The 71,921-nt window shown below is 47.8% G+C and overlaps 1 protein-coding gene across 2 annotated transcripts; it reads left to right on the top strand.

The window, feature by feature from the left end:
- The first annotated feature begins 22,495 nt into the window (after nucleotides 1-22,495).
- On the top strand, nucleotides 22,496-50,695 carry LOC147117232 (biotinidase-like). Of its 2 annotated transcripts, XM_085988037.1 has the most exons (3): nucleotides 22,499-22,802; nucleotides 34,624-34,773; nucleotides 49,183-50,695. In XM_085988037.1, exons 1-3 carry the CDS (start codon nucleotides 22,590-22,592, stop codon nucleotides 50,317-50,319), a joined length of 1,500 nt encoding a protein of 499 aa, XP_085844163.1. In that variant the 5' UTR covers nucleotides 22,499-22,589; the 3' UTR covers nucleotides 50,320-50,695. The 2 variants fall into 2 exon arrangements, with proteins under 2 accessions (XP_085844164.1, XP_085844163.1); XM_085988038.1 differs by lacking the exon at nucleotides 34,624-34,773 and having other exon boundaries at nucleotides 22,496-22,802.
- The last annotated feature ends 21,226 nt before the right edge of the window (nucleotides 50,696-71,921 follow it).

Below are 71,921 nucleotides of genomic sequence, written 5' to 3'. Positions count from 1 at the left end.
AAATTTGGCTAGGACAAATAAAATTAGAGAGTTAAATGCGTGGCTCAAAGACTGGTGTGGGAGAAATGGGTTTTGCTTCCTGGGACACTGGCACCAGTACTGGGGTGGGAGGGAGCTGTTTCTTTGGGACGGGCTTCACTTGGCCAGTACTGGGACTAGAGTCCTGGCGGATCATATAACTAGGGCTGTAGAGAGGGCTTTAAACTAACTAGTGGGGGGGAGGTTCCTAGAGAGCAAATAATAAAAATAACAACAGAGAAGGTCATAGACTTAGGTAGCAGTGGGGAAATTAAAAACCAGAGTGTGTCAGGAAGGGGCAGAAGGTATGGAGTAAAAGGTAAAGTAATAAAAAGGGCAAAAGCAGGAACTAAGTGTCACAAAACATCTTTGAAAGTTCTCTATCTGAATGCACGTAGCATTCGTAACAAAATAGACGAGTTAATGGCACAAATAACTACATATGGGTATGATCTTGTGGCCATTACAGAAACATGGCTGCAAGGTGACAATGCCTGGGAATTAAACATACCAGGTTATTTAACGATCAGGAAGGACAGGCAGTCAGGAAGGGGAGGTGGGGTGGCTATGTTAATAAAGGAAGGAATCACTGTAATACAGAGAAATGATATTGGGTCAAAAGATCAGGATAATGAAACAGTTTGGGTGGAGATAAGGAATAATAAGGGGAAAACAACACTAGTGGGCGTAGTCTATAGGCCTCCGAACAGTTGCAACTCGGTTGGACGGAGTATCAATCAGGAAATAGTTGAGGCTTGTAATAAGGGAACATCTATAATTATGGGGGATTTTAACTATCATATTAATTGGACAAATCAAACTGGGCAGGGCTGCCTTGAGGATGAGTTCATTGAGTGTATTAGGGATGGGTTTCTTGAGCAGTATGTAACTGAACCGACCAGGGGACAAGCAACCTTAGATCTGGTCCTGTGTAACGAGACAGGATTAATTAAAAATGTCCTAGTAAAGGATCCCCTTGGAATGAGTAACCATAACATGATTGAATTCCATATTCAATTAGAGGATCTCAAACAAGCGTGCTAAGCTTGAATAAAGGAGACTATGAAGGTATGAGAGCGGAATTGAGTAGAGTGGATTGGGAAAATAGATTAAAGGGTAAGATGATACATGATCAGTGGTGTACATTTAAGGAGTTATCTTACAACTTCCAGAAAAAATATATTCCACTGAAAAGAAAAGGGTGTAAAAGAAAAGACAGCCATCCGTGGCTAAGTAAAGAAATAAATGGTAAAAGGGTGAGGAACAAAAAACAAAGGGCCAAACTAATTCATAAAAAATGTGAGCATAAAAAAAGCCTGAGGGTTTTATACCTTAATGCGAGAAGCATCAGGAACAAGGTAGATGAATTAGCTGTGGAAATAGAGGTTAATAATTATGATCTAATTGGGATTACGGAAACATGGTTGCAGGGTGAGCAGGGCTGGGAGCTTAACATACAGGGGTATTCAGTATTTAGGAAGGATCGACAAAAAAGAAAGGGAGGAGGGGTAGCATTGCTAGTAAAAGAGGGGATAAATGCAATTGAAAGGAAGGATATTAACTCAGTTAATACAGAATCTATATGGGTGGAGCTAAGAAATAGCGAGGGGCGAAAAACATTAATAGGAGTGGTATATAGGCCTCCAAATAGTAAAATAGAGGTTAGGGAGGGCATCACGAGGGAAATTAGAGAAGCGTGCAATAAGAGCACAGCTGTCATCATAGGTGACTTTAACTTACATATAGATTGGACTAGCCTAATCAGTAAAAATAATGAGGAGGAGGAATTCCTTGAGTGTTTAAGGGATGGTTATCTGGATCAATATGTCGAGGAACCAACTCGGGAACAGGCTATATTGGACTGGGTACTGTGCAATGAGAAGGGACTAATCAGTAATCTTGTTGTACGGGGACCCTTGGGTCAGAGCGATCATAACATGATCGATTTCTCACTCGAAATGGAGAGCGAAGAAATTGACTCAGAGACTAAGGTCCTGAATTTAAACAAGGGGAATTATGATGCCATGAGACGGGAACTGAGTAGGTCTGATTGGACAACGTTCCTGAGAGGACTGGAGGTAGATAAACAATGGCAAACATTTAAAGATAGAATGACAAAATTGCAAAAATTGTTTATACCAATCTGGCATAAAAGGAAATCTAAAAAGGTGACTCAACCGTGGATAACAGGGGAAATTAGAGACAGCATAAAATCCAAAGATAGGGCGTATAAAATAGCCAAAAAAAGCGCCAGAGCGGAAGATTGGGAACAGTTTAAGATAGAGCAAAGGAGGGCAAAGGGCATGATCAAGAGGGGCAAAATAGCTTACGAAAACAAGCTGGCGGAAAATATAAAAACTAACTCCAAAAGCTTTTATAAATATATCAAAAGGAAAAGACTGGTGAAAACCAAAGTTGGTCCATTGCAGTCAGATACGGGGGAATATATAATGGGAAATAAGGAAATGGCAGATCAACTAAATGCATACTTTGGGTCAGTCTTTACGAAGGAAGACACAAAAAACCTCCCTGGGATATCGGGAAAAATAGGGACATTGGCAAAGGAGGAACTGACGCAAATCAATATCTCTAAGGATATGGTGTTAAGGAAGCTAAAGGGATTGAAGGTGGACAAATCCCCAGGGCCTGATAACATGCATCCTAGGGTACTGAAGGAGGTGGCCCTAGAGATAGCGGATGCACTAAGGATGATTTTTCAGAATTCATTAGACTCGGGAACAGTGCCGATGGATTGGAGGGTAGCTAACGTTACCCCACTATTCAAAAAGGGGGGTAGGGAAAAAGCAGGTAATTACAGACCTGTAAGCCTTACATCAGTTGTGGGCAAAATGCTGGAGTCCATCATTAAGGATGAAATAGCGGAGCACTTAGCAAATGGGGACAGGATAGGACAGAGTCAACATGGATTTACAAAGGGTAAATCGTGCTTGACTAATCTATTGGAATTTTTTGAGGGAGTAACTGGTAGAATAGATGGGGGAGAGCCAGTAGATGTGGTGTACCTGGACTTCCAAAAGGCCTTCGATAAGGTCCCACATAAAAGATTAGCATGGAAAATTGAGGCTCATGGGATAAAGGGGAAAGTTTTGGCGTGGATAGGGAACTGGCTGTCAGATAGAAAACAGAGAGTTGGAATAAACGGCTCATTTTCTGAATGGCAGGCAGTAACAAGTGGGGTACCACAGGGATCTGTCCTGGGCCCCCAGCTGTTCACAATTTACATTAATGACCTGGATCAGGGAGTCGGATGCAGCATTTCCAAATTTGCAGACGACACTAAACTAGGAGGTGGGGTGGGCTCAGAGGAAGAGACCAGGAAGCTCCAGAGCGATTTGGACAGACTGGGCGATTGGGCGGATAAATGGCAGATGCACTATAATGTGGACAAGTGCGAAGTTATCCACCTTGGGTGCAGGAACGGGAGGGCAAATTATTATTTAAATGGCAATAGATTGGGAGAGGGGGAAGTACAGAGAGACCTGGGTGTTCTTGTACACCAGTCACTGAAGGCGAGCATGCAGGTGCAACAGGCGGTCAAGAAGGCAAACGGTATGCTGGCCTTCATAGCAAAAGGGTTAGAATACAGGAACAGGGATACCTTGCTGCAGCTGTACAGGGCACTGGTGAGACCACACCTCGAGTACTGTGTACAGTTTTGGTCGCCTCATCTGAGGAAGGATGTTCTTGCCATGGAGGGGGTGCAGCGGAGATTCACCAGGCTGATACCAGGAATGGCGGGAATGACCTATGAGGAGAGACTATGTAGTTTAGGGATGTACACACTGGAGTTTAGAAGATTGAGAGGGGACCTCATAGAAGTGTATAAAATTCTGACAGGTCTAGACAGACTGGATGCAGAAGGAATGTTTCCCTTGGCGGGTGAGAACAGAACTAGAGGACATAATTTAAGGATAAGGGCTAAACCATTTAGGACAGAGATGAGGGGGAATTTCTTCACTCAGAGAGTGGTGAACCTGTGGAACTCATTGCCACAGAGGGCAGTGTACGCCAGCTCATTAAATATATTTAAGAGGGAATTAGATATATTTCTACGGGCAAAAGGGGTTAAGGGTTACGGAGAGAAGGCGGGGACGGGATACTGAATTAAAGGATCAGCCATGATCTCATTAAATGGCGGAGCAGGCACGAAGGGCCGAATGGCCTACTCCTGCTCCTATCTTCTATGTATCTATGTATCTATGTATTCGACTAAAAACAAGGGCATATAAGGTAGCCAAATCTAGTGGGAGGATAGAGGATTGGGAAAACTTTAAAAGACAGCAAAAAATAACAAAAAGATTGATTAAGAAAGGGAAGATAGATTATGAAAGTAAATTAGCAAAAAATATAAAAACAGATAGTAAGAGTTTTTATAGTTATATAAAAAGAAAAAGGGTGGCTAAAGTAAATGTTGGTCCCTTAGAGGATGAGACCGGGAAATTAATGGTGGGAAATATGGAGATGGCAAAAACACTGAATGAGTATTTTGTATCAGTCTTTACAGTAGAGGACACTAAGAATATCCCAACACTGGACAAACAGGGGGCTATAGGGGGGGAGGAGTTAAACACGATCAAAATCACTAAGGAAGTGGTACTCGGTAAAATAATGGGACTCAAGGTGGATAGATCACCTGGACCTGATGGCTTACATCCAAGGGTCTTGAGGGAAGTAGTGGTAGGGATTGTGGATGCATTGGTAATAATTTTCCAAAACTCCCTGGACTCAGCAAAGGTCCCGGCAGACTGGAAAACTGCTAATGTAACACCCTTATTTAAAAAGGGCAGTAGACAGAAGGCTGGAAACTATAGACTGGTTAGCCTAACATCTGTGGTAGGTAAAATGTTGGAGTCCATTATTAAGGAGACAGTAACAGGACATTTGGATAATCATAATTTAATAGGACAAAGTCAGCATGGTTTTATGAAGGGGAAGTCATGTTTGACAAATTTGCTGGAGTTCTTTGAGGAAGTAACATATAGGGTGGATAAAGGGGAACCAATGGACGTAGTGTATTTCGACTTCCAAAAGGCATTTGACAAGGTGCCACACAAAAGATTATTACCTAAGATAAAAAATCACGGGATTGGGGGTAATATTCTGGCATGGATCGAGGATTGGCTATCTAACAGAAGGCAGAGAGTTTGGATAAATGGTTCATTCTCAGACTGGCAATCAGTAACTAGTGGTGTTCCGCAGGGGTCAGTGCTGGGTCCCCAACTCTTTACAATCTATATTAACGATTTGGAGGAGGGGACCGAGTGTAACATATCAAAGTTTGCAGATGATACTAAGATGGGAGGGAAAGTAGTGAGTGAGGAGGACATAAAAAACCTGCAAGGGGACATAGACAGGCTAAGTAAATGGGCAGAGATTTGGCAGATGGAATACAATACTGGAAAGTGTGCGGTTATGCACTTTGGCAGGAAAAATCGTAGAGCAAATTATTATCTTAATGGCAAGAAACTGGAAAGTACTGAAGTACAAAGGGATCTGGGAGTCCTGGTGCACGAAACTCAAAAGGTTAGTATGCAGGTACATAGATACATAGAAGATAGGAGCAGGAGTAGGCCATTCGGCCCTTCGAGCCTGCTCCGCCATTCAATGAGATCATGGCTGATCATCCAAATTCAGTACCCGGTCCCTGCCTTCTCCCCATATCCCTTGATCTCTTTAGCCTTCAGAAATATATCCAACTCTTTCTTGAATATACTTAATTAACTGGCCTCCACCACTCTCTGTGGCAGAGAATTCCACAGGTTCACCACTCTCTGGGTGCAGCAAGTGATTAAGAAGGCCAATGGAATGTTGGCTTTCATTGCTAGGGGGATAGAATATAAAAATAGGGAGGTATTGCTTCAGTTGTACAAGGTATTGGTGAGACCGCACCTGGAATAGTGTGTACAGTTTTGGTGTCCATACTTAAGAAAGGACATACTTGCTCTCGAGTCAGTACAAAGAAGGTTCACTCGGTTAATCCCGGGGATGAGGGGATGGACATATGAGGAGAGGTTGAGTAGATTGGGACTCTACTCATTGGAGTTCAGAAGAATGAGAGGCGATCTTATTGAAACATATAAGATTGTGAAGGGGTTGGATCGGGTGGATGCGGGGAGGATGTTCCCGATGATGGGTGAAACTAGAACTAGGGGGCATAGTCTTAGAATAAGGGGCTGCTCTTTCAAAACTGAGATGAGGAGGAACTACTTCACTCAGAGGGTGGTAGGTCCATGGAATATGCTGCCCCAAAAAGCTGTAGAAGCTACATCATTACATAAATTTAAAACAGAAATAGACAGTTTCCTAGAAGTAAAGGGAATTAAGGGTTACGGGGAGCAGGCAGGAATTTGGACATGAGTCTCGGTTCGGATCGGTCATGGCCCTGTGGGTAGCGGAGCGGGCCCAGGGGCCGTGTAGCCTGATCCTGCTCCTATTTCATGTGTCTAATTCTGTTAGATTCAGGAGATAGTTCTGTGATAGTAGGTTGGCGGTTAGGATCAGGTCAGCCATGATCTTATTGAATGGCGGAGCAGGCTCGAAGGGCCGATTGGCCTACTCCTGCTCCTATTTCTTATGTTGTTATGTTCTTATGCTCTCTCCAACATCCACTGTGTACATTAGTGGTCCCTGCTGTGTGCATATCATTCCTGGCTGCCATTTTTCTGTTCGGTAGTCGCGGGCCAAGACTGGTTATCCTATCTTGAAGCTCCTGGTTGGCTTCTTGTTGATGTGCTGGAATTGCTTATCCTCAACATCTCGTCTTATGTTTGGTTTGAGCAAATCCAGGCGACATCTTAGCCTTCGGTTGAAGAACATTATGTCTGGAGCTTGGTTGGTGACTGCATGTGTCGCATTCCGGTAAGCAAACAAGAAATTATCTACCTTGTGTTGTAGTGGTATGTCGTCATTATACATCGCCTTTATTGCCTTTTTAAAGGTCTGAACAAACCTCTCAGCCAATCCATTTGTGGCTGGATGATATGGGGCATATGTGTAATGTTTCACCCCATTATTCCTCAGAAACCTCCGGAAATCCTCGGACACAAACTGTGGCCCATTGTCGGAGCAAATCTGTTCTGGCAAGCCATTCCTAGCAAAGATGGTCCGTAGGACTGCAATAGTTTTCTCCGTGGTGGTGGAGGACATTTTGATGACCTCTGGCCATTTCGAATGGGCGTCCACGGCGATTAGAAACATTGAGTCCATAAATGGACCAGCAAAATCAATCTGTACCCGTTGCCATGGAGATGAGGGCCACTCCCATGGGTGTAGAGGGGCCTGTGGTGGTGCATTTTGGACTTTCTGGCATCCTGAGCAGCTCTTGGTCAGGTCCTCGATTTGTTTATCGACTCCCGGCCACCACACATAAGCCCTGGCTAGGCTTTTCATTTTTACCCCTCCCAGATGACCTTCATGAAGCTCATTGAGCACTCTGTCTCTCAACTTGGGTGGAATTACCACTCGGGATCCACACATCAAGGTCCCCCGGCATACTGACAGCTGTTCTCTCCTTGGCGAGAATGCTGGCAATAGTGAGTCGCCATGTGCTGGCCATCCCTTCACCATCAAATCATAGACCCGAGAGAGTGTCGGGTCATTTCGGGTTTCCTTCTCTATACTTGAGTTTGTAACAGGCAGACATTCGACTATGGTCGCATGGAATATCTCAACAGGGTCCACTGCAGGTGCTTCCTCTACCGTAGGCAACGGTAGGCGCAACAGCCCATCAGCGTTTCCATGCTGCTTCGTACCCTTGTATTCTATGTCGTACTGATGTGCCCCTAGAAAAAGTGACCATCTTTGCAGCCGTTGCGCCGGCATCACCGAAACGCCCTTCTTTGGGTTAAAAATGGAGACCAGGGGCTGATGATCAGTCAGTAGGGTGAATTTCTGCCCGTGCAGATCGTGATTGAACTTCTTCACCCCCCACACCAGGCTCAGGGCCTCCCTGTCAATCTGGGCGTAATTACGCTCGGCTGAGGTTAACGAGCGCGACGCAAAGGCTATTGGCCTCTCTGAACCGTCAAGGAATTTGTGTGACAGCACCGCTCCAATGCCGTAGGGAGACGCATCACATGCAAACCGAATCGTTAGTGTTGGGTTGTAGTGGGCCAATACTTCTTTTGACGTGATTAGGCATTTACATTTCTGAAAGGCACGCTTACACACATCACTCCATTTCCATGTTACTCCAGTTTGCAGCAGGGCGTTCAGTGGGTGCAGAATTGTAGATAAATTCGGCAAGAACTTATGATAGTAGTTCACCAGCCCGAGAAACGACATCAGTTGCGACACATTTTCCGGTGCTGGAGCCTTGACTACAGCCTCAATCTTGTCTGGTGACTTATGCAACCCTTCCTCATCAATCATGTGGCCACAATACGAGATTTGTCTCCTGAAGAACTCGCATTTGGGGCGGTTGGCTCGTAGCCCATATTCCTGCAATCTAGTGAGCACCTGCTCCAGGTTGGCAAGGTGTTCACTGTCATTTTCGCCCGTCACCAGGATGTCATCCAAATAACACTGGGTCCCTGGGATCCCTTGCAGGACTTGTTCCATTGCCCTCTGCCAAATAGCCGGGGCTGATGCTACCCCGAATACCAGTCGATTGTACTGGTAAAGGCCTTTGTGCGTGTTTATCGTGAGGTATTTTCTAGATGCTTCTTCCACCTCCATTTGTAGATACGCTTGGGCCAGATCAATCTTCGTTAAGCGTTTCCCTCCAGATAGTGAGGCGAAAATATCTTCTATCCGTGGAAGTGGAAATTGTACTGTGTGCAGGACTGGGTTCACAGTTACCTTGAAGTCCCCACAGATGCGCACCTTCTTCGGCTCCCCAGGCGTGCTGCTCAATGATTTCTTCATTACAGGAATGATGGGTGTGGCCGACTCGCTCCAATCCACCTTGGACAGCACACCCGAACGCTCCAGACTCTCCAGTTCTGCTTCGACGGCTGGGCGGATCGCGTACGGCACCGGTCTGGCCTTAAAAAATTTTGCGTTACCTTCAATTTTTATCGTTGCCTTTACTCCTTTTAGAGTCCCAACTCCTTGTTAGAACACCTCTTTCGCGTCAGTTAGAATTTGTGACAGTCGTCCAGGTGCGACGCCATCATCCTTTTTGTCAGTCACAGTTAGCGCCTGAATGGAATGCCAATCCAATTGTATTTTTCGGATCCATTCACGTCCCAATAATGGTGGTCCTCCATCTGGTAGTATATATAGATGCAGTTTCTGTGTTTCCTTGCCGTTATATTTAACTGGCACCCTTATTTTTCCTCTGGGGTAGACTTTAGCCCCGTGTATGTCTTCAATACAATGGACGTGTCCTTTAATGGTATGTGTGAGAATAGCCGCTCATAGTCTCGTCGATTCATGACAGTTAGGGCTGATCCTGTATCCAATTCCATCTTTACTTGGGACCCTGCTATCATGAGGGTGACCCAAATGGTTCGGTGATCCTCCTTTGCGATCACGTTGTGTAACTTTAGACAACTTAGTCTCCTGCTCCTGGAGTCGTTATCACTCTCCTGATCTTCCGAACTACTGTCTGTCATTTTTTTTACTTTCTTGTACTTTTCCTTAGTAGTTCTTGTAGTGTTGGTTTTCTTTCCCGACCTGCAGACTCTTGCTATATGTCCCATTTTCCCGCATTGCCTGCATACTTTGTCCTTAAACCAGCAGTCCTTCTGATCATGGGTTGTTCTGCCGCAGCGATAGCACTTTTCTGCTCCATACACCATTTCGTTAGCGCTGTATTCTTTTGGTTTCTGTTGTATTTCCGCAGCTCCCCGTGGTGCTGCTTCGTAGGATACTGCCACGCTGAAAGCCTGTTCTAGCGTCAGGTCCTTTTCTGAAAGTAGTCGTTTCTGGGTTCCTTCACTCTGGTATCCACAGACAAACTTATCCCGTAAGGTGTCTGCCAGTCCTGCTCCGAACTGGCAGTGCTTCGATAACTTGCATAGTTCCGTAAGATAGTCAGCATTGTTCTCATCTTTGTGCTGGTTTCTTTTATGCAACTTGAATCTTTCTGCTATCAGCAGCGGTGTAGGGTTTAGGTGTTCCTGTGAGATATTAACAATCTCTTTAAAACTTTTCTCCATTGGTTTAGCTGGGGTAATTAAATTCCGCAATAGGCCGTACGTTCTCGCGCCCGTTAAATTTAATAATACCGACGCCTTCTTTTCATTGGCCACCTCATTGGCATTGCAGTATACTTCAATTCTTTCCACATACGTGGTCCAGTCTTCTACCTCGTTGTCAAAAGCAGTGATACTGCCACTCTTCGGCATCTTGGATGATTTAAAATGGCGCCTCCCGCGCTTTTTCTTCTTCCCCAATGGAATAAAATGGCGCCTCCCGCGCTTTTCCTTCTTCCCCAATGGAATAAAATGGCGCCTCCCACACTTTTCCTTCTTCCCCTTGCTGTCACGCTGCTCCTAGCATTCTACAGGGTAATGGCGGCGACCCATGGCTTCGGCGCGTCTCACTTTTCCTTCCCCTCATTTATTTTCTCTCTGCTGCCTGGTTCTTATGCACCGACCGCGCCCTGTGCGCACCACCCTCTCGCTCTCTCTTTCCTCCCGGCGACGCTGCGCGGCCCCTTTTGCAGAGCCGCTCGATCGAGCTCGAGCCCGCCGGAGTCCGGAAGGGTCAGCGCACTACCTGCTACCAGCACGATTTGCTGGAACACCTTGACTGGGGAGCCAAGCCCAGCTCTCCACAGCCTCTCCCGCAATTCTCCGAACACCGATGGATCCTTGGGCGGTTGCCCGCGGTCGACACCCGTTGCTCTGACTTCGACCTCCAAGAAACTTCTTCTCAGGGAAAGGTCCCCGTGAGGTGAAGCAACACTGCAGGTGAGTTTGAACTTGTTCGTCGCCACTGTAAAGTCCGCGCCTCAATAATACACGGACTTCGGGAGAACAATTAAACAGGTATTTTACTGAACAGAGGGTAATGTCAGACTGAAGTACAGAAGCCTGCTAGGGCCTTTTATACAGGGGTGGTCAATGCCGGTACTGCAGTATAAAATCAGTTCTTCTCTTAAAGGTACATACACAACACTTGCGGTCTCCGTTGTATCTCTGCAGCGCCCCTTGCGGCTGCTTTGTGTGATACTGCCATACTGAAAGCCTTGTCCAGCGTAAGATCCTTTTCTGATAGAAGCCGTTTCTGGGTTCCTTCACTTTGCAGCCCACACACAAACTTGTCCCTTAACGTATCTGCTAGTCCCGCTCCAAACTGGCAGTGTTTCGATAGCTTGCGCAGTTCCGTTAGGTACTCAGCGTTGCTTTCGTCTTTGTGTTGGTTCCTTTTATGGAACTTAAATCGTTCTGCTATCAGCAGCGGTGTGGGGTTTAAGTGCTCCTGTAGGATTTCTACTATGCTTTCGAAATTCTTGTTCACAGGCTTCTCTGGGGTTATTAGGTTTCGCAGTAACCCATAAGTTTTTGCACCCATGGAATTTAACAAAACCAGTGCTTTCCTAGCATCTGGCACTTCATTCGCCCTGCAGTACACATCAATACATTCCACATATGTCTCCCAATCTTCGACTTCATTGTCAAACGTAGAGATGCTGCCACTCTTCGGCATCCCTGGGTGTGATTTAACTGTCAAAAATGGCATCTCCCGCGCTTCCCCTTCTTCTCCGCTGGCACAAAATGGCGTCTCCCGCGCTTTCCTTCCTTCCCGCGCTCTCCCTTCTTCTCCGCTGCGGCTTCTAAAAATGGCATCTCCCGCGCTCTTCCTTCTTCTCCGCGGCTCAATGGCGTCTCCCGCGCTCTCCCTTCTTCTCCCCGCGGACACTGTTCAGCCCTTGAGCCCTGGCTGTGCTCTGCGCATTCTTTTTTTTTGTGCGCCTTTCCCGTTTCCGCCTCTCGGTCCTGAACCCGGCTGTTGCTTTACCCTCTCCCTCTCCATTTTGTCTTTCCTCGATGCCGCTCGGTTTTCAACCCCCGGCTGCCGCTGTGCGCTTCACCCTCTGTCTTACCCCGTTGACGCTGCTCGGCTTTCTCTCCGCCGTCGGTCGGCTCCAGCCGCCGCTGTCCGGGAAGGGTCTGCGCTGTACCTGTCGTCAGTCTATTGCTGATCGTCGTGGCTGGGGAACCAAGCCGGCTCTCCACAGCCTCCCCTGCGATGTTCACTCTCTGCCGGACGACTGGGCGGTTGCTCGTGGTCGACGCCCGTGCTTCTGGCCTCGACTTTCTTCCACCGCCCTCCCGGAGCGAATCCTCGAAGGGAAATGCAGAGTTGCAGGTAGATTCGAATCGACACTCGTCGCCACTGTTAGATCCGTGATTCTGAGAGTATGATGTTTTTCAATAACCACACGGATGCTGTAACTGAACAATCAACAGGTATTTACTGGAGTAGGGTAATCTCAAGACTGGGGTACAGAGGCATGCTCAAGGCTTATATACAGGTGTGGTCACTGCCGGTACTACAGTATACAGGAGCTGTAAAAGTAGTTCCCTCTTAAAGGTACATACACAACAGATTAGAGGGCTCATTGGCCAGCCACTGATATTAACGTCTTAGTTGAAGGTACTGAAATGCCTTTGGTTGGTGCAGACCAAACTTTTTGTTATTGATCAAAGGATCCCAAACTGGCTCTGATAAATATGCTTGATAAGAATGATTTTCAAAGTGTGCTAGTTAATTGAATTGAAGAAAGTTTCCACAATCTAAAGCCTGATTTGTATCATATAGGTTGTGAAAAGTGATATCAAATAAATGTGATCTCTTTATACTTTGAAAGTCATAAACATGTTTATTTTAATTTTTAGTTTGTAGTAGATGGCCTTTCTCATTTTCTCACTGATAGGAAGCCAGCCCCTCTTTATGAAGGAAGAACTAAAAAAGCTCTTTTTTCAGGTGTCAGGAAGTTCAGCTATAATGACAGAAGACAAGATCCTTCCTAGGTTCTTAAGTTTATGATGTTTTCTGTGAAGGTTTACACTATCGAATTAAATTGCGACTAAATTCAATTTGGCATATTACTTTACATAGTTACCAATCGTCCAGTTTCATGTAGACAGTCAGCTATCCTGGGGCCTGTTTGTGCTGTTTTGTAGGGGGCCCGGAAAAATAGCTAATTTCAAGGCTGCCTGAAGCCACCCCATATCACGGTATGGCCATTACAGATTATGGGGTGACTCCAACCAGCCCCATAAACAATATAAAAGCAAAATACGATGAATGCTGGAAATCTGAAATAAAAACAGAAAATCCTGGAAATACTCAGCAGGTCAGGCAGCATCTTTGGAGAGAGAAACAGAGTTAATGTTTCAGGTTGATGACCTTTCGTCAGAACTGAAAAATGTTAGAGATCTAACAGGTTTTAAGCAAGTACAGGTGCAGGGAAAGGGGGGGAGGGGAGGAAAGAACAAAAGGGAAGGTCTGTGATAGGATGGAAGGCAGGAGAGATTAAAGGACAAAAGGCAAAAGGAGATGGTAATGGGACAAGTGAAGAAGCAATAGATTGATCTAGAGGAGGTGTAAATGGGAATAGCAGAATCATCAACAGCTGCTGAACAAAAAAATGGGGACAGAGGTTATGATCTGAAATTGTTGAACTCAATGTTGCGTCCAGAAGACTGTAAACTTCTTAATCAAAAGATGAGGTGCTGTTCCTTGAGCTTATATTGAGTTTCATTGGAACAGTACAGGAGGCCGAAGTCAGAGTGGGGGAGCGGAGAATTAAAGTAACAGGCGACCAGAAGCTCGGGTTCACACTTGCGGACTGAATGGAAATGTTCGGCAAAGCGGTCATCCAATCTGCATTTGGTCTCCCCAATGTAGAGGAGGCTGCATTGTGAGCGGTGAATACAGTATACTAAATTGCAAGAAGTACAAGTAAATTGCTGTTTCACCTGGAAGGTGTGTTTGGGGCCCTGGACGGTGGGAAGGGAGGAAGTAAAAGGGCAGGTGTTACATCTCCTGCGGTTGCACAGGAAGGTGCCGTGGGTAGGGGTGGAGGTGTTGGGGGTGATTGAAGAATGGACCAGGGTGCCACGAAGGGAACGGTTCCTTCGGAATGCTGAAAGAGGAGTGGCGGGTAAGATGTGTTTGGTGGTGGGATCACGCTGGAGGTGGCGAAAATGGAGGAGAATGATCCGTTGAATGTGAAGGCTAATGGGGTGGAAGGTGAGGACAAGGGGAACCCTATCGTGGTTCTGGGAGGGAGGGGAAGGGTTGAGCGCAGAAGTGCAGGAAATGGAACAGACAAGGTCGAGGGCCATGTGAACCATGGGTCGAGGGGAATCCTCGGTTGAGGAAATAGGAAGACATATCACAAGCACTGGCATGGAAGGTGGCATTGTCAGGACAGATGCGACGGAGAAAGAGAAACTGGGAGAATGGAATAAAGTCCTTACTGGAGGTGAGGTGGGAGGAAGTGCAGTCAAGGTAGCTGTGGGAGTCAGTGGGTTTATAGTGGATATTGGTCGATAGCCTATCACCGGAAGTGGAGACAGAGATGTCGAGGAAGGGAAGTGAAGAGCCCCATGAACAGTTGTTTTCCCAGTCCTTGTATTGATAGTGTGAATGGGGGCTGGAAAAGCTAACGTTTATACAAAAACTGGATGATTGGCAACTATGGTTATAGCTCAGCTTGAGTTATAACAAATTCATGCCCATTGTAATTATTTATTTTCATGTCATTTTTGAGGCCATTGGGTTTCAGTTTCCAATGGAAAATAAAACAAATTGTGGAATGTAATCTCAAAACACTTCTAAAAATCCTGAAATTGAATGGAATAAATTTAATTAGGGGAGAAACTGTGGTTGGAAGGGAAAGAAAAAGGCCCAAAGATTTGGGCCGGAACCCCAGGAGGTTTGGAAAAGAAAACACGGTGGTGGTTCAGTGCGAGGATAAGGAGATATAAGCTTGGGATATTATCCAAGTGGTACATGAGGACTGTGGCGAGGGAAGCTGCTTTGCCTGCCGACCAAAGCCGAATGTTGGGTTCGAGGTGACGGTCAGTGGCCGAGAGGGGGTGGAAAGACTTTTACTCAGTTTGAAAGTTGGCGATAAGTTCTTGGAGGTATCTCTGCTATATTCCGAAGAAGTGGTGGTCTCATTCTTAAACTTGCCAGTTTATATTGAGACGATGTGCTAATCAAAAAGTTGGAGTCATGGGACATTAAAATTTGCTCAGCAATAGAGGAGGTACTATCCAGGAACACGGGTAGCAGATGGAACCCGTTACGTAAAGGTGCAGTTCCCAGAGGGGGTGAAGTAATTACCGTACAGCATGAAATTCGAGACAATGGAAGGAGTGCAGTACTTCCGAGTACTGCATGATAACCAAGTGAAGGTTTGTTACTGCTGCTCACGATGCGGTCTCCTCTACATTGGGGAGACCAAACACAGATTGGGTGACCGCTTTGCGGAACACCTCCGTTCAGTCCGTAAGGGTGACCCCGAGCTTCCGGTCGCCTGTCATTTTAATTCACCGCTCCATTCCCACTCGGACCTCACCGTCCTTGGCCTCTTGTATTGTTCCATGGAAGCTCAACGTAAACTCGAGGAACAGCACCTCATTTTCCGATTAGGCACTCTGCAGCCTTCCGGACTCAATATCGAGTTCAACAATTTCAGATCATAAGCTCGGCCCCTATTTCATTTTTTCTTGTAATTTTTCCACTCCTTTCTCCCCCCCCCTTTCCTTTTGTTTCTCTCTCACACCTGGCAGCTATCTCTTGCCCTGCCAGCACACTTTACACCTAATCTCAGCCTATTACCATCTCGTCTAGCTTCTAATCTCTTTTACTTCTTTTGTTTCTTTTATTCTTTTGTCCGATCGCAGCCCTGCCTTCGATCTAGTTTCTTTTCTTTCCAGTTTTGAAGAAGGGTTCGACCCGAAACGTCAACTCAAATTTCTCTCCATGGATGTTGCCTGACCTGCTGAGTTTTTCCAGCATTTTCTGTTGTTATTTCGGATTTCCAACATCTGCAGTATTTTGCTATCGTACTAAGGTTTGTTATTATTGTCTTGGACACGACCATCTTGTAAGAAACTGTCCAGACTTGTACTGTTATAATTGCGGCGAGTCTGGACACATCGCTTGGCGCTGCAAGGCGGAGAGCTGTGGGGTGTGTCACAAAGGCCCCAACCGCTGTGAGTGTGAGGCAGAAGGAAGCTCTGTGAGTGACGAGGAGATGGGAGAAGGAGCAGGAGGTGTGAGTGGAACGGCCGGAAGAGCGGAGCAGTCGGAGGACACAGCTGGTAAACTGAAGGAGAAAAGAGCACAGGAAGAGGCAGAAAATTACGGAGCAGAGAACAGGATGGAGATGGTGGAAAACACACCAAGTACAGTGGAAAAGAACAAAGACAGCAGAGGGCAGCAAGGGTCGAGTGCAGACTCAAGCCTTAATATGGTTTAGCTCTCCCTAAAGAATCTGGTGTCCATGGGGGGAGAGGAGGCGGGAGCGGGGTGCGTCGTAAATGTAAGTACTCCAAAGAAAGGCTGGGATTCGGACATCTCGGTGAGCAGGAGGGGGCAAGACAAGGAGAGGGTGCAAGAGGCAGGAGCCTTAAAGGGGCAGCAGGACAGGAGTGGCGAGACAAAGATGCCAGAAGGGAGCAATATAGGTGCGCCATTGTCCCAGAGAGAGAAGGATCAGGGAGCAAGGGTCAGAGGTGGAGATGAGGTCAAAGGGAGCGGCACTGTTGGAGAAATCGCAATAGCAGGAAGACTCTCCATGGGAGATGATGTATCTGACGGGGAGCAAGATTATGTATCTGACGGGGAGCAGGCACAGAGGGTTACATAAGAGCTTTAGAGTGAGGAATTAAAGGGGAACAGAGACATGGAAGTGGGGGGTTGGGTGGCATCATGTGGAAAGGGAAAGGTTAGTGAGGGGCAGAAGGAGGGAGAAAGGGCAGTTCCTTGGCCCAAACTTAATGCAAGGAAGAGGCTGAAACAGCAGGGAAAGTTCAAACAGGAGGTGAAAAAGAGTCGGAGGCTGCAGGAAAAAACAACAGCTGGCTGAAAAGTTGGGAAGGAGCATGAGAGGAGGGAAGGGCCAGAGATTAAATGATGGGGAGATTATCAGGCATACTTCCCTTCTTCGGAGCCATGATTACATTGATCTCAATTAATGTGAACGGACTGATGGGTGAGAAGGAATTGCAGCAGTTGTTGCAGGGTTTTAAAGGCACGGACTTGTTGGGCTGGATTTTCATTCAAGAATCGGGTAGGAGTTGGGACTACAACTTTTGGGGTTGTAGCCCCGCCTCCATCGAGATGTGGCCAATCCACGCGATTTCAACTTGATTGTCCTTGTTGAGCCCGCTGGGCGGGCTCAGCAGGCCAATTAAGGGCCACCTGGCAGCAGGTGACGTCACAGACTGAAATTTCATCTGTCAAGAGATTTTGACAGATGAAATATCAGTGTTTGAAAGTGCTTTGAAGCTGTCAAACACTGACAGTCTTACTTCTAACATGAGTCCTTCTCCACAGACTCAGTTAGAAATCTCTCCTGCACAGAAAGCTGAAGGCTGTCACTTTTGACAGTTCGTAGCCATTCTGCTTTCTGTGTCGGTGAGATGAGGGACTCCCAAGACCTAAAGGAAGGATGAAAAGGTAATTTACATGTAATTAAAACTTCTTTAAACATTTTACACACACCAAACACACTTACCTTTGCACTCCTGCACACATCACTCACCTGAGCACCGACATCTCGACCCCTCCAATTCCTTCAACCCAACGGCCCGCCTCGCAAACTTGGCGTGGTTTGGAGCCATCGGGAATCCCACACTTCAGCATTAAAAATAGGGATTAGGCTAAAAACTGCCTATTAACTACCTGTTAACAGAGTTCATTGGCACTAATCCCTTCCCGCCTCGGGTAGGCGGGTCCCAGTGCGGGGCGGGTACCCGCCTCCTTTGAAACTGGCATGGAAGCGGGTTGGGTGCGGGGTGGTGTCAGGACCCCCGAATTTGGGATTTTAAACCCATGCACGCCTCCAATCCCGCCTCCACGGCCCAATGAAAATCCTGCCCGTTGTGTCTGCAAGAAACCTTTTGGGATGAGGATATCCTAGAAAGAGTTCAGAAGGTTTGGAAGGGGGAGGTGTTTGCAAGTTGTGCAAACAATAACCGTAGAGGGGTGGCTGTTTTGGTGAGTCCGTCCATAAAAGAGAACGTTGCCTTGGTGGACAAGGACACTGAGGGGAGATTTTTATGGCTAAGGGTAAAAATGGAGGAATTTAATTGCGATCTCTTTAATATCTATGCACCGAACGACCATTGCAAGCGTCGCGAGTTTTTTCGGGGGTTATTCACTGAAGTGGCAGAGGTGGAAAATCCTTGTTTAGTGGGGGATTTTAATGTATTTTTATCTCGGATGGACATTTCAGCCCAGATGACCTTTAAGGATGATAACTCCAGAGGGATGATTGTAAAAATGATGGCAAATTTAAATTTGAGAGACTTATGGAGGGACCGGAACCCCATAAAAAGGGAGTTCTCCAGAACAGGTTGGGTGAGTGATGTTTTAAAACAGAGCTGAATAGATTTTGTGTTAATGCGGGAAGGGTTAAGTTCTGAGGTGATGGAGATTTAATATTAAAAAGTATTTTTTAGTGACCACTTGGCTTTGATTCCTGGAATTAGGAACAGCAGAGTTAAGATCGGTTCAGGGGTGTGGATTTTAAACAATCAATACCTGAAAGAAATTGCTTATAAAGAAGGGATTTTAAATATAATAAAGAATGCTTGGAAGGAACTTCTGTTCTTGAAAGAAAGAAGAGTTTGGTGGGACAATTTCAAATCTGAGGTAAAAGTTTTTTTGGTACGTTATGGGAAAAGAGAGCGGCAGCTAACCGGCGTCGAGAAGAGAATATAAACAAAAGGTTTATGGATGTCTGTAAAGCAGTTGACGGAGGAGATAAGGGAGCTGAGATTAAGTTCCAGGTGCTAAAGGAAGAGTGGGAATTATTGCAAGCTGAAAAATGCTTGAGATTTCTATGAGGTATATAGAGAATGGAGATTCAAGATACCTGCTGGTCAGGAGTTTTGGCAGAGTTATATGCCCACAGCTGGACTTCAACAGGATTTGGAAGGGAGTGTGGGCGAATTTTAAATGTCCAGAGTGGATTGAACTGGATTTCAAATTGGCTCATAACTGGATTTGTACCATGTCGGTCTTGTGCAAGATTGGACGAGTGGAGAGGGCAACTTGCCCAGTGTGTGGGATACAGGATGAGACTCTGTCCCATTTACTGGTGTTATGTCCACAGTTAAATGATTTTAAGTACTATGTTCAACAGTTGTATGAAGTTTTTTTGCTGGGTGGGGACCGAAGAGCGAGAATGGGAATCCCGTGGGACTCAATTCTGAGATGGGGATTGCAGGAAAGTCTGCCCGAGTCTAGCGGAGCGGCAATTAATTTAATGTTCAGTTTGGCTGGATTCGTGATTGTGCAAAGAAGGAATGCTCTGTTTTTTAAGGGGAGGAGAATCAATCTAAAAGAGTATTTTAAATATAAGCTAAAAGATCATTATAAGGCTCTGTGGATGTTTTATTCAAAAAGAAATTTAAAGATAGTGGGCCAGAAATTCCAGGCCAGAAGCATGAGTACGGTCGGGTTACTCACGCATCTGGCCGTTGGAAATGCCAGCGTTCAGCAGGAACAGCGCATGCGGGGAACGCCGGCATTTCCAGACCCGAGGTCTATTCACAGCGCGTGCGACTGCACAGGCAGCGCTTGCGCAGTGAACTTTGTAGATTTCACTGATGGATTGAGTGAGGGTAAGTCCCTAGAACTTGCACTTGAAAAAAGCAAGTGTAAAGTTGTTCATTGGCTGGGGAAGGAGATATATTTTATGGAGGAGCTTATGAAATGCAATATTTAGGTTTGGGAAAGGGAGGGAAGTTATTTTAAGAAATTTTAACTAAGTTTTAAACTTTAATTTTTTTTTTTTAAACGGGTTTTCAGAACGGTAGGTAGAAGGAGCAATTGTGGCTGTGTGAATGGAATGTGAGAATGAGTTATGTATGTATGTCCACATATATTCCTTTACGTATATGTATGTATGTTTTATATTCCTTTACTAATGTGTATGAATGTATATTTTTAATTATGATTTTCCAATAAGTTACTTTCTCTGAAAGTCATAATTAAATAATACATTCATACACATAAGTAAAGGAATATATACATAACACGCAAAGGAATATATACAGACATACATACTTTCAGAAGCTCCACGATAAGAAATATCTTCCTCCGCAGCCTCTGGAGCAACTGTACCCATGCTTTTTTCATGTGTAAGTTGTAATGACTGGACCTCACTGAAAGCATTAATGAAAGCGGCGAATTATACTGCGCACGCGCTGCCTGTGCAGTCGCACGCGTTCTGCCTCTGAACCCCTTCGGTCAGAGGACAGGAAATGCCCGTTTTCCCCAAAAGCACTGTGCATGCTGAAAACCGACATTTCATCCGGCCAGATGCGTAAGTACCCCGACCGTACTAGCGCATTTGGAAGGGAATTACTGGGCCAACATTTTACATGTCAATAAAATAAAAAATTTAACAATTGCACAACTTGCCCCCTCGCATCTGCGACTGAGGGTCCAAGGAGGTGCATTGCGCAAGAGGTCATCATCGTACGTATCCTCACACTGTTCCCTTTGGGGAACTGTATGAAGTGGTGGAAGGATTTATGGCCGTGATTAACGCTCATTCCGTGACCGTAACCATCTTTGAACCAGCCATTAGGGTGGTTAGTCCTATGGCGGGCGGGTTTTACGGGCTCCCACAACCCATCTGAGGGGGGAGGGCCAGCAACACCCACGGACGCAAGCATCCCGCTGGATGTCCACCCAGAATTTAAAGTTGGAGCTCCGACTCCACTTGCCGGGACTGTCTGGAGTGGGGTTCAAAACCCTACTCCTTCTGGCCCAGCGGCGGGGATGCTTACTGCTACGCAAAAGGCCCACTCCGCACAAAAGGTGACACCCATACGTTTCCTGCGCCTTTTCCCTCCCCGTGACTGGAGCCCTATGCTGCCATTTCACGTTGCTAATTGGATTGGGCCTTTGTCATAGCGTTAGGATCCCCGCCGCTGGGCCAGATCAGGGTAGGGTTTCGAACCCCGCTCCAGACAGTCCCGGCAAGTGGAGTCGGAGCTCCGGCTCTAAATTCTGGGTTGACATCCAGTGGGATATTTGCGTCCGTGGGTGTGGGTGGCCCCCCCTCCTTGTATAGCTTGTGGGAGCCCGTAAAACCCTCCCGCCATAGGACTAACCGCCCTAATGGCTGGTTCAAAGATGGTTACGGTCACGGAATGAGCGTTAATCATGGCCATAAATCCTTCCACCACTTCATACAGTTCCCCAAAGGGAACAGTGTGAAGACACGTATGACGACGACATTGCTAAATAAATAAATGGAATTAAAAAAATTCTTTTAGGGCTTTTAAAAGTCTTTAAATTGCTTTAATTCTCTTTAAAACTACTTCAGATTACTCAAAATAATGTAAACATTTAAAAAAGTTTATAAAAGTTACCAAAATCTTCAAAAAACTTCCAAAAACCTATTTAAACTGCTGCTTTGCATGTAAAAATCCTTAGCAGCTTGACAGAAACATTGGGGGCGTGTCCAGTGAAACTGAAACCTCAAGGGGCGTGTCTCACTTACACTGCACGCTCCTGGCTTCGCGCTGGCTGCACTCCTGGGCGGCGTGACGTCATACGCTGCCCGGGAATGTGCTTTCTATTTCTGCAAGTTCAGGCGTCCCAGAAGCTGATCGGCACGAGCGCGGGGTAAGTGTAAATACGGGGCTTGCACACGCTGCAAGCCCCGTTCTGGAATTTCTGGCCCAGTATTTTACAATCAATTTTTAAAGTACAATCGATTAATATATGTTACAGGAAACAAATTAAACTTCAGGTTTTGATGTTAAAATGTGGTGGAATGGTTGTGCAGAGCAGTGGAATTCATTTGTATGATACAATGAAATGAACATGATGTTGTAAATGTTCTTAATGTTCAATAAAGTATATTAAAAAAAAGTGGGTAGCATTCTCACCTCGTGGATCAGAAGGTTGTGAGTTCAAATCCCACTCAAGGGACATACCTGTATTCTAAATGTTTTATTCATTTGGCTGATAAACAGAATGAAAAAAACTTACTGCAACTGGTGCAAACAGCAGTGAAAATAGATACAACTGTTTTCAGTAGAGAGGCTTGCACACTTTGAACTTCACAGTGACTTGAAACGCTGCAGAGGCAAGAATAAGCAAGTTATTAAAATGGTGCAGTAAAGTCCATCGAACGTTAGTGTACAAGTCAAGGTCAACAATCGATTCACATGGTGTCCAGATAGTCCAGGTGATATACTGTTGACAAGACCAGAATCCAATGCTACACAGTTCATAAGGGGGATGATGTGGGGGCAGGCAGAACACTTCCAGCCCCACCCCTCCTGCACCATAAGCGTTTGACGTTAACTGTTGATCAACATTTCAAGTACAAGTAGCTGTACTAATCTCGGGAGTCCAGTGTTGCACCGAAACATCTAGCTTCAGTTATGGAGACATTTTGCTTGAAGTGGCTGTTGTTGATGTGGCAATGCTCTGTAATTCCGGTGTGCGGGCTGGATGTTTACACTGCGGCGGTCTATGAACACAACACGGCGGAGAATCCAACGGCGATGATCCCTTCCACACGTCAGGTGGCACTGAGGCACATGGGGGGAAACCTGGACATCTACCGAGAGCAAGTCCTTGCAGCGTGTGAGCTGGTAAAGCAACTTCAGTGCTTCCTGAAACTTGATCTGCCTGTTCAGCACACGCATTTATTTACCCTTTGGGGTAAAGTGCGGCTGAATTAGAACCTTATAACTTCAGGGGCTAGGAAAATAAACTCGGTTTGTAGCAAAATGTTCACAAAGGAATAATAATCATTTATTTTAGGGCGAGATGTCTTGTTTGTAAAGTATTTCATATAGGCCCGGAATTTGCAGTTGTAATGACAAAACTGTTAGCGTTTGCCGTCATTACTCTAAAACTGACAGCAACTTCTAGCGTCCGCACATGCGCAGTTTAACGCGGAAATCTGGACGTTGCTGTCAGTGAAACCCTGCTCCTCCACAGGGTGCGCTGTTGCAGTCTTCGCAGATGCAATCAACACAAAATCAGTGAATTGACGTGAACTTCAACTGCTTACGCACTATTCGCGGCATAAAAACCATTGTAAAAGTTAAGTCTTGTTGAATAAGGTGCAACTGAGTTTTTAATGATGTACTAAGTCATAACTACTGCTGAACAATCTCTCTGACTCTGAAAAATGAATTTTATAAGTGTGGAGTGTCATTTCATCCATTCCATGATAATAGATTTTTAAAATTACAAAACTTAGTTTTCTTTTATTTTTTTAAAGATTGTTTATGATATTTCAGATTCTACCTTAATTCCATGTGTATGTCCCAATCTTTATTTCGTTCTCTGTAAAATAATTAAAAAGTAAATGATAATCAGTGCTTTTTACTTCCTGGTTTGCTGTATGTGAGAATTCTTCAATCTGATTGGCTGCTCAGCGGGCTTGATGACTTCATTGTTCCCAGATGCCAGAGATCCCCTATAAATGGTGCCAGAATTAAATTGGCGTAGTAATAGGGGAAATCGATGCCACAGAGCCCGCTAAACCTTTGTGGGTAGCTTTCTTCGGGGTCAGCAGTGAGCGCCGTCCCTTTGTCGCTGACCGCAAAATCCGGGCCACAAACTTTCATTTTGCTGCACAATGGGACAGTGGAAATCCCAATAGAGCCAAGGTGAACATGTATCTGTTCTGCACTACAAGTGAGAAAGCTCCCGTGAAACTTCAGTCTGCTGCTAAATGCAATATTGTGGCTTATGAACCTCTTGTTGGTTGAGGGATATATTGATCAGGACACCAGGAGATCTCCCCTAGTCTTCTTTGAATAGTGACATGGGATCTTTTACATGCACCTGAGAGAGCAGATGGGGCCTCGGGTTAGTGTCTCACTCTAACACTACAACCCTTCTTCAGTACTGCACTGAAGTTACTACCTTGATTATCATAGAATGTTCCAGCACAGAAGGAGGCCATTCGGTCCATCATGCCTATGCCAGTTCTTTGAATGAGATAGTCCCACTACCTTGTTCTTTCCCCATAGTTCTGAACATTTTTCCTTCAATTATTTATCTAATTGCCTTTTGAAAGTTATTATTGAATCTGTTTCCACCACCCTTTCAAGCAGCACATTCCAGATCATCATAACTCGCTGTTTAATTTTTTTTCCCCTCGTGTCGCCTCTGGCTCTTTTGCCAATTACCTTAAACCTGTGTCAGCTGGTTTCTCCTTGTTTACTCTATCAAAACCCTTAATGATTTTAAACACCTTTATCAAATCTCCCCTTAAACTGAAGTCTCGTATTCCTAGTAGCATTCTAGTAAATCTCCCCGTACCCTCTCGAAGGACTTGTCATCCTTCCTAAAGTGTGGTGTCAAAAATTGGTCACAATACTCCAGCTGGTATCTAGCCAGTGTTTTATAGATGTTTAGTATAACTTCCTTGTTTTTGTACTCTATGCCTCTATTTCTAAAGCCAAAGATCCCATATGCCTTTTTAACAGCCTTCGCAACCTGTCCTGCCACCTTCAAAGACTTGTGTACGTACACCCCCAGGTCTCCCTGTTCCTGCATCCCCTTTAAAATTGTACCATTTAGTTTATATTGCCTATCCTCATTTGTCCTAGCAAAATTAATCACTTCACACTTCTCTGCAATAAATTTAATCTGCCATGTCTCTGCCCATACTCTCCTCCTCACTGTTTACTACATTTCCGAGATTTGTGTAATCTACAGGCTTTGAAATTATGCCCTGTATATCCAAGTCCAGGTCATTAATATATATCAAAAAGAACAGTGGTCCCAATGCCTACTCCTGGGGAACACCACTGCACACTTTCCTCCAGTCTAAAAAAAACTGTTCTCCACTATTCTCTGCTTTCTGTCCCTTAGCCAATTTCATAACCATGCAACCACTGGCCCTTTAATCCCATGGGCTTCAATTTTGCTAACAAGTCCATTATGTGGTACTTTATCAAACACCTTTTGAAAGTCCATATACACATCAACTGCACTACCCTCATCAAACCTCTCCATTACTTCATCAAAGAACTCAATCAAGTTAGTCAAAACATGATGGGGGAGAAATTCGGTATCGCCCCGTTTGGGGCGTAAGTATCGGCCGGGCGCGAAATTTTGCGCCCGGCGCAAATTATCGCCACCTACTGCTAAATTGGCCTCCTTCGCCCAGGAGGTGATTGGAGCACTAAAACAGGTGCTGCACGACTGTCTTAAGGCGCTAAGCCAGAGGAGCGAGGCGCTACCTCCGAGGGCGGGCGCAGCGCAGGTGCTGTCAGTTAGCGATTGCACACAGACACGCTGGCGCCGGTCAGCTCTTAAAGGGGAGGGTCGATCTTGAATTGCAGCCACACCCTGCGCACCGGAGCCCTGAATCTCGGCCTGGACAGAACTGTTGCCACATACTTAAGTCAAAGACCATGGAGAGGGCCAGGGAGCGAGCGCAGCGGTTCAGCGAGGGGGCCTTGGAGGCTCTGGTTGGCGCGGTGGAGCACAGGCGATCTCTCCTGTACCCGGACAATGGCAGGAGGCCGCTGCCCAGCGACTGTCGAAAAGCTTGGAGGGAGGTGGCTCACAGAGTGACCTCCAGCAGCATGGTGCCTAGGACCCCTGTGCAATGCAGGAAGAAGTTCAACGACCTCACTCGGGTCATCAGGGTGAGTGCCCTTTTCAGAATCCTCTTCATCCCTGCATCTCGACCTCACTTTATGGCCAAAGGGTCCTGCAAGCCCCAGTGCCCAGCATTCATCCAACACCTATGGCCCTTTCAGGAAACTCACACGCACATTCAGCATTTTGCGCACTGTAAGGGCTATTCGACCATGGGAGACATTGCAGCCAAGATCAGGGCTGCACACTGTAAGGGCTATTCGACCATGGGATGCATTGCAGCCAAGATCAGGGCTGCACACTAAGGGCTATTCGACCATGGGAGGCATTGCAGCCAAGATCAGGGCTGCACACTGTACTCAGACCCCATCCTTTCTCTTGCAGGGCAAGCTGGCGCATAATAGGAGGCAGCAGCAATGGACCGGGGGAGGCCGGCCTCACCTTCAAGCCCTGACCGATCTGGAGCAGCGTGTCCAACGGATTATGGCAGGCCAGGTGTTTGGCCCCGTCGCCACTGGAGATACCAACCCCGTTCTGGCCAGCAATGGTAAGGTCATCACCTTTTTGACCTCTTTCCTTCCACTTGTTCCTCACACCAGCATCCTTTGCCACTTTCGAGCCAAATCAGTACATCGCAGCACTCATGCCTCCCTTGCTGCCACCCTGTCCTCACGCTAAAGCCACTCTTGTACCTCCCTGCTTTCAGATGCTGATTCACCAGGTGAGGAGGCGGGCCCTCAAGCTGCCACTGTGCGTGATTCTGAAGGCAACGACGAGGAGGAAGCTGGACCATCAGTGCCACCCTCAGCCGAGGCAGCCCATGGCCATAATGGGGACACGCCTTCCCTGAAGGGGAGCAGGGGGGAATGGTCTGAGGAGGGTGAAGCTCCGGGGCCCAGCGGGCTGCAGCAACGCGAGGGGGGTAGGGAAGCTCGGAGGCCGTCTCCCCAAAGGGAGAGTCTGGCCTCGAGTCCTGCTGCACTGAGCGCGGACGAGGTGCGGGTCCTCGCTGAAATGAGCGCCCAGGCTGCAGTGGCAAGGATGCCAGATTCCATTGAGTCACTGGCAAGGAGTGTCCAGGACTTCGGCGCAGCACAGGCAAGGATTGTCCAGGACTTCGGCGCAGTACAGGCAAGGATTGTCCAGGACTTCGGCGCAGTACAGGCAGCTGCCACGCAATTGCTAAGTGCTGCAATGCAGTCAGTGGCTGGTCTCATGCAGACGCAGATTGATGCCACACGAGCACTGACTGCTGCCACCCTCACTGGATCGGGCAGGATTCCCAGGGGCCCTCACCGCGCCGCAGCAGGCCAGCAATCTGTGCTCCAGCAGATTGCTCCGCATGCTGCAGTGCTGCCCCGTGGGAGTGCCAGTGTGTCGGCCGAACAGGGAGTTGCTGTCCTCTCTCAGGATGACAGCATTCCTGCTGCCAGCACTGTCACTTCTCCACTGCAGCTGCCACCACCTCTGGGACAGACTGCTGCCGCCCATGCAGAGTTGGAGCAGTCAGCAGCCGGGCCCTCCAGGCCCAGAGCTGGTCCAGGCCGTCCCTCAAGGGCATCTGCAGTCTCAGTTTCTGACACTCAGCAGCCTTCCCCCAGCCTTGCTGCAGCCACTGGGGTCCCATTACGGAGGAGCTGCAGGGTGGGAAGGGGCCAATCTCGAAAGCGAAGCAGATCACCCTCAAAGGGCAAAAAGTAGGAGGTGTGGCAAAATGTTGTTAATTGTTTTATTGAAGGCCGAGGATCGTGTTCATATTTTTGTTACTGTTTTGGTCATTGTCTCCAGGTTGTGAGAGCCAGTTATGTGACTGACTTTTTTTGAGGGTTTCTTTCTATTACTTTGTCATGCGGGAAGGGTACACAGTTTGTTAAATAAAGAAGTGTCTTTATTCAGAATGTGCATGTTTGCTCTTTGAACTAATTGTTGCCTTGACCGGCTTAGGGGTTGCGGCATGGTTCCATTCAGGTTCTTTGAATGGCAGAAGCCATTCCCTCAGAGGGGGCCTAGAAGCGACTTGCTATAAGCCGCTGACAGACGGCCCTTGCACTTTGTGCCTCCCTCCCGTCTTGGTGCTGCTCCTCCTCCTGCTCCTCCTCCTCTGCTGGTGCTCCAATGTCTGGTGGCAGTGGCTGAGTCCTGAGGATTGCAAGGTTATGCAGCATGCAGCACACAACAACGAAGTGGGAGACTCGCTCAGGTGAGTGCTGAAGGGCTCCTCCGGAATGGTCCAGACAGCGGAACCGTTGCTTGAGCACGCTGATTGTGTGCTCAACGATGTTCCTGGTAGCTTGATGGCTCTCATTGTATCATTCTTCAGCAGGGGTGCTGGGCGAACAGAGTGGGGTCATCAGCCAGGTGCACAGAGGATAGCCCTTGTCCCCGAGAAGCCAGCCTCCTGGGTGAGCCAGGGCCTCGAAAAGGTCTGCCACAGAAGTCTGGCACAGGATGAACGCGTCGTGGCTGCTGCCTGGAAAGTGGGTATTGACAGCAAGTATCAGCTGTCTGTGGTCACAGACCAATTGGACGTTCAACGAATGGAACCCCTTTCAGTTGCGGAAATCCTCGGCATTCTCTTGCGGCGCCCGCAAAGCCACATGCATGCAGTCAATGGCACCCTGCACCATGGGGAAGCCCACTATTCTTGCAAAGCCCATTGCGCGTTCTTGCTGCTTGTCCGGGGTCATGGGGAAGGAGATGTACTGTCGTCTCCTTTTAAAGAGGGCATTCGTGACTTGACGGATGTAGCAATGCACCGTGAACTGGGAGATATTGGCAATGTCCCCAGTAGCGGATTGAAAGGAGCCAGTGGCATAGAAGTTGAGAGCCACTGTTACCTTCACTGCCACCGACAGAGACGTCCTGCTCCTCAGTTGAGGCTGCAGATCTGACTGAAGCAGGTGGCAGAGCTCAGTGACCACCTCCTTGCTGAATCGCAGCCTCCGAAAACACTGCTCCTCAGACATGTTGAGGTATGAGAACTGTTGGCGGAAAACCCTGGGACGGTAAGGTCTCGTGTGCCGACGCCTGTTGGCCCTCCTCCGTCTCGCCATGATTGCCACTCTCTCTCTGCGTCTCTGTGCCCTCTCAATGTAATGGAGAAGCACGACGTTCCCATCCATTGCAGCCCCTATAGTATGTGGCCACTCAAATTTATGTCGGTGAAAAAGCAAAGCAACTACAAAGTTCTGGTCAGAAGCCAAAAGTACCTCAGCGTGCGCTGACTCAATGCAGAAATCTCTCCCCCTTTGTCTCTCTGCAAATCTCTCTCTCTCTCTCAGAAGGTGTGGTCCAAAAATGGCTACCACAAAGAAGCCAGGAAGAGCCCCCTTTAAATAGCGCCCCTCCAGCCCCACAGCGACTGGGAACCATTCCAGTCAACCTGTTGTTGGGAGCGACAGGCGGAAAGGTGGGGGGCGCCACTGAATTTCCGGTCCAGGGCGCCCCAAGGATGTTGCACTCTGAAATGACGTTAGGATCTGCGTGCGCAGCTGAGTGGGCGTTGCGGTTTAGCGCCGCCGCTAAATGTCCGCTTAATTTCGCGAGAGGCGCAGGTATCGCAGTGCCCGGGCGCTAGCTGGTTCGCGCCCCACTTATCGCCCTCTTAAGGCACTAACGGGTGGCGCAACCAATTGAATTTCTCCCCCGATGTGTCTTTAATAAACCTGTGCTGGCTTTCATTTATTAACCTATATTTTTCCAAGTGCCAATTAATTTTGCCCTGGATTATCATCTCTAAAAGTTTCCCCACCACTGATGTCAAACTGACTGGCTTGCAGTTGCTGGGTTGATCCCTCTCCCCTTTTTTGAACACAGGTGTAACATTTGAAACCCTCCAGCCCTCTGGCACCTCTCCCATATCTAAGGAGAATTGGAAGATTGTGGCCATTGCCTCTGCAATTTACACCCTTACTTTCCTCAGCAGCCAAGGATTCAATCCATCTGGACCAGGTGACTTTTCTAATCTGAGCGCTGCCAACCTTTCAAGAACCATCTCTTTAACTTATTTTTACCACGTCAAGCTCACGGCTGGCTGGTTGGAGACAAGGGCTATTCGCGCTCCACCTGGCTCATGACTCCCCTCCGCAACCCCAACACTCCTGCCCAGCACTCATACAATAAGAGCCAAGCTGCCACCAGGAACATCATCGAGCAGACCATCAGGGTGTTCAAACAACGGTCCCGCTGCCTTGCCAGCTCGGAGGAGCCCTCCAGTACTCGCCGGAGCGGGTGTCCTGTTTTGTGGTGGTCTGCTGCATGCTCCACAACTTGGCCATCATGAGTCCTTGCCACCAGGGATTGTGGGACCACCTCTGGAGGAGGAAGAGAGAGAGGAGCAGGAGGAGGAAGAGGAAGATGAGGAGGATGGAATTGAAGGCCGATAAATCCCCAGGGCCTGATAATCTACATCCTAGGGTACTTAAGGAAGTGGCCCTTGAAATAGTTGATGCATTGCTGGTCATCTTCCAAAATTCTATAGACTCTGGAGCAGTTCCCATGGGTGGAGGGTAGCTAATGTAACCCCACTATTTAAAAAAGGTGGTAGAGAGAAAACGGGGAATTATAGACCGGTAAGCCTGACATCGGTGGTGGGAATAATGCTAGAGTCCATTATAAAAGATGTAATAGCAGAGCACTGGAAAACAGTGACAGGATCGGGCAAAGTCAACATGGATTTACAAAAGGTAAATCATGCTTGACTAATCTACTGGAATTTTTTGTGGATGTAACTGGTAGAATACCAGGGTTTGGTGCTAGGACCCCAGCTATTCAAAATATATATTAATGATCTAGACGAGGGAACTAGATGTAATATCTCCAAGTTTGCAGACGACAGAAAGCTGGGTGGGCGTGTGTGCTGTCAGGAGGATGCAGAGAAACTCCAGTATGATTTGGACAGGTTGGGTGATTGGGCAGATGCATAGCAGATGCAGTGTAATGTGGATAAATGCGAGGTTATCCACTTGGTGGCAAAAACAGGAAGACAGCTTATTATCTGAATGGCAATAGATTGGGGTCACAGTCTAAGGATAAGGGGTAAGTCATTTAGGACTGAGATGAGGAGGAGTTTCTTCACCCAGAGAGTGGTGAACCTGTGGAATTCTCTACCACAGAAGGCAGTTGAGGTCAATTCATTAAATATATTCAAGAAGGAGTTACATATATTTCTTAAGGCTAAAGAGATCAAGGGATATGGGGAGAAAGCAGGGAGAAGGCACTGAATTTGGATGATCAGCCATGATCTCATTAAATGGCGGAACAGGCTCGAGGGGCCTAATGGCCTACTCCTGCTCCTATCTTCTATGTTTCTATGACAATGAGGAGGATGAAGAGGAGAACAGGTGCGAGGGAGGAGGCAGCCACTCAGTCGGGGTACTACCGGGACGATGCGCACGGTGATGACGTCACGATCTCCGGGCAAAGGAGATCAGGGTGCAAGGCCATAGTGCCGCCGCAAAACTCCCGCCGAAAATGGCGGGAGTTGATGTTAGCGCTGCACCCAGCCGCAAAGTCATTTGCGCTCCATTAGCACCCCCGGGGACGCTAACGGGAGGCACAAAGGCACCCAATTTCGCCCCCTAAAAGTTTTGCCACCACTGACGTTAGACTGACTGGCCTGTAGTTGCTGGGTTGATCCCTCTCAACTTTTTTAAACACAGGTGTAACATTTGCATTCCTCCAGTCCTCTGGCCCCTCTCCTATACCTAAGGAAGATTGGAAGATTGTGACCATAGCCTCTGCAATCTCTGCAGGACCATGTGATTTTTCTAATTTGAGCGCTGATAACCTTTCAAGTACCTCTTTATTTTATTTTTACCCTATCCAATTTCTCTACTACATCCTCCTTTACTGTGACATTGGCAGCATCCACTTCTTTAGTGAAGACAGACACAAAGTATTCATTTAATACCTCAGCCAGGCTCCCTGCCTCCACCAAAAGATCTCCTTTTTGGCCTCTAATTGACCCACCCTTCCTTTGACAACCATTTTACTATTTATATATTTTATAAAAGATTTTTTGGATTTCCTTTTATGTTACCTGCAAATCTTTTCTCATACATTCTCTTTTCCCTCTTATTTCCTTTTACAGTCTCCCCCATACTTTTTGTATTCAGCTTGGCTCGCTATTGAATTATGAACCCGATATTTATCATAAGCATCCTTTTTCAGTTTCATTTTAATCTCTATCTTTTTAGTCATCCAGGGAGTTTCAAAAGGCTTTCAATAAGGTTCTGCATAAGAGATTAGCGTGTAAAGTTAAGGCACATGGGATTGAGGGCAAGGTATTGACTTGGATAGAGAACTGGTTGGCAGACAGAAAGCAAAGAGTTGGAATAAACGGGTCTTTTTCCGAGTGGCAGGTAGTGACTAGTGGGGTACCGCAGGGATCGGTCCTTGGACCCCAGCTATTCACAATATATATTAATGATCTAGACGAGGGAACTAGATGTGTTGGCCCAGAAATTCGGGTCTCCACGGATGAGTACCCACGGGGTACTCACCCGTAGGCCCAATGGAAGTGCCGGTTACCTGCATGCAACGTGCATGCGCGGGAAACCGGCACTTCCGTTCCCCTGAACGAAGGGGTTCAGAGGTCGAACGCGTGCGCAGGGGAGGCTGCGCGTGCGCATCAAACTTAGGTTTTTTTTTGCAGGTTTTCCCGGGAGGGTAAGTCTGCAGAAGTTAAGACATTTAAAAAGCAGTCGTAAGGCCTGCTTTTCACAAGGTAAGTGGTGAATTAATTAAAATTAAAACATTTTTTCCACAGGTTTATTATTTTTAAATACTTTAAAGCAAGGTAAGTTTATTTTTAGCCCCGTTAGAAAATAAAAAAAAAATTTCAAAAATTTAAATTATTGTTTAAAAGTTATTTCATGTAATTTATAGTTTATTTAAAAAATGCATTAAAAAAATTTATTTGAAGATTTAGTGCTATTTTGGGGCGTAGTATTTATAAGTTTTGACAGCTCTTCCTGTCAGACTTATGAATGGAGCATTCCCTGCTCCGATTGGCTCCCCATGGCCCACGTGATCCCAAGGGATGCATCAAACTAACTGCGCCCCTGCGATACGCAAGCACTGCGCGCCGGCAGTTGGACCAGGCCCCGGGTCGGAATTCCACGCGGGCCCACAGCTCAACGGCCGGTGCGCAAGTTAAGTGCAGGTTGGGGGCTTTCACCCGCGGGAAACCCCTGACCCGAATTTCTGGGCCAATATCTCCAAGTTTGCAGACGACACAAAGCTGGGTGGGCATGTGTGCTGTGAGGAGGATGCCGAGAAACTCCAGTATGATTTGGACAGGTTGGGTGATTGGGAGGAAGCATGACAGATGCAATATAATGTGGATAAATGCGAGGTTATCCACTTTGGTGTCAAAAACAGGAAGGCAGATTATTATCTGAATGGCAATAGATTGGGAGAAGGGGAAGTGCAACGAGACCTGGGTGTCCTTGTGCACCAGTCGCTGAAGGTAAGCATGCAGGTGCAGCAGGCGGTTGAGAAGGCAAATGGTAGGTTGGCCTTCGTATCGAGAGGGTTTGAGTACAGGAACAAGGATGTCTTGCTGCAGTTGTACAGGGCCTTGGTGAGACCACATCTTGAGTATTGTGTGCAGTTTTGGTCGCCTTATCTGAGGAAGGATGTTCTTGCCATGGAGGGAGTGCAGCGAAGATTCACCAGACTGATACCTGGGATGGCAGGAATGACGTATGAGGAGAGATTGGGTCAATTGGGCTTATACTCGCTGGAGTTTAGAAGAATGAGAGGGGATCTCATTGAAACTTATAAAATTCTAACAAGACTAGACAGACTAGATGCAGGAAGGCTTTTCCCGATGGTCGGGGAGTCCAAAACCAGGGGCCACAGTCTAAAGATAAGGGGTAAGCCATTTCGGACAGAGATGAGGAGGAATTTCTTCACCCAGAGTGGTGAACCTGTGAAATTCTCTTCCACAGAAGGCAGTAGAGGCCAGTTCATTAAATATATTCAAGAAGGAGTTAGATATATTTCTTAAGGCTAAAGGGATCAAGGGATATGGAGAGAAGGCAGGAACAGGGTACTGAATTTGAATGATCAGCCATGATCTCATTGAATGGCCGAGCAGGCTCAAGGGGCCGAATGGCCTACTCCTGCTCCTATCTTCTATGTTTCTATGCTTCTAGCTTTGGATGCCATTCCTTTCCCCCTTGTGGGAATGTGTCTAGTCTGTACCTGAACTATCTCCTCTTTGTAGGCCTCCCATTGCTCATTTCCTGGTTAACCTACCAATCTTTGATTCCAATCCACCTGGGCCAGATCCCTTTTCAACTCACTGAAATTAGCACTCCTCCAGCTGAATATTTTCACATTTGATTTTCCCTTATCCTTTTGCATACTCCAGTCCTTATGTGCTTAAATCTCTGGAGTTGGTCTTGAATCTATGACCTTCTTAGTCAGAGGAGAGAGGAAATTAATGCTAGCATCCACAATAAAGGCCTACATGGGCAGAAGAATGATTTGCCCCTTTTTGTTAAGGAACAGACCAAATCACACGGCAAATGGCACATTTTCAGTTTAAATTTGATTTGGCTCCCATCCTTAGCTACACGCATGGCCTTTTAGCTGCCTCATATTGACATGTAACTTAGCATGTCACAGTTCCAGTGATGTTGGTTATAATAGTTGGTAGCTTGGCATTGGTCTTGCTAATGCAGTATAGCATTAGTACTATCCTGCCAGTAAGTACTGCATTAGCACTGTTCTGACAAACCGGTCGCTACAGTTGTAGAATTTATATTTTAGGGCTTTGTTTATAAATGTGATCATGCTAATGCATCAAATTCTTCTTTTTCACCCATACTACAGGGAGCTGAGATAATTGTATTTCCAGAGTATGGTCTGTATGGCTTTGATTTCAGCAGAGATTCTATTCTTCCATATTTGGAGCCTATCCCAGATCCTACTGTTATTAAATGGAATCCCTGTCTGGATCCGACGACATTTAATAATACAGAGGTAGGGGCTGTACAAAATTTGCACTTAATTAAAGTATCTTGTTACTTCCTAATAAATCTTGTATCTCTTTTGCAACTCTTAATTGTAAGCATTTAGTCAACTTACCCAGAATACATTGCATAAAGTGGACATTTACTGATTGTAACATTGCATTGGTTTCACTGTAAATTTCTCCAAATTTTACAGCACATTCCATATAGAACTGTGTGTAGAATCTATTAATATTTGGATTTTAAAAATGGTTTTGAGTTTGATGGGGTGGGCTTGCAAAATCACGCTCCTGGCATTGGGGCTTGCCCACTGGGAGTGTATATTGGGAATTGGTTTGTGCGCCATACACTATTTTCCATCCATTCCTTTTAATGGACAGAAATCCGTGGCAGGAATTCCCAATATGCGCTCATGGCAGGTGAGGCTTCTCACTGAGTGTGGGTTTGTAAAAATACCCCATACATTTCATTATTAGTAGAATAATGTTCGGGGCACTGACAGAAGAAAAGGCATTCAGCCAAACTAATGAAGGGTCAATTTACAAAAAATTAACTTTCCTTCTCTCTTTCAGATGTTGACTAACCTGTTGTGCATTTCCCACAATTTGTTTTTATTTTAAATTTCTAACATTTGCAGTTTTTCTTTTTTATCAATATTGCTCAAGTTTTTGACTTTTAAACCCCTCCTAAACAAGTACTTGCCTAGCTCTTTTTTGAAAGAAAGACTTACATTTGTAGAGCGCCTTTCATGACCACCGGACGTCTCAAAGCTCTCTACAGCCAATGAAGTACTTTTTGAAGTGTGGTCACTGTTATAATGTGGGAAATGAAGGACATACATGACACATTAACTTGGTTTTTCAGGGAGTCTGGTTCTCATTTCCATTATTTGTGGGGAAAATGTTCTTCTGATCAGTGCATCGGCGGGAAACTCAAGCGGCAGAGCGGGGCTATAAAAGCCCCAGAGACCAGGTAAGGCCTCACAGCGTCGGCGGGAATCTCGAGCGGCAGAGCGGGGCTATAAAAGGCCCCAGAGACCAGGTAAGGCCTCACAGCGTCGGCGGGAATCTCGAGCGGCAGAGCGGGGCTATAAAAGCCCCAGAGACCAGGTAAGGCCTCACAGCGTCGGCGGGAATCTCGAGTGGCAGAGCGGGGCTATAAAAGCCCCAGAGACCAGGTAAGGCCTCACAGCGTCGGCGGGAATCTCGAGCGGCAGAGCGGGGCTATAAAAGCCCCAGAGACCAGGTAAGGCCTCACAGCGTCGGCGGGAATCTCGAGCGGCAGAGCGGGGCTATAAAAGCCCCAGAGACCAGGTAAGGTTTACCAGTCTCCAGTCTGGGAACTCGGAGGGAAGGAGAGAGGTAAAAAGTAATCCAAGTGACGTCACCAGAAAGTGGGTAAGTGATTAGTTGGTGAGTATTTCTCCCTTTTTAAGCTTAAATCTCTTTGGTTTATAGTTTCTAAGGTGTGATATTCACCATCTAGAATTGGGGCAGAAGGTATTTAAGAATAATATTAATAAATTTAATTAATTACATAGAATGGGAGATCAGGTGATGTGTTGCTGCTGCAATATGTGGGAGCTGGTGGACACCATTGATGCTTACGGTGATCACATTTGCAGTAAGTGTTGGCTGCTCGAGGAATTCCGGCTCCGTGTTGAAGAGCTGGAGTCCGAGCTTCAAACACTGAGACACATCAGGGAGTGGGAGAGTTACCTGGACTCTGTGTATCACGAGGTATTCACACCAATTAGATTAATTAATTCAGATGTAGTCCGTGGCCAGGGTCAGGATGGTGTGACTAGAAGTGAGGCAGGTACGGGGATCCAGGAGGTAGTGTTGGAGGAGCCGCAGCCCTTGCACTTGTCCAACAGGTTTGAGGCCCTTACTCCCTGTGAGGATGGGAACAGGGACTGCGGGGAGGATGAGCAACCTGGCCACAGCACCGTGGAGCAGGGGGCCATTCAACTGGGGGGAGTTAAAAGAAATGTTGTAGTGGTAGGGGATAGTATCGTTAGGGGGATAGATAGAGTTCTTTGCAGCCAAGAGCGAGAGTCCCGAAGGCTGTGTTGCCTGCCCGGTGCCAGGGTTAAGGACATCTCCTCTGGACTGGAGAGAAACTTGGAGTGGGAGGGGGAGGAGCCAGTTGTCCTGGTCCATGTTGGTACCAACGACATAGATAGGACAAGGAAGGAGGTTCTGCTGAGGGAGTTTGAGCAGCTAGGGGCCAAATTAAAAAGCAGAACCACAAGTGTACTAATCTCTGGATTATTACCTGAGCCACGAGTGAATTTGGCGAGGAGAAATAAAATTAGAGAGTTAAATGCGTGGCTCAAAGACTGGTGTGGGAGAAATGGGTTTTGCTTCCTGGGACACTGGCACCAGTACTGGGGCAGGAGGGAGCTGTTCCATTGGGACGGGCTTCACTTGGCCAGTGCTGGGACGAGAGTCCTGGCGGATCATATAACTAGGGCTGTAGAGAGGGCTTTAAACTAATTAGTGGGGGGGAGGTTCCTCGAGAGCAAATAATAAAAATGACAACAGAGAAGGTCATAGACTTAGGTAGCAGTGGGGAAATTAAAAACCAGAGCGTGTCAGGAAGGGGCAGAAGGTATGGAGTAAAAGGTAAAGTAATAAAAAGGGCAAAAGCAGGAACTAAGTGTCACAAAACATCTTTGAAAGTTCTCTATCTGAATGCACGTAGCATTCATAACAAAATAGACGAGTTAATGGCACAAATATCTACATATGGGTATGATCTTGTGGCCATTACAGAAACATGGCTGCAGGGTGACAATGCCTGGGAATTAAACATACCAGGTTATTTAACAATCAGGAAGGACAGGCAGGAAGGAAGGGGAGGTGGGGTGGCTATGCTAATGAAGGAAGGAATCACTGTAATACAGAGAAATGATATTGGGTCAAAAGATCAGGATAATGAAACAGTTTGGGTGGAGGTAAGGAATAATAAGGGGAAAAAAACACTAGTGGGCGTAGTCTATAGGCCTCCGAACAGTGGCAACTCTGTTGGACGGAGTATCAATCAGGAAATAGTTGAGGCTTGTAATAAGGGAACATCTATAATTATGGGGGATTTTAACTATCATATTAATTGGACAAATCAAATTGGGCAGGGCTGCCTTGAGGATGAGTTCATTGAGTGTATTAGGGATGGGTTTCTTGAGCAGTATGTAACTGAACCGACCAGGGGGCAAGCAACCTTAGATCTGGTCCTGTGTAACGAGACAGGATTAATTAAAAATGTCCTAGTAAAGGATCCCCTTGGAATGAGTGACCATAACATGGTTGAATTCCATATTCAATTAGAGGGTGAGAAGGTTGGATCTCAAACAAGCGTGCTAAGCTTGAATAAAGGAGACTATGAAGGTATGAGAGCGGAATTGAGTAGAGTGGATTGGGAAAATAGATTAAAGGGTAAGACGATACATGATCAGTGGTGTACATTTAAGGAGTTATTTTACAACTTCCAAAAAATATATATTCCACTGAGAAGAAAAGGGTGTAAAAGAAAAGACAGCCATCCGTGGCTAAGTAAAGAAATTAAGGATAGCATTCGACTAAAAACAAGGGCATATAAGGTAGCCAAATCTAGCGGGAGGATAGAGGATTGGGAAAACTTTAAAAGACAGCAAAAAATAACAAAAAGATTGATTAAGAAAGGGAAGATAGATTATGAAAGTAAATTAGCAAAAAATATAAAAACAGATAGTAAGAGTTTTTATAGTTATATAAAAAGAAAAAGGGTGGCTAAAGTAAATGTTGGTCCCTTAGAGGATGAGACCGGGAAATTAATGGTGGGAAATATGGAGATGGCAAAAACACTGAATGAATATTTTGTATCAGTCTTTACAGTAGAAGACACTAAGGCCTAGAAATTCAGTTGGCTGCGCCAGCCGTTAGCGCCTTAGGAGGAGCAGATCTCAAGCGCTAGGCACTTAGCGCCCAGGCGCAGCGCGATCTGCGCCTCGCCCCAACTTCAGTAGACATTTATCGCTGGCGCAAAGTCTTTGCGCGCGCTCATCTGCGCGCGCAGATCTTGACGTCATTTCGGCGTGCAACGCCCTTTGTGCGCCCGGAACCGGAACTTCACTCGCGCCGCCCCATTGTGCGCCGGGCGGCCCTAACGACTGTTGAGTGGAACGGTACACAGCCGAGGCGGGCCGCGGGGAGCGCAAATTAAAGGGCACTTACCCTGCACTATAAAGGGCAGCCATTTTGCAGCATTCACTCTTGTGCAACGGATTTTTGGAGAGAGACCAAGGAAGAGAGCTTACTGCTTTGGCCCAACACTAGGACAGGTATTTTTGGCTTCAGGCCAGAGCTTTGCAATTCTCTTTGCCTTCATTGAGATCTCAGTGTTTGCCAGCATATTATGGGGGCTGCATTGGGTGCCAACGCTGAGTTTCAGCCTTATGTCGGAAGGGCTTACAGACGTCGTGAGAGAGTGGCAGCCCTGGCTAGACGCAGAGGGGGCAACAGGCGTCGCCAAGTGAGGCCTTACCCACCCAGGGTATACCGCCAGCAGTTCTCCTATCTCAACATGTCTGCCGCGCAGTGTGTTAGGAGGCTGCGATTCAGAAGGGAGCTGGTTGCAGACATCTGCCAGCTGCTTCACAGAGATCTGCGTCCACAGCTGATGCGCAGGACGTCTCTGTCGGTGGCAGTGAAGGTGACGGTGGCTTTCAACTTCTATGCCATCGGCTCCTTCCAATCCGCTGCTGGGGACATCGCTAACATCTCCCAGTTCGCCGTGCATTGCTGCATCCGCCAGGTGACCAATGCCCTTTTCAGAAGGAGACGTCAATTCATCTCCTTCCCCATGACCCTGGACAAGCAGCAGCAGCGTGCAGTGGGATTTGCAAGAATAGCGGGCTTCCCCATGGTGCAGGGCGCCATTGACTGCACGCATGTGGCTTTGCGGGCACCTCTGGAGCATGCCGAGGATTACCGCAACCGGAAGGGCTACAGCTGGTGTGTGACCACAGGCAGCGCATCCTAGCTGTCAATGCCCACTTTCCAGGCAGCAGCCACGATGCCTTTATCCTGCGACAGACAACTGTGGCTGACATGTTCCAGGCACAGCCTCACCCAAGAGGATGGCTTATCGGGGACAAAGGCTATCCTTTGTGTGCCTGGCTGATGACCCCGCTCCGCGCGCCCACGACCCCTGCTGAAGAGGCATACAACGAGAGCCATCAAGCGACCAGGAACCTCATCGAACAAGCAATCGGCGTCCTGAAGCAACGGTTCCGCTGTCTGGATCGCTTCGGGGGAGCCCTCCAGTATTCGCAGGAGCGAATCTCCCAATTCGTCGTCGTTTGCTGCATGCTGCACAACCTGGCTATCCGCAGGACTCAGGCACTTCCACCTCACGTTGGACCACCACCTCAGGAGGAGGAGCAGGATGAGCATGAGGAGGAGGAGGAGGAGGAGTACCAGCCCAGGAGGGAGGCAGAAGGTCCAAGGGCCGCCTGTCGGCGGCTTATTGAACGTCACTTCTAGGCCCCCTGTCAGGGAATGGCTTGTGCCAATGAAAGAACATGATTGCAGCCGCTCCGCAAGCCCTCAGCCGGTTAAGGCAACAAACACTTCAAAGATCAAACATGGACAATGTGAATAAATAAAATTGTTTATTGTACAAACTCAGGGCCCTTCCCACATGAAAACCAAAAACACACGAAACCCCCAAAAAACACTCACACACATGAGTCACTCCCACAACCTGGGGAGGATTAACCAAAGATGTAAACAAAAATGGCCTCATCCTCGGCCTTCAAAAAACAACCATTCCAAAAAACAACACATTTGGACACACCCTCTACTTTGTGGCCTGCGAGGGCGATGCCTTCTGCAAACTTTGGCGGCCCCTGCACGCCCTGCTGCTCCTCCTCAAAGTGAGGCCAGTGGCTGCTGCAAGGCTGGGGGAAGGCTCCTGAGGGGCACATGTCGTGATGGCAGATGCCCTTGGGGGTCGGCCTAGACGAGGTCTGGCCGTCGAGGGGCCGGCTGGTGAATGCTGCAGCTGTGGCTGGGCAGCATCAGTCGCTGCAGCAGCTCGTGGCAGCTCCACTGGGGGAGTGGCAGTGGCGGCTGGAGGAATGGGGGCAAGCTGGCGGATGGCAGGCGCTCGCTGGTCGCCTGAGACACTGGCACTCGCCCGGGCCAGCACTGCAGCATGCGCAGCAATCTGCCGAGGGACAGACCGCTGTGCTGCTGCAGCGCGCCAGGTGCCCTGGCGATGCCTGGCTGACACAGCGAGTGTGGCAGCAGTGAGTGCCCGTGTTGCCCTGTTCTGTGACCGCATCAGAGCAGCCAGTGACTGCACGGCACCACTGATCACCTGGCCAGTCGCTGCCTGAGCTGCCCCGAATTCCGCCAAACTGGTGGCCTGTGAGGCCCCGAATTCGGTCACACTCCGAGACAGGGACTCGATGGCCTCAGGCATCCGTGCCACTACCCCCATGAGCTCCGTGTCCCGGCACTCCGAGTCCGCGGACATGTCCTCGAGGTGGCGCATCTTCTCGGCGTTGACCATCTCCGGACTGGAGGCCGGACTCTCCCTCTGGGGAGAAGGCCACCTAGCTGGCCGACCCTTCCTGCGTTGCTGGACGCCGCTAGGCCCAGCAATTGGACTCCCCTCCGACCCTTCCCCCCTCTGGGGAGAAGGCCGCTGAGCTTCCACCCCCCTCCCGCGTTTCTGCAGGCCGCTGGTCCCAGGAGCTACACTCCCCTCCTACACTTCCCCCAGGCTCCCCTCCAGGGAAGACGTCTCCCCTACATTGGCATGGCTTGCCGCGGCTGAGGGTTCCCCTGATGGGCCGCCTTCCTCTTGCTCCTCCTCCTCTTCTGAGGGGCTGTCACTGGCAACTTCAGGGACTGGAGAACCGCTAATGTAGTTCCATTATTCAAGAAGGGGAGTAGGGAAAAACCGGGGAACTTCAGGCCAGTGAGCCTAACATCAGTGGTGGGAAAATTATTGGAAAAAATTCTGAGGGACAAAATTAGTCTCCACTTGGAGAGGCAAGGATTAATCAGGGATAGTCAACATGGCTTTGTCAAGGGAAGATCATGTCTGACTAATTTGATTGAATTTTTTGAGTGGGTGACTAGGTGTGTGGATGAGGGTAACGCAGTGGATGTGGTATACATGGATTTCAGTAAGGCCTTCGATAAACTCCCGCACAGGAGACTGGTCAAGAAGGTAAGAGCCCATGGAATCCAGGGTGCCTTGGCACGTTGGATACAAAACTGGCTTAGTGGCAGAAGGCAGAGGGTGATGGTCGAAGGTTGTTTTTGTGACTGGAAGCCTGTGGCCAGTGGGGTACCACAGGGATCGGTGCTGGGTCCCTTGCTGTTTGTGGTCTACATTAATGACTTGGATATGAATGTAAAAGGTATGATCAGTAAGTTCGCGGATGATACAAAAATTGGTAGGGTGGTAAATAGCGAGGAGGGTAGTCTCAGTCTGCAGGACGATATAGATGGGCGGAACAGTGGCAAATGGAATTTAACCCGGAAAAGTGCGAGGTGATGCACTTTGGGGGGACTAACAAGGCAAGGGAATACACAATGAATGGTAAGACCCTAGGCAAGACGGAGGGTCAGAGGGATCTGGGTGTGCAAGTACACAGATCCCTGAAGGCGGCGGAACAGGTGGATAAGGTGGTAAAAAAGGCATATGGGATACTTGCCTTCATTAGCCGAGGCATAGAATATAAGAGCAAGGAGGTTATGATGGAGCTGTATAAAACACTGGTTAGGCCACAGCTGGAATACTGTGTGCAGTTCTGGTCGCCACACTACAGGAAGGATGTGATAGCTTTGGAGAGGGTGCAGAGGAGATTCACCAGGATGCTACCAGGGCTGGAACGCTTCAGCTATGAAGAGAGACTGGGCAGATTGGGTTTGTTTTCCTTGGAGCAGAGGAGGCTGAGGGGGGACATGATTGAGGTGTACAAAATTATGAGGGGCATAGATAGGATGGATACTAAGGAGCTTTTTCCCTTAGTAGAAGGGTCAATAACTAGGGGGCATAGATTCAAGGTAAAGGGTGGAAGGTTTAGAGGGGATTTGAGAAAGAACTTTTTCACCCAGAGGGTGGTTGGAGTCTGGAACTCACTGCCTGAAAGGGTTGTGGAGGCTGGAACCCTCACAACATTCAAGAAGCATTTGGATGAGCACTTGAAATGCCATAGCATACAAGGCTACGGACCAAATGCTGGAATATGGGATTAGATTAGACAGGGCGTGATGGCCGGCGCGGACACGATGGGCCGAAGGGCCTCTATCCGTGCTGTATAACTTTATGACTCTATGACCATCTGAAAGCAGGAAGGCACAAGAGTAGCTTTAGAGTGAGGAGAGGGCGTCAGCGAGGGATGCATGAGTGGTGGCATTCAGCGCATTGGTCGGACAGTGGCAAAGGATGTAGATCTGATGCGCAAGTGGGACGAGAGAGGTCCAAAAGGTGATGTCCTTACCATTGGTGCCCAGAACAGGGTCGGCATCTCCAGATGCAACGGCGCCAATCACCCGGGCACCCATGATGCGCTCCACGCGCTGTTGCAGCTCAGTGAGCGGCTGGATCTGGGGTCCGCCTCGCCCGGTCTCAGTCCGGCTCCTCTTATTATTGGCCAGCTTGGCCTGCAAGAGAAAGGACGACCTCTAAGTACAGTGTGTAGCCCTGATCTTGTGTGCACTGCCTCCCATGGTGGAATAGCCTGGCCAGTGTGTAGCCCTGATCTTGTGTGCACTGCCTCCCATGGTCGAATAGCCTGGCCAGTGTGTTAAGTGCACAATGTGCAATTGATGTTCATGACTGTCCCATAGCTGCTGCATGAGGGCTGGCCATTAGGGCTTTCAGGTCCCTTTGCCCATATTGTGAGGTGCACATGCAAGGATGAGGAGGACACTGGAAAGGGTACTCACCCTGACAATCCTGGCGAGGTCATTTAGCTTTTTGCGGCATTGTACAGCGCTCCTGGGGACCTCACTGTTGGATGTCACCCTGGTGGCGACATGCCTCCAGGCTTTCCGGTAGACGCGGGCCGCCGGCTTCTTCCCATTGTCCGGAAACAAGATATGGCGTCTCTTCTCCACAGCGCCAACCAGCACCCTCAGATCATGCTCTGAGAAGCGCTGCACTCGTTCGCGGGCCTTCTCCATCCTTTCAGGCGCTATTTGGGTCCAGCAGCAGTGTTCAGGCCTAGCTGGAGGGCTGCAGTGTCCAGGGCGTGGCAGCAGACCAACTCGACCCTTCCCCCTTAAGAGCTGGCCGGCGCCAGGGTGTCTGCTGTCAATCAAGAAATGGCCGCACCTGCGCTGCGCCCGGCCTCAGCGGTATCGCTCAGCACCTCCGGCTTAGCACCTAAAGAGAGCCGTGCATCGCCAGTTTTAGCGCTCGAGCAAACTCTTAGGGCGAAGCTAATGAATATCGGCGAAGTGGCCTCGAATTTGCGCCGGGCGCAAACTTTAGCGGCCGCCCGACTTTACCGCCCCAAAAGTGGCTATAATGAATTTCTAGGCCTAAGAATATCCCAACACTGGACAAACAGGGGGCTAAAGGGGGGGAGGAGCTAAACACGATCAAAATCACTAAGGAAGTGGTACTCGGTAAAATAATGGGACTCAAGGCGGATAAATCACCTGGACCTGATGGCTTACATCCTAGGGTCTTGAGGGAAGCGGCAGTAGGGATTGTGGATGCATTGGTAATAATTTTCCAAAACTCCCTGGACTCGGCAAAGGTCCCGGCAGACTGGAAAACTGCTAATGTAACACCCTTATTTAAAAAGGGCAGTAGACAGAAGGCTGGAAACTATAGACCAGTGAGCCTAACATCTCTGGTAGGTAAAATTTTGGAGTCCGTTATTAAGGAGACAGTAACAGGACATTTGGATAATCATAATTTAATAGGACAAAGTCAGCATGGTTTTATGAAGGGGAAGTCATGTTTGACAAATTTGCTGGAGTTCTTTGAGGAAGTAACATATAGGGTGGATAAAGTGGACGTAGTGTATTTAGACTTCCAAAAGGCATTTGACAAGGTGCCACACAAAAGATTATTGCTTAAGATAAAAAATCACGGGATTGGGGGTAATATTCTGGCATGGATAAAGGATTGGCTATCTAACAGAAGGCAGAGAGTTGGGATAAATGGTTCATTCTCAGACTGGCAATCAGTAACTAGTGGTGTTCCGCAGGGGTCAGTGCTGGGTCCCCAACTCTTTACAATCTATATTAACGATTTGGAGGAGGGGACCGAGTGTAACATATCAAAGTTTGCAGATGATACTAAGATGGGAGGGAAAGTAGTGAGTGAGGAGGACATAAAAAACCTGCAAGGGGACATAGACAGGCTAAGTAAGTGGGCAGAGATTTGGCAGATGGAATACAATACTGGAAAGTGTGAGGTTATGCACTTTGGCAGGAAAAATCGTAGAGCAAGTTATTATCTTAATGGCAAGAAACTGGAAAGTACTGAAGCACAAAGGGATCTGGGGTCCTGGTGCACGAAACTCAAAAGGTTAGTATGCAGGTGCAGCAAGTGATTAAGAAGGCCAATGGAATGTTGGCTTTCATTGCTAGGGGGATAGAATATAAAAATAGGGAGGTATTGCTTCAGTTGTACAAGGTATTGGTGAGACCGCACCTGGAATACTGCGTACAGTTTTGGTGTCCATGCTTAAGAAAAGACATACTTGCTCTCGAGTCAGTACAAAGAAGGTTCACTCGGTTAATCCCGGGGATGAGGGGATGGACATATGAGGAGAGGTTGAGTAGATTGGGACTCTACTCATTGGAGTTCAGAAGAATGAGAGGCGATCTTATTGAAACATATAAGATTGTGAAGGGGTTGGATCGGGTGGATGCGGGGAGGATGTTCCTGATGATGGGTGAAACTAGAACTAGGGGGCATAGTCTTAGAATAAGGGGCTGCTCTTTCAAAACTGAGATGAGGAGGAACTACTTCACTCAGAGGGTGGTAGGTCCATGGAATATGCTGCCCCAAAAAGCTGTAGAAGCTACATCATTACATAAATTTAAAACAGAAATAGACAGTTTCCTTGAAGTAAAGGGAATTAAGGGTTACAGGGAGCGGGCAGGAATTTGGACATGAGTCTAGGTTCGGATCGGTCATGGCCCTGTGGGTAGCGGAGCGGGCCCAGGGGCCGTGTAGCCTGATCCTGCTCCTATTTCATGTGTCTAATTCTGTTAGGTTCAGGAGATGGTTCTGTGATAGTGGATTGGCGGTTAGGATCAGATCAGCCATGATCTTATTGAATGGCGCAGCAGGCTCGAGGGGCCGATTGGCCTACTCCTGCTCCTATTTCTTATGTTCTTATGTAAACACTCATTTGAGATTTGTTCACTTAATGCCTGTATTCATTCTTTGCTCACAGTCCAGGTTAGACAGCAGATTTCTCTCTTTTCTTAGGCAGTCCCTCGGAACTGAGGATGACTTGCTTCCACATTAAAAATTAGTTCTCAGGTGACTGATGAGTCCAATGCGCGACCTACAGTCCCTGTCACAGGTGGGGCAGATGGTGGTTGAACAGCGGGTGGGTGGGGTGCTTGGGTTGATGTGCATTCCTTCGCTGCCTGCACTTGGCTTCCGCTTGCTCCCGGCGAAGAGACTCGAGGTGTTCAGCACCTTCCCGGATGCTTCTCCACCACTTTGTGTGGTCTTGGGCCAGGGATTCCCAGGTGTCGGTGGGGATGTTACACTTTTTCAAGGAAGCTTTGAGGGTGTCCTTGAAGCATTTCCTCTGCCCACCTGGGGCTCTCTTGCCGTGCCGGAGCTCCGAGTAGAGCACTTGTTTTGGGAGTCTTGTATCAGGCATGCGGGCAACGTGAGCCGTCCATCGGAGCTGATTGAGCATGGTCAAAGCTTCGATGCTGGGGATGTTGGCCTGAGCAAGAACACTGACATTGGTGCGCCTATCCTGCCAATGGATTTGCAGGATCTTGCGGAGGCAGCTTTGGTGGTACCTCTCCAGTGCTTTGAGGTGCCTGCTGTACATGGTCCATGTCTCTGAGGCATACAGCAGAGCTCCGTAGACCATACAGCAGATTTACATCTATGTTATCTATCACTTTCAGTTTTGAGTCCTGGAAGAAATCTCGTCATACCTCTTTGAACCCTCCCAATCTATTTTGAAATCTTTTTGATGCCTAAAGCCACACACTATATAAAGGGCCACTGTTTTATGGTGACTGAAGAAATCAAATTCTGCTTCATTTAATCGGATTCTGGCATTTTTCCTATATTTTAGGGGTTGCATTCCACAATCTGTATTTCTAATTAGGGCTATTGATTTATGGAATATGAATAAATCATACTCTGATTTTATTGCATGTGATTACAGGATTTTCTGGGATTTTGCTAGGATTTTGGGGGATTTCACTCCATGTTTCTATCCATTTTTCCATGAAAATGATAAGTCAGTGGCATTGACTATAGGGGTGATACTCTGCTCCCAGCGAGGTGTTGCACTTGCTGGAAGAGTAGTTAGGAAATAGCGCTGCGACATGATAGTCCCAATTCTCCAAGCCATGTACCCTGCAAGCATGGCTCCCCACTAGGAGCAGGAGATTGAGGAATTATGCCTTATATGCCTCCAAAAGAAACTAAGGGCTAGAAATTAGGTATAGCCCCGCCAGCTCGCTTCCGCCCAGAATTTACCGCTGGGCGCGGAGCCACTCGTGCCCATCGGATATTCAGTTTCAGCGCCCCAAGTCGAGGACGGCCGCTGTTCAAGGGTGTGGCCGCCCCCGCTTGTGGCGCTGAAACTGAATATCGGCGCGCTAGTTGCCGCAGCGCCACCCGCAGCGGAGCGGCAGGCTGCGGTACTGCAAGCCTTCCTCCCTCTCTTAAGGGGGAGGTGCCTGCAACAGCCGGAGCCCCGATCGCGAGTGCCGGCAAAAGAGCCCGGCACAACGGAGAAGTGCCGGGCTCCCGGAAACCAGCCGGCAATGCCGCGGGGGGGGGGGATGGAGGAGGCCGGGGAAGGAGGTGCGGGCAGGCGGCCGCCGAAAAAGCGGCCGGCCGCACCTCCACCTTAAACGCCCCACTAAGGCTGCAGTACGGACCCGGTCTCTGAATGTTATTAGCGGCCGCCACGGAAGAGGCGGCCGCTACTGAAGATGGGGGTCGGGCCGGTGTCGGGGCAGAACCGGGGCACTGCGCACACCGATGACGTCATCGGTGGCGGCGCAGCGCTACCGGCTACCGCCGCAATTAGCGCGTCACTGAATTTAGCCCGAAGTTTCCAGACTGGCGCAGAAGCCCTCTTTGGGCGGTAACTGGGCGCAAAGCCCACTGAATTTCTAGGCCTAAGGATGTACAATAAATGCCAGCGTCAGTAGTGTCCACTTGCCGTTTCATTGTGTACCTGTTTCATGTTTTATTTCCCACTGTGCATTATCTTGCATTTAGCCACATTAAAATTCTTTTGTCATTACTTCTGGCAAAAATAATGACAGGTTAAACGGCTAGGGAGAAAAATTCGGTTGCTTTGCGCCTCCCGTTAGCGCCCCGCTCGCGCCCCAGCTGTGATCTTCGGTAGCGCCCCCTAACTTACCGTTGGATGCTATGTCAGACGGGGTCAGGGGGGCGCATACCTGCGGCCGAGGTGGCGCTAATTAAAGGCGAGGTGGCGGGCGGCCATTTTTGTTGCTGGCTGCCTGCCAGCACCTGCCCCCGTTGCCATCTCCGGCCTCCACTTCAGCCCCCCGCGGAGTGCCAGCTGCGCTCCATGAGCCCGAAACTTCTCTTGAATGCCGGGCTCTATTGCCGGCACTCCGATCCCTTGTGGCCCAACTGGGCCCCGGGTCGTACTGCACAACGCCCTTCCCCTTTAAGAAGGGGAGGATGGCCTGCAGTACCGTGGCGCTGCGGCATATAGCGCCGCGATATTCTCTTGCAGTGCCCCAAGAGGGAGGCGGGGTGCTTCCAGTAGCACCACGCATCCCTCTTGGGGCAATACTGATGAATTTCAGCCGTGGGGGGCGCTAATTTTTTCGGGGCACTAGAAGTAGCGCCGGGCGAAGTTAGCGCCCCAAAGAGGGTGCGACTCAATTTTTCCCCCCTAATGTTTAACAAAAGTACTTGCATTTGTATACTGCTGATTTTATGATTGTGGAGTTGTGCAGCAGAATTCTGTCTGCGGATTCTGTCTGCACTTGTACAACACACTGTTTCAGAAATAGAGTTAGATTACAACAGTATGAGAACTTCAATGTTAAGTAAACCGCTGCTTCAAACACACTTTAGTGAGGGATGAGATTTTTGCAGAGAAGGGTATACCATGGTTCCTTGTTCTTTAATCCTCTGTTGAAATAAGACATACATTCATCACAAAATTTGGTAATATTTTCCTATCTTTTTTTTTTAGGTCCTTCATCAACTGAGCTGTATGGCAAATAACAGCAATATGTACTTGATAGCAAACATGGGGGAAAGACAGACCTGTGAGCATAGTGATCGTGGGTGTCCATCAGATGGAAGATATCAGTTTAATACAAATGTGGTTTTTGATGCTGATGGTGTTCTAATAGCTAAATACCAGAAACAGAACCTTTTCTTTGAAGATTATTTCGATACACCTAAGGTTGTGCAGCACGTCATCTTTAATACATCTTTTGCCGGAAGATTTGGCATCTTTACCTGCTTTGATATATTGTTCTATGAACCAGCAGTAAGCTTGATTGAGAACTATGGTGTGAAACAAATTATATTTCCCACAGCCTGGATCAACTCGCTCCCACTCTTGTCTGCAATCGAGTTTCAGCAAGCATTTGCAACTGCATTCAATATCAATCTTCTTGCAGCCAATCGGCATCATCCTGAATACAATATGACAGGAAGTGGCATCTACATGCCTTCAGATTCCCTCTATTACTACAACATGGAGAGCAACAAAGGAAAACTTCTTGTGGCCAACGTTCCTATAAATACACCCAGCAAAGTCCACAGCCTGGAACTGTCAAAGTCTCAGATGACATCATCATTTCTTAAGAGGAACATTGGCCCATTGACAAGTTCAACAGTGTCCCACATGGATGGTCCTGGTAGTATCTTCCATGCTTTGATGATGCATGATAATTATACTTTTATCTCTGTGACAGGCTTGGAAGGTAACCTCCACGTCTGTTCCAACACCCTGTGTTGCCATGTAACCTACGAACGTAGTAACACAACCCGTAATCTGTATGCTTTCGGAGCCTTTGATGGGCATCATACAAAATATGACCTCTTCTACCTGCAAGTATGTGCCTTGGTGAAGTGTGCAGGCTCTAGCTATGACACCTGTGGACAAAGCGTTACAACTGCCTCTGACATCATAGACTTTACGTTGTGGGGGAATTTTAGCACGCACCATATTTATCCAGAAATACTAGCTACTGAGATGAAACTTTATCGTGCAGATACCAGAGGCTGGGGTGACAATAATTATTACATGACTAAGAAGAGGATGTCAGCAGGACTTGTGACTGCAGCACTCTATGGGAGATGGTATGAAAAAGATTAGGTTTATAAAATGCAAATAGATTTCTGAGTGTGATATTCTTAAATAAAATATCAGGGCGGAAGTTGTGGTTGGTATGCCTTTGAAATTGACCGCACGTTTGGGATTTCCACATCCGCTTGCACATGTGCTGAATCCCGAACTTGCGATCTGTCAAGTTCCGACTTAACAGATCCTCCGCTGCGACTGTCAGACCCTGATTGGTGATGCAGAGTTGTGCTAATTACCCACCAACTGCCCAGCAATTACGCAGGAAAATTTTACGGTTGTTGAAGGGGAGGGGGGATATGCAGCAGCTTGAAATATACACCAGTTATTTTCATAATGATAAAAATGTAATTAAAAATTATCGTCAAAATAAATATATCTACCTAACAAATATCTCCTCTTTCTAATTATTACAACTGATCCCAACACAACTCGCGGAGACAACTAGGCAAAGGGTGAAAACAAACTACCAAAGCTCCGACGTCATTTTGTTTCAGAGCAAGATTACAAGGATGCTTTATTAGAAAAAGATGCCCTTTATGCAATAGCTGCGAAGTATTTCACAAAACTGGTTCAACAGCGGAAAAAAAAGGAAAACAAGCAGCTAACGTTTTCGGGTAACTGTTTGAAATGCCGATGACATAGCTGACTATTCCCTGAGGCTTTCATGATTTGAACCAATTTAACAAACAAATAATGAAATGTAATTTCCCTGCAGTGAAATATTTGCACACAAAAAATCTAGACACGCAGGATATTTGCATCGCCTCCGCCAAAATTAAGCATTAACAAATCATGAATGGGCATCGGAGATTTCTGTTTCCTGATTGGCGCACCGCCCCATGTGATCCCAGGTACGCTTATTCACATGGTGCGCCCCTGGGATCCGTGGGCCACTGCGCTGCGGACAACTCTGCAGCGAAAGAATGCAAGTTTTCGAAGGGGGCCTCGCACCAGGTAAGTGCGGATTTCTCTCAGAGGTCGGCACCGTACTCCTTAGCTACCGACTGCAATTTCAGAGCCATCATCTTTGCAAATGATTTGCAGATATTTTACAATTAGAGTACACATTCTTTGGTGGGATCCTGAAATTTGGCCACTTCCATCAGGAAAAGAGAACTTTAGAAATCCGATTAGGCACTTTACAGCCTTCCGGACTCAATATTGAGTTCAACAATTTCAGATCATAACCTCGGCCTCTATTACATTTTTACTTACATGTTTTAGCCACACCTTTGTTTTGGTTCCCCCCGCCCTTTCCTTTTTTTTCTCTCTCCCACATGGCAGCTGTCTCCCATTCAGCCAGCGCATTTCACACCTAATCTGAGCGGTCTTTCGTCTCCACTAGTCCCATCACCATCTCCTCTCATTTTGAATACCTCTTAATGGGCCAGAAATTGCTGAACGGGGCTTGCAGCCCCGTTTTTGCACTTACCCCGCGCTCCTGCCGATCAGCTCCAGGGACGCCTGCACTTGCTGAAACAGAAAGAAGAATCCCGGGCAGCGTATGACGTCACGCTGCCCAGGAGTGCAGCCAGCGCGAAGCCAGGAGCGTGCAGTGCAAGTGAGACACGCCCCTTGAGGTCTCAGTTTCACTGGACACGCCCCCAATGTTTCTGTCAAGCTGCTAAGCATTTTTACATGCAAAGCAGCAATTTAAATAGGTTTTTGGAAGTTTTTTGAAGATTTTGGTAACTTTTATAAACTTTTTAAAATGTTTACATTATTTTGAGTAATCTGAAGTAGTTTTAAAGAGAATTAAAGCAATTTAAAGACTTTTAAAAGCCCTAAAAGAATTTTTTAAATTCCATTTATTTATTTAGCAATGTCGTCGTCATACGCGTCTTCACACTGTTCCCTTTGGGGAACTGTATGAAGTGGTGGAAGGATTTATGGCCATGATTAACGCTCATTCTGTGACCGTAACCATCTTTGAACCAGCCATTAGGGCGGTTAGTCCTATGGCGGGAGGGTTTTACGGGCTCCCACAAGCTATACAAGGAGGGGGGGCCACCCACACCCACGGACGCAAATATCCCACTGGATGTCAACCCAGAATTTAGAGCCAGAGCTCCGACTCCACTTGCCGGGACTGTCTGGAGCGGGGTTCGAAACCCTACCCTAATCTGGCCCAGCGGCGGGGATCCTACCGCTATGACAAAGGCCCAATCCGATTAGCAACGTGAAATGGCAGCATAGGGCTCCAGTCACGGGGAGGGAAAAGGTGCAGGAAACGTATGGGTGTCACCTTTTGTGCGGAGTGGGCCTTTTGCGTAGCAGTAAGCATCCCCGCCGCTGGGCCAGAAGGAGTAGGGTTTTGAACCCCACTCCAGACAGTCCCGGCAAGTGGAGTAGGAGCTCCAACTTTAAATTCTGGGTGGACATCCAGCGGGATACTTGCGTCCGTGGGTGTTGGTGGCCCCCCCCCTCAGATGGGTTGTGGGAGCCCGTAAAACCCTCCCGCCATAGGACTAACCGCCCTAATGGCTGGTTGAAAGATGGTTACGGTCATGGAATGAGCGTTAATCACGGCCATAAATCCTTCCACCACTTCATACAGTTCCTCAAAGGGAACAGTGTGAGGATACGTACGATGATGACCTCTTGCGCAATGCACCTCCTTGGACCCTCAGTCGCAGATGCGAGGGGGCAAGTCGTGCAATTGTTAAATTTTTCATTTTATTGACATGTAAAATGTTGGCCCAGTAATTCCCTTCCAAATGCGCGAGTACGGTCGGGGTACTTACGCATCTGGCTGGATGAAATGCCGGTTTTCAGCATGCACAGTGCATGTGGGGAAAACCGGCATTTCCTGTCCTCTGAACGAAGGGGTTCAGAGGCAGAACGCGTGCGACTGCACAGGCAGCGCGTGCGCAGTATAATTCGCCGCTTTCATTAATGCTTTCAGTGAGGTCAAGTCATTACAACTTACACATGAAAAAAGCATGGGTACAGTTGCTCCAGAGGCTGCGGAGGAAGATATTTATTATCGTGGAGCTTCTGAAAGTATGTATGTCTGTATATATTCCTTTGCGTGTTATGTATATATTCCTTTACTTATGTGTATGAATGTATTATTTAATTATGACTTTCAGAGAAAGTAACTTATTGGAAAATCATAATTAAAAACATACATTCATACACATTAGTAAAGGAATATAAAACATACATACATATACGTAAAGGAATATATGTGGACATACATACATAACTCATTCTCACATTCCATTCACATAGCCACAATTGCTCCTTCTACCTACCATTCTGAAAACCCTTTTAAAAAAAAAATTTTAACTTTAAAACTTACTTAAAATTTCTTAAAATATCTTCCCTCCCTTTCCCAAACAAAAATATTGCATTTCAGAAGCTCCACGATAAAATATATCTTCCTCCGCAGCCAATGAACAACTTTACACTTGCTTTTTTCAAGTGTAACTTCTAAGGACTTACCCTCACTGAATCTATCATTGAAATCCACAAAGTTCACTGCGCAAGCGCTGCCTGTGCAGTCGCACGCGCTGTGAATAGACCTCGGGTCTGGAAATGCCGGCGTTCCCCGCATGCGCTGTTCCTGCTGAACGCCGGCATTTCCAACGGCCAGATGCATGAGTACCCCGACCGTACTCACGCTTCTGGCCGCGAATTTCTGGCCCAATGTCTCTTCTCTTTTGTTCTCTCCCAGCCCGGCCTCTTAATCTATTTCATTCCCTGTGCCTCTTTAGTTTTGATAAAGGGTTATGACCCGAAACATCGACTCTAATTTCTCTCCACGGATGTTGCCTGGCCTGCTGAGTTTTTCCAGCATTTTCTGTTGTTATTTTAGAAATACACACACTGGCAACAGTAAAAAAAAACCTCCACTTGAAGATGTAAGACATTAGCCCTCTGTCACATTGATCAATCTGAATTGTCAGTGGGTCCATTTCAGAAGGTACCACTACCATGCAAGCTGTTTCTGGGAGTGACTGAGACAGCTTGGGTGACAGCCTTTAGGCCTTGCTGACTTCTCCATTAACCACTATCTATTGGGAGCTTCCCACTGCAATCAGACACTGTGGCCGTGAAATTTGACTCTGTAGCCCCCGGTTTTTCGGTGTTACGTGTGCTGTTTTGTGCCCAAAATGGCTTCCGCACCGTGCGCGCGCACTTCTTCTGTGGGGCGTGCGAACGACATTTTGGTGATGTCGCTTGAGCGGGCACTGGGAGTGTGCGGTGGAAGTATGCAGAGTACGCAGATCATGACGTCAGTCAGCGTGTAACATTGATTTGACACCAGAGCTGCCATTTTCGACCTCAATGCTCCAGCTAATGCCCTCTCTTAAAGGTGCACAGCCGAACATACATTCAGCAGCAGGAAGGACCCACACCAGCGCTATTTAAAGGGATCATCACCTGCTTTCAGGTTAGTTGCTGATTGATTTCTATTGGCTCTTGGAGAGTTTGTAGAGATGTTGCTTAGTTTGGTGTCTTAATTGAAGTTGCTGAAGTCTCCAGGGAGTGGTGTGGCAGGTTACTTCAAGGCTTCTGCTCAGGCTAGTTCCTCCCAGCCATGGCTGCTGTAGTTTGAAACCCCTTGGCTTGATAGGGACATGACACAGAGGAGGACAAGCTGCCCGAAGAGGGAGGAGGGGGAGAAGGCTATCAGCAGGAGGCCCTATCCACCCAGGGAGCACTTCTCCTACCACAACCTCAGCGAGAAACAGTGCAGGCGACATCTCCGCTTCACTAAGGAGATGCTCACTGAAATCTGCAGCCTCAGTCCAGAGTGAGGACGGCATTGCTAGTGGCTGTAAATGTGACCGTGGCCTTGAACTTCTTCACAGTGGGCTCGTTCCAGGCTGCAGCAGGCAACATCTGTAACATCTCCCAGTTTGCTATCCACTCCTGTATAAGGGAGGTGAGTGAGGCTCTGTATGCAAGGAGAGCTGAATACATTTCATTCTCTGTGGAGAGCATCGCGATCCCGAGCAACCACATTTCTAGTAAGTGTCTGCAACTCGAGGAAATTCGGCTCAGAATTGTTGAGCTGGAGCACGAGCTACAGACATTGCGGTGCATCAGGGAGGGGGAGAGTTACCTGGATACTTTGTTCCAGGAGCCAGTCACACCCTTTAGGTTAAGTAGTACTTTAGAGTTCATCAGTGGTCAGGGACAGGAGGGCATGACTGTGAGTCAGGAAGGCATGGGGACCCAGGATATAGTGATGAAGGAGCCTCAGCCCTGGACCTTGTCCAACAGGTATGAGGTACTTTCTACCTGTATGGATGAGGAAAAGGGCTGCAGGGAGGATGGGCAAACTGACCACGGCTGCAGGGAGGGGGCCATCCAAGTGGGAGGAGAAGGAAGTAATGTGGTAGTAGTAGGGGACAGTGTGGTTAGGGGGATAAATGCTGTTCTCAGCAGCCGTGAAAAAGAGTCCTGAAGGCTGTGTTGCCTGCCTGATGCCAGGGTTAAGGATATCTCCTCGCGGCTGGAGAAGAACTTGGAGTGGGAGGGGGGGCATCCAGTTGTCATGGTCCATGTAGGAACCAATGACATAAGTAGAACTAAGAATGAGGTTCTGCTGAGGGAGTTTGAGGAGCTAGGTTCTAAATTAATAAGCAGAACCACAAGGGTAATAATCTCTGGATTACTACCTGAGCCACATGCAAATTGGCATAGGGTCAATCAGATCAGAGAGTTAAATGAGTGGCTCAAAGAGTGGTGTGGGAAAAAGAGGTTTCAATTCATGGGACACTGGCACCAGTACTGGGGAAAGAGGGAGTTGTTCCGTCATGACGGGCTCCACTTAAACCGAGCTGGGACCAGCGTCCTGGCGAATCGAATAACTAGGGCTGTAGATAGGGCTTTAAACTAAAAAAGGTGAGGGGTCAGGTGAGGGGAAATTTAGAAATCTAAAGAGAAAGGTCAAGGTAATAGAACAGTGTAGCAATTTGGGTAAAAATAAGCAGAGGGTGTGACAGGAAGGGACAAGGGGCTAGATTTTCAGTATAGACAGTTTTGGGGCGCTAAGCTTAGCGCCCGCCCGAAGTTATCGCCCGCCCCAAAGTAGCGCCCCGTTGCCGGAAATTCAGTGGCTTCGCCCTAAGAGGTTGGTGGAGCGCTAAAACAGGCGTTCCACTAGTATCTTTAGGCGCTAAGCCGGCGGTGGAGAGCGCAACACCCGAGCTCGGGCGCAGCGCACGGCAGACACTCTGGTGCCAGTGAGCTCTTAAAGGGGAAGGGTGCATGTGTTTTTTTCAAATGCAAAGTCTGGGATGATGATGAGAGGAGGAGGAGGAGGAGGAGGAGGAGGAGGAGGAATAATGATGATGTATGGCCGGAAACATAAATACACCGTTCACAACAACACACTGGTTACTTCCACACAACACATGCAGAGTGCCTTTTATACGAGTGCCCTTTAATTTGCGCTCCCCAGGGTGTGTTGCGTTCCATTTTACAAACGCTCTGGACGCCAGCCGCACAATGGGGCGGTCCGACTGAAGTTTGGATTCGGGGCGGCCAAAGGGCGTTGCACGAGGATGTGACGTCATTTTCTGCGCGCGCATCCGGGCGGCCGCTAAACTTTGCGCCGGCGCTAACGGGCAACTTAATTTGGGGCGGGGCGCAAACTGCGCTGCGCCCAGGCGCTACACGCATAGCGCCCGAAAATCACTTCTCTTAAGGCGCTAACTGCTGGCGCAAGCAACTGAAAATCTAGCCCAGAGAGTTTAATGGTAGCAGTGCAGCAGAGAATAAGGTCAAAGCAGGGATTAATGGTAAAAAAAATTAAATTAAAGGCTCTTTATCTGAATGCATGAAGCATTTGCAACAAGATAGATGAACTAGTGGCACAAATAGAGATAAATGGGTTTGATCTAATATCCATTACAGAGACATGGTTGCAAGGTGGCCAAGCTTGGGAACTAAATGTTCCAGGGTACTTGACATTTTGAAAAGACGAGCAGAATGAAAAAGGAGGGGGAGTAGCCCTGATAATAAAGGATGACATAAGGACAGTAGCGAGAAAGGATCTCGGCTCAGAAGATCAGGAAGTAGAATCAGTATGGGTGGAGATAAGGAATAACAAGGGGCAGAAAACACTGGTAGAAGTAATATATAGGCCCCCTAACAGTACCTATATCATTGGACAGAATATTAATCAAGAAATAGTAGGAGCTTGCAACAATCTTGGGGGACTTTAATCTTCCTACATACTGGACAAATCAAATTGGCAAAGGTAGTCTGGAGGATGAATTCATGGAATGCATTCAGGACAGTTTCCTAGAACAATATGTCATGGAACCAACCAGGGAACAGGCTATTTTAGACCTTGCATTGTGTAATGAGACAGGGTTAATTAGCAATCGCATAGTAAAGGATCTTCTGGGGCAGAGTGATCATAATATGATAGAATTTCACGTTAATTTTGAGAGTGACTTGCCTAAGTCTGAAACTAGAGTCTTAAACTTAATTAAAGCCAATTAGATAGGTATGAGGAGCGAGTTGGCTAAGGTAGAGTGGAAAAATAGATTAAAAGGTATGGCGGTAGATAAGCAGTGGCTAGCATTTAAAGAAATATTTCATAATTCTCAACAAAAATACATTCCATTGAGAAACAAGAACTCCACGGGAAAAGTGATCTAACCGTGGCTAACTAAAGAAGTAAAGGATAGCATTAGATTGAAAGAAGCAGCTCATAATGTTGCAAAGAATAATAGGAAGCCTGAGGATTGGGAGAGTTTCAGAAACCAGCAAAGGTTGACCAAAAATTCGAAGAAAAGGGAAAAAATAGAATGAGAGAAAACTAGCAAGAAATATAAAAGCAGATTGTAAGAGTTTCTACAAGTATGTAAAACGGAAAAGAGTAGCAAAAGTAAACGTTGGTCACTTAGAGGCTGAGACAGGAGAAATTATTATGGGGAATAAGGAAATGGCAGAAACGTTAAACAAATATTTTGTATCTGTCTTCACAGTAGAAGACACAAAAAGCATACCGAAACGGTGGGGAACCAAGGGTCTAATGAGGGTGAGGAACTTAACGTAATTAATATAAGTAGAGAAAAAGTAGTGGAGAAACTGATGGGACTAAAAGCCGACAAATCCCCTGGACCTGACGGCCTACATCCTAGGGTTCTAAAAAGAGGTGGCTGCAGAGATAGTGGATGCATTGGTTTTGATCTTCCAAAATTCCCTAGATTCTGGAGAGTTCCCAGCGGATTGGAAGGTCGCAAATGTAACACAGCTATTCAAGAAAGGAGGGAGAGAAAAAACAGGGAACTACAGGCCAGTTAGCCTGACATCAGTCATCGGGAAAATGCTGGAATCCATTGTTAAGGAAGTGGTATCAAGTCACTTAGAAAATCATAACATGATTAGGCAGAGTCAACATGGTTTTATGAAATGGAAATCATGTTTGACAAATTTATTAGAGTTTTTTGAGGATGTAACTAGCAGGGTAGGTAAAGGGGAACCAGTGGATGTAGCATATTTGGATTTCCAAAAGGCATTCGATAAGGTACTATATAAAAGATTATTACACAAGATTAGGACTCATGGGGTTGGGGGTAATATAATAGCATGGATAGAGGATTGGTTAACGGACAGAAAACAGAGTAGGGATAAATGGATCTTTTTCAGGTTGGCAGGCTGTAACTAGTGTGGTGCCGCAAGGATCAGTGTTGGGGCCTCAGCTATTTACAATCTATATTAATGACCTAGATGAAGGGACTGAGTGTAATGTATCCAAGTTTGAAGATGATAAAAAACCAGGTGGGACAGTAAGCTGTGAGGAGAACACAAAGGGGTCGATTTTAGTTCAGGTGCGGGGAATTGGCGGTTTCCCCAAATTAGTGATTCCGACATGATTGTAAATGGGTCTGTGAGATTGATACAAATTTAACACAATTGGCCAATTGATTTCCAGTGTGTGGGAAGCCTTGGCAATTGAGTATTTCCAGTCAGAAAGTCGCAGAATATGATGTCATCATTGCTGCTGCTTTTAAGGTCCACAGCAAGCCTTGCTTCCTTTGCAGGCTTCCAACCTTCAACATTAAGATGGCACAGGAGGCTGCAGGAGGAACGGCCAGCGGGAGGGCCAGATCTGCCCCCAAATTTGATGCAGCTTCACTATAGGCATTACTGGATGGTGCTAGGGCCCAGAGGGAGGTCCTCTTCCCTTCTTCTAAGAGGAAGAGGCCTCCCAGCCAGACCAAGGCTGTGTGGCTAGAGGTGGCAGGTCAAGTCAACTGCTTGGGGCTTACACGAAGAACGTGGTTGCAGTGCAGGAAAAGATTCCATGACCTTCTTCGCACTGGAAAAGTAAGTACTGTATGATATTTCCATCACCCTCAATCTGAACCCCATTGCCTCTCCTCACCAGCACTCAGCTTTAGCAATCTCTTCCTGCACATCCCACTAGACACTCACATCCATGCACCCTTACCCATTCCCCCTCTCTCTATGCTCACATTCACAGAACTATGCCACCATGCAGCCCTCACACTCCCTCTACACTGATGCTTTGAACACAACTGACAACACACAGGGAGGGCCCTTGGTATTGCAACCTCACTCCATCTTTGTCACCTTCTAAGTATCTATGCTATGCAATCTCTGCACTCACTCCTTCATTCTCACTCAACCTCCACTTGTCTCCCTCATTGCAGGAATAGAGAGCTCACAACAGGAGAGAGCGAGCGAGGACAGGAAGAGGGCCGCCCTCATTAGCTCAGCTCACCCCCTGGGAGGAAGGCGCCCTGGAGATTGCCGGGGCTGACCGAGATGTGGACGTTGGGGAAGGACAGGCAGAAGCATCCTCACAAGCTGGTGACAGAAGAGATTTCCATCTCTCTCATTGGCATTGCATGAGTCGCTGATAATGATTCTGAAGCTACATCATATGGACTTATGATCATCTGCAAAATGCAATGTGCATGTAACCTTGGCATCACATCTCTAACTTTTTCCTTGACTCCCCCACAGGACCATCGAGAGCCCCCGTCCCCACTCTGCAGGAGGAAGAGCCTACTCCTCAGAGGAATCTGCAACCTCTGAGGGCGCAGCGTCATCAGAAATAAGCGCACCCAGCACCAGCGCAGACACTCACACCGCAGTGGGACCTTCGGGACATAGCATAGAGTTGTCACCTGTGTAATAATCAGTAACATGTCATTCTAGAATGGTACACTAGGTGGAGCTGTATGTTTAGTAGTGGGGCTACCCACAAGGCAGTAGTCAAGGTGGATGCCTGTACACTAGTCCACATGGCTGAATAAATGACTAGCTCAAGCTAGCTGTTCATAATGAAAACGTCTTTTTATTTATGAACATAACATGGTACCAGGATTGGTAATATCTGCTGAATATTGTGAAACGTGACATGGAGAATTTGAAGCCACCGGAGGGTTTGAAACTCACGGGGAATGTCGACTGCAATTGGTGGACTTTCAAACAACAATTTGAACTCTACATTGCTGCCATCGGGTGCGGTACGAAGCCAGACGCAAGGAAAATAGCATTACTGCTCATGGTTGCAGGCCCGCAGGCGATAGAGGTATTTAATACGTTTGTATTTGATCAAGAGGAGGACAGAGAAAAAATGGACGATGTGCTAAAGAAGTTTGATACACATTGTTCTCCCAAAAAGAACGAGACCTATGAGAGATACGTGTTCCATTCATGGACACAGCAGAAAAATGAGACTTTTGATAGCTTTGTGACCGATCTGAAACTGAAAGCACAGACATGTAATTTTTCTGAACTGAAATCATCTATGATTCGTGTCCAGGTTGTGTTTGGTATTCATGATAAAACGGTCAGGGAATGTTTGTTGAGAGAAACTGAACTAACATTGGAGAAAGCTGTGAAAATATGCCATGCCAGTGAGCTAGCTCAACAGCACGCAAAGACTTTCAGTTAAATTAATAATAATGCGACTGTAGTAAGTGATAGTGCTGCTGTCGGTGCTGTGTCCTACAAGGGGAAGAAACGTGGGCAGAACAGGAATGCAAAGCAATCGGAGGATGGAATTTTTAATTGTAAACACTGTGGTTACCAGCACCAGTCAAGACAATGCCCAGCGTTTGGGAAAATGTGCACAAAATGTAATGGAAAGAATCACTTTGCCAAACAATGTTTTTCAAAAGTAAAAACAAAGAAAGGGCAACAAGTCAATGTGATTGAGGACACTGATTTAAGTGAGACATTTTTTGTAGGAATGCTGTCATGTGACAATATAGAAAAGGATACAGAAAATGTGCAGCCCTCAGGAATGGACAATGCTGAACATAAAGTTAATGCAGTAAAAGAGGACAAATGGATAATGCCACTACAGGTAAATGGAGCATTAGTTACATTGAAACTAGACACTGGGGCAAAAGCAAACGTAATCAGTATGAGTGACATTAAAAATATGAAAGAAAAGCCCAAAATACAGAAAAAGTCAGCACTACTGAAGAACTATAATGGACAGAAAATAGATAGCTTAGGTGTATGCAGACTTAAAGTGACAGTCAAAGACAAAGTGCATCATCTCATGTCTTCTGTTGTGGCTGAAGGACTTGATTCACTACTAGGTGACAAAGCTTGTGAGGACTTAGAACTGGTCAAGAGAGTCTCCCGTATAAACTGTGCCATAAGCAGACCAGATGACTCAGTGGATTCTGTAGTGAATAATTTCCAGGATGTGTTCAAAGGATTTGGAGTTCTACCATTCACCTACAAGATCCAGCTAAAGGAGGATGCTCAGCCAGTGGTACATGCTCCACGGAGAGTTCCAGCACCCCTGTGTGACCGGCTCAAGAAAGAACTGGACAGAATGACCACACTAGGAGTCATCAGGAAAGTCAAAGAGCCAACAGACTGGGTTAACTCCATGGTATGTGTAAAGAAAAAGAACAATGATCTAAGAGTATGCATGGATCCAAAGGACTTAAATGCAAACATAAAACGTGAACACTACCAGATTCCCAAGCGAGAAGAAATCACCAGTGAAATGTCAGGTGCCAGATACTTCACAAAGCTCGATGCCTCACAAGGGTTTTGGCAACTAAAACTGGATGAAGAGAGCACCAAATACTGTACCTTCAACACACCATTTGGCAGGTATTGTTTCCTCAGAATGCCTTTCGGGATATCTGCATCTGAAATCTTTCATAGAGCGATGGAACACATAATTGAAGGTCTGGAAGGAGTTCGGGTCTATGTTGATTACATCATCATCTGGGGCTCCACACTGAAAGAACACAATGAGAGACTGACTAAAGTGCTACAGAGCATACACCGGAATAGACTGAAGCTCAACAAAGCCAAGTGTCAGTTTGGCGTCCAGGAAGTCACTTTCCTAGGAGATAATCTATCTGGTAAAGGAATAGAGCCAGATATGGAAAAAGTAAACGCCATACTCAAAATGCCCAGACCCACTGACAGAAAAGGAGTGCTACGCATCATGGGGATGATAAACTTCATTGGAAAGTTCATTCCTAACTTGTCAGCCAAGACAGCCTGTCTGCGAGACCTGCTACATAAAACAAATGAGTTCGCATGGACAGAAAGACATGAACAAGAGTGGATGAACCTCAAAACAGTGCAGACAACCACACCTATACTCACCTTCTTTGACCCAACAAAGAGAATCAAAGTGTCAACGGATGCATCAAAAGATGGCCTAGGCGCGGTCTTGCTACAAGCAGAGGGTGAAGATTGGAAGCCTGTTGCCTATGCCTCCAGGTCTATGACTGATTCTGAGTGTCGATACGCCCAGATTGAAAAGGAATGTCTAGGCTTGGTAGTTGGACTAGAAAAGTTCCATGGCTACATATATGGACTTTCCACCTTCACAGTTGAGACAGACCACTGCCCACTGGTTGCCATTGTAATGTATGTACCTTTAAGGGGGAGAACTACTTTTTACAGACCCTGTATCCTGTAGTACCGGCAGTGACCACACCTGTATCTAAACCCTGAGTAGTGATCTGTACAGTCAGTTGCAGTTTGAACCACGTTGAGTAAACACCTGTTGATCGTTCCCTGCAGTCTGTTGTCTAATTATTGAAGGACACAACATTAAGATACACGGATATAACATTGGCGACGACGCAGATTCGAACCTACCTGCAACTCTGCATCACCTCCCAGGGATTCGCTCCTGGAGAACAGTGGAAAGAGGTCGAGTCCAGAAGCACGGGCGTCGACCACGGGCAACCGGCCAGTCATCCAGCAGAGATTTGAGCATCGCAGGGGAGGCTGTTGAGAGCCAGGCTTGGCTTTCCAGTCACGGTGGTCCAGCGAAACGGGCTGGCAACAGGTACTGTGCAGACCCTTCCCGGACAGCGGCGGCTAGAGCCGACCGAGCGGCACAGAAAAAGGCCAAACAGCATCGACGGGGGAGAGAGAGAGGGCAGAGCGCACAGGGCGCAGCCGGTGTTCAGGGCCGTGTGGCGTCAACGGGGAGAGAGATGAGAGAGAGCAGAGCGCAGCCGGTGGTCAAGGGCCGAGCAGCGTCGACGGGGGAGAGAGAGAGGGCAGAGTGCAGAGGGCGCAGCCGGTGTTCAGGTCCGAGCGGCGTCAATGGGGGAGAGAGACGAGAGAGAGCAGAGTGCAGCCGGTGTTCAAGGGCCGAGCAGCGTCAACGGGGGAGAGAGGCGCGCAGGAAAACGCGAGGCGCTGCCATTGCCACGAGGACCGCAGAGAGCAGCATTGGCAGCAGCGCAGGAGCAGCGCACGAAACCCACAGGGCATCGCCATTTGCCACGAGGACCGCCGAGAGCGGCGTTGGCAGCAGCGCGGGAGACGCCATTTTAAGCCGCAGCGAGGAAGAAAGGAAAACGCGGGAGACGCCATTTTAAGCCAGTCAAACCACACCCAAAAATGCCGAAGAGTGGCAGTATCACAGCGTTCGACCATGAAGTCGAAGATTGGACGACATATGTCGAACGCATAGAAGTATACTGCAAGGCGAATGAAGTGCCAGATGACAAGAAAGCGCTGGTATTGTTGAATTCAATGGGTGCAAAAATGTATGGCTTACTACGAAACCTAGTAACCCCAGAGAAGCCAGTAGAAAAGGATTTTGAAAACATAGTGTCAATCCTACAGGACCACTTAAACCCCACACCGCTGCTGATAGCAGAAAGATTTAAGTTTCACAAAAGGAACCAGCATAAAGATGAAAGTAATGCTGAGTATTTAACGGAACTGCACAAGCTATCGAAACACTGCCAGTTTGGAACGGGACTAGCAGATACTTTAAGGGACAAGTTTGTGTGTGGGCTTCAAAGTGAAGGAACCCAGAAACGGCTTCTATCAGAAAAGCATCTTACGCTGGACAAGGCTTTCAGCATTGCAGTATCACACGAAGCAGCAGCACGGGGTGCTGCAGAGACACAACGGAGACCGCAAGAATATGGCACAAATGAAATGTCATACGGAACAGTGAAGTGCTATCGCTGCGGCAGAACAACACACGATCATAATGATTGCTGGTTCAAGGACAAAGTGTGCAGACAGTGTGGAAAAGTAGGACACATAGCAAGAGTCTGCAGGTCAGGAAAGAAAACCAGCAGCAAGAAATCTCCACAGGAGAAGTACAAGAAGGTGCATAAGGTGACGGAGAGTAGTTCAGATGAACAGAAGAGTGATACAGACTCTGGAAGCAAGGAGCTGGGTTGTCTGAAACTACATAATGTGATCAAAATGGAGGATCACCAAACTATCTGGGTCACGCTCAAGATAGCAGGAGTCCAAGTGAAAATGGAATTGGACACAGGATCAGCCCAACAGTCATAAACCGAAGGGACTACAAGCGGCTATTCTCACATATGCCCTTGAGAGATACAAAGATTGTCTTGAAGGTGTACACGGGGCAAAAAGTCTACCCCAAAGGAAAAATAAGGGTGAACGTTATATATAACGGGAAGGAAACACCAAAAATGGACCTATATGTATTGCCAGATGGAGGACCACCACTACTAGGACGTGAATGGATCCGGAAGATAGAGCTAGATTGGCATTCCATACAAGCACTGACTGTAGATGCCAAAAAGGATGACGACTTCACACCTGGACGACTGTCAAAAATGCTAACTGATGCACAAGAAGTGTTCCAGCAGGGACTCGGAACACTAAAAGGCATAACAGCGATGATCAAAATAGAGGAAAATGCAAGCCCAAAGGTTTTTAAGGCCAGACCGGTACCTTATGCGATCCGCCCAGCCGTCGAAGCAGAGCTAGAAGGTTTGGAACGTTCAGGAGTACTGTCCAAAGTGGACTGGAGCGAGTGGGCTACACCCATCGTTCCTGTAATGAAGAAGTCTTTGAGTAATACGCCTGGGGAACCAAAGAAGGTTCGCATCTGTGGGGACTTTAAGGTGACAGTGAACCCAATCCTTCACACTGTACAATATCCGCTTCCGCGGATTGAAGATATTTTCGCCTCGCTATCTGGAGGGAAACACTTCACTAAGATTGATCTGGCCCAGGCGTACCTGCAAATGGAGGTAGAAGAAGCCTCGAAACAGTACCTCACGATCAACACTCATAAAGGTCTCTACCAATACAACCGGCTGGTGTTCGGGGTAGCATCAGCTCCGGCTATTTGGCAAAGGGCAATGGAACAAGTCCTGCAAGGGCTTCCAGGGACCCAGTGTTATTTGGACGACATCCTGGTCACGGGCGAAAATGACAGTGATCACCTCGCCAACCTGGAGCAGGTGCTCACTAGATTGAAGGAATATGGGCTCCGAGCTAATCGCCACAAATGCGAGTTTTTCCAGAAGCAGATCTCGTATTGTGGCCACGTTATTTATAAAGAGGGGTTACATAAGTCCCCTGAAAAGATTGAGGCAGTAATCAAGGCTCCAGCACGGGAAAATGTGTCACAACTGAGGTCGTTCCTCGGGCTGGTGAACTACTACCATAAGTTCTTGCTGAATTTGTCTACCGTACTACACCCACTGAACACCCTACTGCAAACGGGGGTACCATGGAAGTGGAGTGACAAATGTAAACGAGCTTTCCAGAAGAGCAAAGCATTGATCACATCAAAAGAGGTGTTGGCTCATTTCAACCCAACACTACCAATTCGGTTGGCGTGTGATGCATCACCCTATGGCATTGGAGTGGTGCTGTCGCACAAATTCCCGGATGGCTCGGAGAGGCCAGTAGCCTTTGCGTCTCGGTCACTAACCTCAGCCGAGCGTAACTACGCCCAGATTGACAGGGAGACCCTCAGTGTGGGGAGTGAAAAAGTTCAATCACTATCTGCACGGGCAGAAGTTCACCTTGCTGACTGACCACCAACCACTTGTCTCCATCTTTAATCCAAAGAAGGGCGTTCCGGTGATGACTGCGCAACGGCTACAAAGATGGGCCCTTTTTCTAGGGGCGCACCAATATGAAATCGAGTATAAGGGCACGAAACAGCATGGAAACGCTGATGGGCTATCACGCCTGCCACTGCCTACTGCGGAGGAAGCACCAGCAGTGGATCCTGTCGAAATATTTCATTCGACTATAATTGAATGCTTGCCAGTAACTAACGCTGGTATAGAGAAGGAGACCCGAAATGACCCGACACAGTCTCGGGTATATGATTTGACGGTGAAGGGATGGCCAGCACATGGCGACTCACTGTTGCCAGCATTCTCATCCAGAAGAGAACAGCTGTCAGTATGCCAGGGGACCTTGATGTGTGGATCCCGAGTGGTACTTCCACCCAAGTTAAGGGAGAGAATGCTCAATGAGCTTCACGAAGGTCATCTGGGAGGGGTGAAAATGAAAAGCCTTGCTAGGGCTTATGTGTGGTGGCCGGGGATCGATCAGCAAATCGAGGACCTGACAAGGAGCTGCTCAGGATGCCAGAAGGTCCAAAATGCACCACCACATGCCCCTCTACACCCATGGGAGTGGCCCTCATCTCCATGGCAACGGGTGCATATTGATTTTGCTGGTCCATTCATGGACTCAATGCTTTTAATAGCCGTGGATGCGCACTCAAAATGGCCTGAGGTGATCAAAATGTCCTCCACCACCACGGAGAAAACTATTGCAGTCCTACGGACCATTTTTGCCAGGAACGGCTTGCCAGAGCAGATTTGCTCTGATAACGGACCACAGTTTGTGTCCGAAGAGATTCAAAGATTTATGAAAAGGAATGGGGTAAGGCATTACACATCCGCCCTGTATCATCCAGCCACAAATGGATTGGCTGAGAGGTTCGTACAAACCTTTAAAAAAGCAGTAAAGGCCATGTGCGATGATGACATTCCACTGCAGCATAAGGTGGACAATTTCCTGTTAGCCTACAGAAATGCGACACATGCAGTCACCAACCAGGCCCCGGCCATGATGTTCTTTAACTGAAGGTTGAGATCTCGTCTGGATTTGCTGAGACCAAATGTACGAAGAGATGTTGAGAGTAAGCAATTCCAGCACATCAATGAGAAGCCGACAAGGAGCTTTAATGTCGGGCAACCAGTCTTGGCCCGCGACTACCGAATAGAGAAATGGCAACCAGGAACGATATGCACACGGCAGGGGCCACTAATGTACACAGTGGATGTTGGGGAGAACATTGCGAGACGCCATGCTGACCAGATCCTAGAGTCACAGGAACGAGTCAACCCCATGTCTCGGCCATACGTACCTGGTGAGGAACCCAACGTACAGGTCGCATCTACCTCAGAAACAATTGCATTGGAAGCTGATGAATCAACTGATGACAGGGTGTTAGAATCGCCTCCGCACCAAGAGCGAGACACTCAGGAAAGGCGTTATCCAGAAAGAATCAGGAAGCCTCCCCAAAGACTGAATTTATAAATAGACTATTTTCAGTTAATGTTGCATGTTAAAAGTGTTAATTGTAATTAGTTTGATATTTAATTGTTAAATGAGTGTTATGGTACTGTTAATCTAAAAGGGGAGGAATTGTAATGTATGTACCTTTAAGGGGGAGAACTACTTTTCACAGCTCCTGTTCCCTGTAGTACCGGCAGTGACCACACCTGTATATAAACCCTGAGTAGTGATCTGTACAGTCAGTTGCAGTTTGAACCACATTGAGTAAACACCTGTTGATCGTTCCCTGCAGTCTGTTGTCTAATTATTGAAGGACACAACATTAAGATACACGGATATAACTGCCATCATAAAAAAAAATCTGAATGAGATGTCTCCAAGGATTCAACGACTCATGATGAAGCTGCAAATATATGACTTTGAACTGATCTACACACCAGGCAAACACATACTGTTAGCAGATGCACTATCCCGAGCCCCCACAATGAGTCACATGAGCTCTACTGAGGAAGACGTGGATGTTCATGTGAGTATGGTCACTGCTGCGCTGCCCGTGTCAGACACAAAATCCAAGCAAATAGCAGAAGAAACAGTAAAAGATACAGGCCTAGAAATTGGGTATAGTCCCGCTTGAGGCGTTAGAACTGGCGCTGCGCAAATTTATAGCCAGACGAAACTTATCGCTGCCTGGCGCGATATTGGGTTGCATTGCCCCCAAAGGGGATTGAGGCGCGAATTCAGACATTGCACGGGGCTCCTAAGGCGCAAAAGTTCAGGCGCTACCCAATATCGGCGCGGACGGGCGCAGCGCAGGTGATCTCAATTACCGAAAACCACGAGACTTCCAGGCGCCGGCCGGCTCTTAAAGGAGTGGGTCAGTCAGCCTGAGCTGCCACACTCAACGCCCTGTAGGCCTCAGAATCGGCGCTCGCCCTTCTCTGGCGCAAAAAACTTGGTGAGGATGGAGAAGGTGAGACAGAGAGCAGAGCGCTTCAGCACTGAGGCTCTGGACCAGTTGGTGTCTGCAGTGGAGCGCCGTCGAGATGTTCTGTATCCTGACAATGGCAGGAGGCCGAATCAAAAGGATTACCGGCGATCTTGGAGGGAGGTTTCTCTGAGGGTCAACTCCAGCAGTATGGCGACCAGGAGCCCTGTTCAGTGCAGGAAGAAATTCAACGACCTCACTCGGGTCGTTAGGGTGAGTGTTGTTTATGCAAACTTCTGATTCCCTCCATCTGCACCTGACTTCGAGCACCCTGTTGCCATGATGCCCCAATGGCCATCTGTCAGCAAGCACCCATGGCCCTTTCTGGGCACACACATGGACATTTCACTCAAGGCCACATGTAAGGGCTCTTGCACCATGGGGGCATGCGATGATCTCTCAAGGCCTCATGTAAGGGCTCTTGCACCATGGGGGGCATGCAATGATCTCTCAAGGCCTCATGTAAGGGCTCTTGCACCATGGGGGGCATGAGATGGTCTCTCAAGGCATCATGTTACAGAGCCTCCCCTTCTTTCCCCTGCAGTCCAAGCTGGCGGTGATGCGAAAGGACCAGCGTCGAACCAGTGGTGGGCCTCCACAAATCGTCACTCTCACGGATCTCGAGGAGAGAGTGCACCAGATTCTTGGAGGACGTCTGTGTGGTCCTGTTACCACTGCAGCTGCCGACCCCATTTCCGACAGCGAGGGTAAGGCTCTCACCTTTTCCAGCTGTTTCCTTCCACTTGGTCCCCCCGCCAGTACGCTTCCTCAGTGTGCAGCCATGTCAGAGCCTTGCCGCAATCTGGCATGCTTTCCGCCAACCTGTCCTTTTGCTAAAGCCACTCTTCCACCTCCCTGCTTTCAGATGATTCATCACCAACTCGGGCTCAACGCCCTGAAGCTGCCAGTGCCGGTGCCTCCGGAGGCTAGGATCAGGAGGAAGCCGGAGCATCCGCTCCAATCTCAGGGGAGCATACACATCTGCAGACTGGGGATAGTAGTTCCCTGGAGGGGAGGGGGGGGCTCTGAGGGTGAGCCAGTTGCCGGAACAAGCAGCATGCAGCAACGCAAGGGGGGTAGGCAAGTTCGGCCACCGTCTCCCCGGAGGGCAAGGCAGGTAGTGATGACTGCTGCACAGAGTGCAGAGGAGGTGCGTCGCCTGGCTGAAATGAGCACCCAGGCCCGGCTCAGGCACACTGAGCTGATGGCTGCAGTGGGGAGGATGCCTCAGTCAATAGATACACTGGCAAAGAGTGTGTTGGACTTCGGGGCAGCAATGGAGAGTATTCTCCAGGGCTTCGGGGCAACAATGGAGAGGACTGTCCAGGGCTTCGAGGCTGCTATGGAAAGGACTGTTCAGGGCTTCGGACAATCCCTGGAAAGGTCTGTGCAGGGCTTGTCCGAGACAGTGGAACGGTCGGCACCGGCCTTGTCCGAAGCAATGGAAAGAACTGTCCAGGGCTTCTCCGAAGCACTGGCACCTGCCACACAGGTCCTCACTGCTGCCACGCAGTCGCTTGCCGGCCTCGTCCACACCCAGATTGAGGCAACGCGAACTCTCACTGCAGCCACCCTATCTGCATCAGCTAGGATTACCCCGGGCCCTTCCAGTCCCATACAAGGCCAGGAATCAGTGGAGCATGCGATTGTGGCGGATGAGCCAAGCCGGTCCCCTCAGAGAGCCAGTGTGTCGTCCGACCATGGTGCAGGTGTCCGCTCTCGGCAGGTGACCATTGCACATGCCAGCGCTGGTACGTCTGCAGTGCAGCTGCCACCACCTGCAGGGCACACTGCTTCCAGCCATGCTCAGATCAAGCATCCTGCGTCCGCACCCTCCAAGCCCAGAGGTCGGCCAGGCCATCCCTCAGGGGCTTCTGCGCTACCACACAGTCAGCAGGCGTCCCCCAGCCTTGACCCCGCCACTGGGGTTCAATTACGTAGGAGCAGCAGGGAGGGAAGGGGCCGACCGCGAAAGAGAAGTCGTTCTCCATCAAGGGGCCAGCAGTAGAGGGAGGTGCTGAGATGTTTCTTTGGCCAAATTCAAGGACACCCTCACCTGTTGTAATTGTTGGAAATGGTTTGTTGAGTTTTGCGGCTTTGCCGAAGAGTTAACTTTTATTTTGTTAGTTATGGTTTCTGTTGACATGACGTTGTTTTGCTGTAATGAAAGACTTTTGTGACAATAAAGAAAAGTTTTAATGTGCTATGGTACACGTGACTAATTACAGTGATGCTGGCCTTCAGAGGCTTTCAAAGATCCAAAGTGCGCAGGTGTAAAGACACCCATCATTCCACCAGAGGGGCCTCGAAACGAGTCCTGATGAGCCTCTGACGGATGGCCCTTCCACTTTCAGGAGCCCTTCCATCTTCCTCCTCCTCCTCCTCGTCCGCATGCACCTCCTCCTCCTCCGCCTGCTCTTCCTCCTCCTCCTCCTCCTCCTCGTCCGCCTGCTCTGCTGGTCGTTGAGGGACAGCTGGAATTGGCTGGGTGCGTCGAATCGCCAAGTTGTGGAGCATGCAGCAGACGACGACGATGTGACCCACTTGCTCCGGCGAGTACTGCAGGGCTCCCCCGAATGGTCCAGACATCGGAAACGTTGTTTGAGCACACCAATAGTGTGCTCTACAATGTTCCTGGTCGCCTGATGGCTGCTGTTGAACAGCTCTTCTGCTGGGGTGGCGGCCACACGGAGTGGTGTCATCAGCCATGGGCAGAGAGGATAGCCCTTGTCCCCAATAAACCAGCCTCGTGGTTGAGCCGGCCCCTCAAAAAGGTCACAAACTGAGGTCTGCCGCAGGATAAAGGCATCGTGGCTGCTCCCTGGGAATTGGGCGTTGACTGCCATGATGATTT

Source organism: Somniosus microcephalus, chromosome 5 (genome assembly GCF_052327205.1).
Source record: "Somniosus microcephalus isolate GS21.2 chromosome 5, FLI_Smic_1.0, whole genome shotgun sequence".
NCBI lineage: Eukaryota > Metazoa > Chordata > Chondrichthyes > Squaliformes > Somniosidae > Somniosus > Somniosus microcephalus.
Note: the sequence above shows the minus strand (reverse complement) of the source record. Positions and strands in the feature narration are given on the sequence as shown.

Bases quoted from the DNA above. Each gene is read 5' to 3' on its own strand.
- LOC147117232 (XM_085988037.1), top strand. From the start codon at position 22,590: ATGGAGACATTTTGCTTGAAGTGGCTGTTGTTGATGTGGCAATGCTCT. The intron at 22,803-34,623 runs GTAAAGCAACTT...CCCATACTACAG, and splicing joins TCCTTGCAGCGTGTGAGCTG to GGAGCTGAGATAATTGTATT. The intron at 34,774-49,182 runs GTAGGGGCTGTA...TTTTTTTTTTAG, and splicing joins CGACATTTAATAATACAGAG to GTCCTTCATCAACTGAGCTG.